Below are 72,089 nucleotides of genomic sequence, written 5' to 3'. Positions count from 1 at the left end.
TGTGAATTGATCCAATAATTCAGGAGAACAATTTGGAACTATACCCAAAAAGCTATAAAACTGTTCATACTTTGATCCAACAGTACCAGTACTAGGTCTGTATCCCCATCAGATCATAAAAAGGGGGAAAGCACCAAAATGTACAAAAATATTTATTGCAGTTCTTTTCATGATGGCAAAGAATTGGAAATTGTGGGAATGCCCATCAATTGGCGAATGCCTGAAAAAGTGGTAGTATGTAAATGGAATGGAATGCTATTGTGTAATAAAAAATGGTGAGCAGGTGAATTTTGGAAAAAACACCTGGAAATCTTATATGAATTGATGCTGAGTGCAGTGAGTAGAACCAGAACAATGAACAGGGTAACAACAATCTTGTGTAATGACCAACTTTGATAGACGTAGCTTATCCCAGCAATCCAGTGATCTAAGACAATTCCAAAAGACTCATGACGGAAATGCTATTCACATCCAGAGAAAGAAGTATGGAGTCTGAATGCAGATCAAAGTATACTATTTCCATTTTTGTTTTGTTTGTTTTCTTTCTCTTGGTTTTTCCCGTTTGTTCTGATTCTTCTTTCACAATATGACTAATATGGAAATATATTTACTGTGAATGTACATGTATGGCCTGTATCATACTACTTGCTGTTTGAGAGAGGGGAGAGAAAGGGAGAAAAAAAATTGGAACTCAAAATCTTATAAAAGTGAATATTGAAAATCATCTTTCCATGTGGTTTGAAAACAATACCATTAAATGGAAAAATGATGATTTATTTTGTGTCCTACAACTTTGCTAAATTTGTTAATAATTTCAAGTACATTTTTACGTAATTCTCCAGGATTTTCTAAATATAACATTGTATATTGATACAATGTTATCACCTGGAAAGAGTGATGGTTTTGTTTCCCTATTGCCTATTGTGATAGGTTTTTCTTCACTTATTGCTATAGCTAAGATTATAGTACAATATTAAATAATAAAGGTGATGATGAGGATCCTTGCTTCACTCCTAACTGTATTTGGAAAGCTTCTGGCTTATCCCCATTGCAGATGTTTGTTGATGGTTGTAGATAGAGACTACTTAACATTTTCAGGAAGATTCCATTTATTCCTCTGCTTTCTAGCTTTTATAATTATTTAATTTATTTTTAATTTTCAACATTCTCTTATATAAAATTATGAGTTTGAAAATTTTTCCTCCTTCCTCCCCAAGATGGCATGCAATCTAATATAGCTTCTACATATACATTCATATTAAACATGTTTTCACATTATTCGTGTTGTAAAGAAGAATTAGAACCAACGGGATGAAACACTGGAAATAAGAAACAAAACAGAGAGGTGGAAGCAAACAGCATGCTTCAGTCTGCATTCAAACTCCATTAATTCTTTCTCTGGATATGGATAGTATTTTCTATCATGAGTCTTCTGGAGTTTTCTTGGATCCTTGCATTGTTTTGAAGAGCTAAGTCTATCAAAGTTAGCAATCACACAGTGTGGCTGTGACTGAGTACATTGTTCTCTTGATTCTGCTCACTTCACTCAGCATTAGTTCATATAAATCATTTGAGGTTTTTCTGAAATCTGTCTGTTCAACATTTCTTACAGCATAATAGTATTCCATTACATTCATATACCACAACTTGTTCAGCCATTCCCCAGTTGATGGACATCCCCTCAATTTCCAGTTCTTGGTCAGCATACACACACAAAAAAAGACTTTAAATATTTCTGTACTTATTGTTCCTTTTCCAATTGTTATAATCTTTTTGGGATGGACCTAGAAATGGTATTGCTAGGTCAATGGGTATGCACAATTTTATAGCCTTTTAGGTGTAGTTCCAAATTGCTCACCAGAGGGACTGGATCAGTTCACAACTCCACCAACAGTGCATTAGAGTTCCAATTTTCCTACATCTTCTCCAACATTTAGTATTTTCCTCTTTTGTCATGTTAGTCAACCTGATAGGTGTTTCTAATGTTTTTAAATCAAAATAAATGCTGTATTTTGTCAAAGGCTTTTTCTGTATCTACTAAGATAATCATATGATTTCGGTTGGTTTTGTGATTAATATTGTCAATTATGCTGATAGTTTTCCTTTGAACAAGTCCTGCATTCCACATATTAATCCCACCTGAACATAGTTTATGATCCTTGCTATAATCTCTTTGTTAGTATTTCATTTAAAAGATTGTTTTTATCAATATTCATTAGAGAAACTCGCCTACAATTTTCTTTCTCTGTTTTGACTCTTCTTATTTTAAGTATTGACACCATATTTGTGTCACAAAAAGAAGTTCATAAGACTCTTCACCTATTCTTTCAAATAGTTTATATAGCATTATAAAAAATTTCTTTAAGTGTCTGGTAGAATTTACTTGAGCATTCAACCAGTCCTGCGGGTTTAGGAAGTTCATTGATGTCTTGTTCAATTTCTTTTTTCTAAATTTGGATTATTTAAGTATTTTATTACTTCTGTTAATATGCATAATTTATATTTTTGTAGATATTCACCCATTTTATTTATGTTGTTAAATTTATTGTCATATAATTGGGTAGAATAGTTCCTAACAATTGTCTTGATTTCCTTTTCACTGGTGGTGAATTCATCCTTTTCATTTTTGATACTAGAAAATTGATTTTCTTCTTTCCTTTTTTAATCAAATTGACATATTTTTATTTTGTTGGGTTTTTTTCATAAAATCAGCTTCAATTTTTATTCATTTACTTTTTTCAATTTTATTACTCACTGATTTGGTTTTCAGGATTTCCAATTTGGTCTTTATTTGGAGATTTTTAATTTATTCTTTTTCTCATTTTTTTAGTTGCATGCCCAATTCATTGATTTGATGTTTTTCTATGTTATTGATGTAACCAATTAGAGATATAAATTTTCCCCTTTGTAACTCTTTGACTGCATCACATAAATTTTGATGTGTTGTCTCATTATTACCATTTTCTTTAATTAAATTGTCAATTGTTCTATGATTTATTCTTTAACTCACCTGCTTATTAGGATAAGATTTTTAGTTGTCAATTAATCTTTAATCTCTCTTTCCAATGTTCATGATTAACCATTATTTTATTTCAGTGTGATCTGAAAATGATGTATTTACTATTTCTGCTTTTCTGCATTTCATTGAAAGTTTTTATGTCCTAATACAAGATCAAGTTTTATGTAGCTGCCATGTACTACTGTATTTCCATTCAATTTTCTCCAGTTACCTATTGTATCGAAATTTATCAGATTTTCATTCACCTCTTTAAGTTCTTTCTTATTTATTTATTTACTCGGGAAGGTTGAGGTCCCCACTAGTATAGTTTTATTATTTATTTCCTCCTGTAACTCATACAATTTCTTTAAAAATTTAGATATTATACGGTTTAGTGCATATTGGCTTAGTATTGATATTAATTCATTGTCTATGGTCCCTTTCAGCAAGATGTAGTTTCCTTCTTTATCTCTTTCAATTAGACCTATTTTTGCTTTTGCTTTGTATAAGATCATGTTTGCTACCCCTGCTTTCTTTGCTTTAGCTAAAGCATAATCAATTCTGTTTCAGTCCCTTACTTTACCCTCTGTGTATCTCTCTGCTTCAAATGTCTTTCTTGTAAACAACATATTGCAGGATTCAGGTTTTTAATCCATTTTTAAACACTTCCATTTTGTAGATAAATTAATCCCAATCACATTTATTGTTATGATATCTGTGTATTTCTCTCCATGTTATTTTTCACTTGTTTATTCCACCCTCTATCTTACCCTCCCACCCAGTCACTCCACCCAAATGTCTTACTTTTGATCACTGCCTTCCCCAATATTCTCTCTCTTTTATCAGTCTCCTCTTCCCCTTCTATTTTCCCTATCCCTACTTGCTTCCTTATAGGGTAAGACATATTTCTATATCCAACTGATTATGTATATTATTCCATGTTTGAGTCATGTCTGATGAGAGTAAGGTTTGAACTTTGCCTCCCATGCTTCCCATCTTTTCTCCATTATAATAAATCTTCCATGCCTCTTTTATTGGTATAATTTACTCCATTTGATCTCCCCCTTCCTTCTTCTTCCATTGCAAGGTTCTTTCTTATACCATTTATGTATTTGGGGCGGGGGGGGGGTATCATCCCATCAAAGTCACCTCATATTTACACCCTTTCTCTACATATACTCTAATTGTTTTTACAGTAATACAATTGATAAGTTGCAAACATTATCTTGTCATATAGAAGTATAAACTTTTTAACTTTATTTTATTTCTTATGTTTTCTCTTTCTTTTATTTACCTTTTTCTGTTTCCATTGAGTCTTGTATTTGGAAGTCAACTTATTTATTTGACTCTGGACTTTTAACTAGAAATGCCTGAAAATCCTCCATTTTGTTAAATATCCATTTGTTCTCCATGAAAGACTATATTCAATTTTGATAAATAGGTGATTCTTGGTTATAATACTAACTCCTTTACTTTCTGGAATATCATATTCCAAGTCATCAAGTTCTTGAATACAAAAGCTTCCAAATCCCATGTAATCCTGACTCATAGCTTCATGATATTTAAGATATTTCTTTTTGAGTGCTTGAAATATTTTCACCTTGATTTGTGAGCTCTGGAATTTGACTAGGATGTTTCTGAGAGTTTTCATTTTGCAGTGTCTTTCAGGCAGTGATTAGTGGATTCTTTCAATTTCTATGTTGCCCTCTAGTTCTAATATTTCAAGAAAGTTTTCTTTGAAAATTTCTTGAAAAATATTGTGCAGGCTTTTATTATTGTTCATGGCATCCATGTAATCCAATAAACCTTATTTTCTATCCTGGATTTATTTTTCTGGGTCAGTTATTTTTCCATTGAGAAATTTCACATTTTCTTTTATTTTTTAACTTTTTAAATTTTTTTTGTAGCTTGTTTTCTTATAGAGTCATTAGTTTCTACTTGTTCAATTCTAATTTTTAAGGAAGTATTTTCTTCAGTGAGCTTTTGTAATTTCTTTTCAAATTTGACCAAGTTTATTTTTAGGTAGTTATTTTCTTCACTTTTTCATATCTTTTTCCACACTATTGACTCTTTTTTTTCATGTTTCACTCACATTACTATCATTTCTGTTTCTTACTATATGCCAGGGATTTTGTTACACACTGGTAAATATGGTTCATGACTTCAAGGAGCTTGCATTCTAAAGGGACAAAACATGTTACAAGTATGTACACAGAAGGTACATATAAAGTAAATAGGCAGTAATCTCTGAGCACAAGACACTGGCAGCTGGAGTTGGGATGGGGTTCCAAGTGGAGAAAGAATCTCTGTACAAAGACTTTGATTTGAATTGACTATTGAAGGAAGCCAGAGAAACTTAGAGGTAGAAAAAGGGTCAGGAGTTGAGAGCTTGTATGTGGTGTGCCTGAATGAATGAATTTATGGGTGACCTTTTCTAGTTTTCACTTAACTGACTATCATGCAAAAACTTTCCTTCCAAGAAACTACAAATTGTAGGATACACTAATGATGTGACTTACCAGTAAACCACCTGAAACCAGGTGGTTATTACTTAGTCTTGTAGAAACTTTCATCAGCCCATGTAATCCAACAAGACATCAAGACACCGAAAATTATAAAATTATTAGAAATATAGATCTTCACCCACTATTGCTAATGAAAAACATTACCCTTCACTTAGTGTAGCTAGGTGATATTGAGCATAGGGTCAGAAAGACCAAGGTTCAAATCTGACCTCAGATACTTGCTAGCTGGGTGACCCTGAACAAATCTCTTCATCCTATTTTTCTCAGTGACCTCCTCTGTAAAATGAACTGGAGAAGGAAGTGGCAAAGCCCTCTAGTATCTCTGCCAAGAAAACCCCAAATGATGTCACAATGTGTTGGACATGTCTGAACAAAGTAAGGAACAACAACAACAACAACGAAAAAAACCCTACATTTATGTTATGCCTTGAGATACCGTCCCAAGAGAGTATGAAGCCATCAGAATTAGTAGGTCATTTGAAAACAAAACTTGAGTTGCCAAAGTGAAGTGGGGAGACAACAACAAGCTTTTAATATTTTCACATTTTAAAAAAAAAAACACCCTTGGAAACAGAATTTTTTAGCTTTTTAAAAAATCTGCCCAATTAAGAATTTGAGTGGATTTCACAGCAACTTCCAAATGGGTTGGCATAAAGATGAAAATTTAGAGACTGAAAAAATCCTTTCTCATAACTAATGGATAATAGTAAAGAGAGAGGGGGGAGAAGGAGAGGGAGAGGGAGACACACACACACACACACACACACACACACACACACACAGAGAGAGAGAGAGAGAGAGAGAGAGAGAGAGAGAGAGAGAGAGAGAGAGAGAGAGAGAGAAAGTGAGTTAGTAAAAACAGCCAGTGAGACTTTTTGTTTTTGTTCTTCTCTTTGGACCTTGATGGAGTCTGCCTTCCACTTATAATACTCATGAAAACCAAACACGAAAATGGAATTAATTTGGAGCAAGACAGAATAATTACAGGATGGCAAAATAAATAAGATTTTTCAAAAACAATGAAGCATAAATATATTTTCTAAAACGCTTATTTTGAAGACATTTTATTATCTCATCCTTTTACAATGTGGATTGTGTATTTTATGAAATATGGAATATATTGGGAAAGAAGTACTTGTAGATAATTTTAGAGACATGTTCAAAATATTTTGACTGATTGTTCTGTGTTTCAATTGTGTCTGATTGTTTGTGACCTCATTTGGGTTTTTTCTTGGAAAAGATACGAGTAGCTTGCCATTTTCTTCTCCAGCTCATTTTACAGATTATGAAACTGAGGTAAATGAGAGTAAGTGATTTCCCCAGGGTCCCAAAGCTAGTATCTGAAGCCAGATTGAAATTTGGGAAGAAGAGTCTTCCTGACTCCAGGTCTGGCACCCTGTAGGCACTATGGTTCCACATAGCTGCCCTTGACTGATAAAGTGTACTTATTTTAACAATTGGTTTGGAGAGTACTGACTTACAGGATTTTAAATTTCAAGGGATATCTAGGTGGAATACATGTCTAGATGGAATCCTCACTATAACTCCACCATTGTTCTTCTCAGGTAAGACTGGGTAAAGAACAGATGCTTTTTTCTAGATTGCCTGAGTTGGAGGTGGGGATTGGGGGAGGGTGGTCTAGGTGGAGATGAGTCTCTTTGTTCAAGAGTGATGTAATCAAATTCAAGTCTCTCAATCCCTCATTAGAATAAGCCTACCTCTCATTAGAATATTCATTCTCTAATTAATTGTTAACCAATCAGAGTTGATTTCCAGCTTTTGGGAACACCCACTTTTCCAAAAGTATTTTAATTTCCAGTGAGTCACCATGGTTCATCTTTGGTTTATAAGGGAAAATCACTGACTTCTTTTTATTAATTACTTGCCAGCCATAATTAATAATTTGATTATTAATTGCCCAGAAATTGTGTCTCTTGGACTTTTAATGCATCAAAATTTGTCTACTACAGAAGGAACCAGAACTCTGCACCCCAGATTCTTAACAAAAACTCCAATATATGTTTATGGGCCCAGGTGGAGAATTTCTCCACAGGAGGGAGCTTTCTGTTAGGACTTTGGTCTTAATTAGACTCTCTGCCTTTTATCAGTAATTAGATCTTCTCCAAGTATATTCATATGTCTGTTTTAAGCATGTTTTCTTTTTGCTGAAGCTCTGAATTTTCACTTCCAACAGCAGAGGGATCATTGTTAGAAGAAGGTCTATTCTTCAGTTCTTTCACTAGTTTCAGATAGTCTTTCTTCATCTACTCTTTATAGTTAATTTGGGTATTTATAATAGTCAAAATAATTTATTCACTCAAAGTAATTCTTAAAACAATATTGCTGTTACTGTACATAATATTCAGTTGGTTCTGTGCATTTCACTCTTCATTATTTCCTGCAAGTCTTTCCAAGTTTTTCTAAGATCATTGAGCTCATCATTTTTTATAGCCCAGCAGTATTTCATCCCAATCATATACTACAACTGCTTCAACCATTCCCCAATTGATAGGTGCCAGGCTTAGAGGCCTGAGGGCTACCCGAGTCTTCCCTTACCTCTATCGGAGGTCTTCGGTTGGTCAAACCGGATGCTCGTATGAGAGAAAGGACGTTCCAGAGCCGAACAAGGATTGAGCTTTATTTCAGGGTCTAGTTACAAGTGCAGGGGAATTCTTCCTTAGGAGGGAGCAAAGAATCTCCCAAGGAGGCAAAGATCTTACAATAAGAGATTGGAAGTAGAAGTATAAGTGGGGAGAGAGGGGGAGGGGAGAGAGGAGAGAGGAAAAGCAGAGCCTTGTTGTCCTCACCGCTCTGCGCCCCTCCACCCAAGAGAACTTTCAGGCTTTCCTGATCCTACTTAAACTCTCCAGCAGCATAGTTTGCATCTGAATACCGTGCTGTTAGATAACAATAGTGTGCCCAGATCCGGGACAATCTCGAGAGCGGGGAGAGCTCTCTCCCATCACGTTTCTCACGGGAAGAGGCGGAAATACACGAGATAGCTCGGTTCACCTCGATTCCCAGTCGTTTCCTGGGGGGTCTCGTGAGAACTCTAAGATTTAGAAGTTCCCACCTTTACCCGCCCGAGACTGTCCACATGGAATTGAGCTTCCATCCCCAGCAGATAGGCATCCCTGTAATACTCAGTTCTTTGCCACCATAAAAACAACTATTGTAAACATTTTAGAACATGAATAAAATAATTTTATATATCTATCTATTTACTTATTTGTATCTAATGACATCATCTCTAGGATGGTAGGGAGAAGAATAAAAAGAAAAAAGAAATTTATGCAATACCTATTGCATATTTAAAAGGAATAGCAAGTTATACATAGTAGATTGGTAATTTCATGAGCAATAATATTTATTCATTATACTATATCACAGAAATGTTTGTTTTATCCCATAAATTAAAAATAAAATAAATTTTGTAACTGAATAAGATCTATTGACAAGATTAGCTTAAGCCAGGTTCACAGTGCTTATTTCTGGGTGATCAGCATGCACAACATTATAGGGTACTGCCTGAAAAGTTTTTCCACAATGAATGCTGAGATTGGCATGAAATGACCCTAGAGTAGATTAAGAGAATTGCTAGTTACTGTACCAACCATTAGAAAGGCCATTCCACAGGCTATGTTAGGCACTTTATCTAAAAACAAAACAAAACAAATAAAAAATGACAAAAACTTAATTGGAAAATAATCTTGAATAAAAAGTATTCATTAATTCAGATTTAATTGGATTCAAAAGCTAAAATTTATAGATTTTGTTTCATTAAGTCTAGTGAATTGTCTTGCTCACTCAATATATCTGACATCAGAAATAATGAGTTTTTTGTCTTTTAAGACACTTTGAGCAAGGTTTTTCTATCATAGCCTTATATGCAATCACTTTAGAATTTTGGCAATTTAGTTTAACATACCTATTTTTATCTGACTGTTGTGATCTCTAAGGTAGGGGACGGGAAGAAAAAAGAAATTTACATGATAATTTTATTATATATTTAAAAGGAATAGAAAGTTTTGCATAATAGAGTTTTAGTTTCATGATAAATTATTTTTTTTATTATACTATGTTATGGAAATGCGTGTTAGCTGTGTGATTTTAAGTCAGGTTCCATCAGCTGTATGACTTGTAGTCTGTTAAAAAAAAAGTGCCTAACATTAATTTCATAATTCATTGCATTAGAAATACTGTTAAAGTTTACTCTTCTTTCCTCCCTTTCAGTTATGGATTTAATTGTTAAAAGACTCGTATAAGTGTTTTATAAAAAAAACTTTTAGAAAATAATTGATGATTATAATGGTTTTCTGTGAAGTTGATATATCAAGGAACCCTTTAAAGTATCCTCATCTGTGAAAGGTAAAGTCCTAAAGTCCTAAAATCCTAGACCTAGTGCCAGTTTAAAGCAACATTCAGTGTTTGTTTTTGTGATAGTTTGACAACTGAATTAGAATGTTAATATTTTAAGATTTCAACTTTTCATCATTTCAGAATTTAGACCCATTCTTAGGTTAAAGTAAAGTGATTTGATTTTAGTTAAGGACTAGAAAATGCAAAGGAAAACATTCCCATTCCTATAAAAAATCAGTTTCTAACAGTTGGACCATACTGTCTTAATTACGAGTTTTAGCTTTATTCTCTGAGTAAAGTTAGGTAAAAAAAAATGGTTAGTCATGTGCACCCATCTTTCAGGATAATCTGTAGGAAGCCCATGACAAAAATCTAACACCGTAGAAGTATTGCATATGGTAAAAAAAAAAAAAAAAGTTGGTTATTGTAATCTATGACTATTATAGAGGAACTAAAATGTTTCCTTATATTGTTCAAATTAAGGATTTTAAGGGTGGCTAGGTGGCACAATGAATACATCATGGGCCCTGGTGTCAGGAGGGCCTGAGTTCAAATTTAGCCTCAGACACTTGAATCTTACTAGCTGTGTGAACTTGGGCAAATCACTTAATCCAGATTGCATTGTCTTTCCCCTTCCGAAAGAAAAAAAAATTTTTTTAAATGAACTGTGAAAATTCAAATGTTTCTGCCTGGGGAAACTGGCCATGCCCTGTCAGTATTAAATCAACTAACTTAGGACCTTTTTTTTTTGCTTGGGACAGAAGCAGCCATTCAGTTAGAATCTTATAATATTTTAGCCCAATATGCTTTAAGATAACCTAATGATAACAAGTATTAATTCAAATTGTTTGCAAAACTTTCTAAGCACATATCTATATTATGTGGTCATTTGTAATATGCAGCTTGAAATTCTCAGTGGCATAGGAATTGCAAGCTGAATACTTAGGACAGCTCTTTATCTGGAAAGGCTCAAAGACAGGTAAAAGAGGCAAGGGATTAAGAATTGATCCAAATATTTCAAGGTTATAGGGAACTGAGAATTATCACCATGTTTCTTTAAAAAAAAAACAATTTATGAATAATAAGGAGCTCTCTCTTTTGAAGTGCCTTGGATGGGCTTGGGATAAATTGAAATTTAAATGTTATAAATCTTGATTTGATTTGATTTGGTCCAAAATCTGTCTTGAAGGAAATCAAAATGTTATCTGAGAGTGTTCTCTTATCAGAATAATTGTGATAAATCAGAGCCTAATATAAGCTTCATTAGCTATTTGGCATTAAGGAGTTTATTAGCTGTGTGACATCAAGCAAGTATTCTGATGTTTGTTTACCTCAGTTTACTACTCTGTAAGGGGATAAGCATAGTCCCCACCTCCCAGGATTAATGTGAGGATTGCATAATTAGGGCAAGTGTTATATAAATGTTAACTGTTGTTATTATTTCTTTAATTAGATGTAATTGCTTCATACTTGATAACTTTATGTGGAGAGAATAAGGAGAGGAGAGGAGAGAAGAAAGAAAAGTTTGATGAAGTGATTGTCTTGTCAGTTATGTGCTCATCCTTCATTTCCAAAGAAGACCATGCCATCAGAGAAATGATGACATGACTTGCACTTGACTTTGTTTTGAGTGAGGGAGGGCTGTGCAGATTATCAGCCTCACTTCTCCTCCAGAGCCATCTGAATCCAGTGACTAGATATTCATCAGGATGACTGGAGATGACCCAGGATGAGACAATTGGGGTTAAGTGACTTGCCCAAGGTCACACAGCTAATGAGAGTCAAGTGCCTGGGGTGAGATTTGAACTCAGGTCCTCCTGACTCCTGTTCTATGCACTGCACCACCTAGCTGTCCACTGTCATATCAGTTAGTGATTCATTGAAGAATCAGAGGTATTTAGGTTTAGGGAAGAGCCTGCATCTCACTATACAATCCAGCGAGGGAACAAGAGAAATAATTATTAATAAACATACATAATGTTTATTTACCAATTAAATTAACATTTAGTTACTAGGTAAGCCTCTGAAGGAAAAGTCTGATGATGAGATTGGGTTCAGTCTTGACCAGGACTCCTCACAGCTGGGAAAGCTTAGTTCTGATTAAAGAGTAAAGATCTTATCAAGGTGGAATTCTTATCATGACACCACCATTTTTCTACTCAGGTAACACTGGATGGATCCTTTCATCTAGATTGCCCTAGGCAGGAGTGGTGTGGGTAGAGATGAGTTTCTTTTGTCCAAGCATGACATAATCAAACTCACTACCCCCAGCTTTCATTATAATATTCATTATCTCATTAATTTTCATTCAGTTTTAGTTGATCTAGACCAATTGGGAACAGCTACCCTTCCAAGGGTATTTAAACATTCAGTGGCTACAAGGTTCATCTTTGGTTAATGAGAGAAAGCCACTAACCTCAACCTACTATTTACTTGCTAGCAATAATTAATAAACTAATTATAAATTAGCTAGAAATTAGGTCTCTCAGACTTTTCATTTGTCACATGACAGTGATAACTTTGACCACAAAAGGAAATTCAGAAATAAGGCATAGTTGAGAGGAGTGGAAGATTATATATTTCGTTGCTGAGATATTGAGTTTGAATTGCATGCAAAACATCTTGTTTGAGATATACAAGGGATAATTAGTGATCCAGGACTAAAGGTCAGGGTAGAAACTGGTGTCCCATAAACCCATATGCAAGTAATTTGTACAGATAAGATAACTAAGCCTATGACAGCTGATGTGCTTAGCTAGAGAAAGGATGGAGAGGGAAGGCTAAAGAAACCAGTACAGAATCTTGGATAATACCCACAATCAGGGAAAATGATAAATATGGAGACCTAGTACACATGATTCCTCTTTAACTAGTTGGTCCCAGAGTGCACAGAGCCTGAATGAAGGCCTGATAAGAGCGTAAATCTATCGTCAAAAATCTATTAGATATGTGACTGTGGGCAAATTTCTTAAATGCTGCCTATATCAGCTGTGAAGTAAGGATAACTATAGTGTCAATCTCATAAAGTTATTACGAGGATCAAGTGAAATACTATGTGCAAAATGTTCATTAATTTAAGGAGGTGAGGCACTGGAAATAAGAAGGATTGGAAAAGGCTTCCTGTTGAAGATGGGATTTTAATTGGGACTTAAAGGAAACCAGGGAGTTCAGTAATCATAGGAGAGGAGGAACAATGTTTCAGGAATAGGGTCCAGCCCTGAGAGAATGCCTGGAGCCCACGGATGGAGGGTCATGTTCAAGAAACAAGCGAGGAATCAATGTCACTGGACAAAAACGTACATGAACAAGAAGAAAAATGCAAGAACATTTGAAAGGTAACGGTACTAAGGTTTTGAAGGACTTTACACGCCAAAGAGAGGAATTTGTATTTGATCCTGGAGGCAAGAGGGAGACATTGAAGTCTGTTGAACAAGGGGTAGTGTGGTCAGACCTCCATTTTAGAAAGATAATGGTTGCTAACACTTATATAGTGATTGTTACGTGCCAGGCAATAGGCTAACCTGGTTATTGTTATCTCATTTCATCTTCACAACAACCCTGAGAGACAGGTGGTATTATTGCTTCCATCTTACAGATAAGGAAACCGAGGCGAACAGAGATTAAGTCCCATACCCAGGGATCACACAACTAGTATCTAATCTAGATTTGAACTTGGACAGTCCTGACCTCAAGTCTAGAGTTCTATCCATTGCACCACTTAGCTGCCCCATGTAACAACTGAGCGGAGGATGGATTGGACTTGGATAAGACTCACAGCTTATATTTTATGTGGTATTTTAAGGCTTACAAAGTACTTTCCAAATAATCTCATTTGATCTTCACAGCAACCTTGGGGAATAGGTGCTATTATTATCCCTATTTTAAAGATGAGAAAACTGAAGTAGACCAAGGTTGAGTGATTTTTCCAAAGACTTGGAGTCTGAGACAAGATTTTAACCCAGGTTTTCTTGAGTTCAATCTGCTGTTCCATATCATTACTGACCAATGAGCCAACTATCACAATAACCCCTCCCAATAATGAGGTGATATGTGCCTGTGCCAGGGTTGCGACAACGTCAGAGGACAGAAGGGGGTACACATGGGAGATGTTATAAAACTAACATCGACAGGTCTTAGAAACAGAATGGATAGGGGAGTGAGATTGTGTGAAGAATTAAGGAAGATACCCAGGGAGAGAACTGAAGTGACTCAGATTGTGGCATCCTCAGTAGTAACAGGGAAATTAAGAAGAGACAAAAGATTTTGGGGAAAAGATAATGGGCACCATTTTGGATAAGTTGAATCTAAAATGTCTAGAAGTTATTCAGTTTCAGATCTCTGTCAGATATTTGAAGATTTGTGACTAGAAGGCAAGACGGAGGTCATGGCTGGATGAATAGGTTTGAGAACCATCAACTCAGCGAAGATCATTGAAATCATGGGAGCCAAGGAGATCAACATGTGAAATAGTCTAGGGAGAAAAGAGAAGAGGACTCAAGACAGGAGTGACTGCCTGTCCCTGGGCAAATCATTTGAACATTCAGTGTCTCTGTTTGCTCTCTAAGGTTATAATCTGCTCATCAGGTCCAAATCAGATTTAACATAGAAAGAGTTTCCTACATCAATGAAATCACAAATTTAGTCCAAAAAAATGTACTACCAAAGTTCTGTATGGGCCCTATGTTCAGAAATGGAACTGTTGATTCTGTATTCCCACCCCATCCTACTCCTAAATCCATTAAGAAACAGTCAGGACATTCCCTGAATTTGTATGCACTCAATACTGAGTGGCAATGGAAAAACTAAATTGAATGAAAGAATAATCACAATAATAGAATGTGATTGGGTGCCTTTTGAGTGTGGACAGATAGAGTGCTTTGAAGGTATTTTTGGGAAAGGATGGGTGAGTCTGGACCTTGATCCCTGTAGGATTGATTTATTTACCCCTAGAGTGAACTTTGACTTAGAATACATGGAGAAGGCAGATAATTAAGGTGGAGCAAACATGGAGTTCCCAGTGAGATTGCCTGCTCGTTGAATGTTAGTGCCCTCTTCTCCAAAGTCTCCAAAATTTGGGGATAATGAGGAAAGAACCCTGACAGATGGATCCTAGGACAATAGTGCAATTCTGAATCTGCATTTGATGGGAAAATAAAGGTGAAGTGATGGAGATCAGAATGGGGGGTATGCACCTGCAACACAATGCATACGACTAGCTAGTGAAGTCAGATGGGTTTAAACTTTGGTCAGTAAATTCTCAACTTTGTTCATTATCTCTGGGTTCTTGGACTATTTAATTTTAGTTATTTTTTCCAATTATGTGTGAAGAAAAATTTAACATTCATTTTTTTTTTAAAAAAAGGCTCTAAGCCCTAAATTTTCTCACTTCCTCCTTTCCCTACTCCCTGAGACAGTAAGCAAATTGATGGAGGCTGTACATGTGTAGTCATGCAAAATGTATTTCCATATTAGTCATGTGAAAGAAGAAATAGACTTAAAGAAAAAAAAACACAAAACACAAGAAAGTGAAAAGAGTATGCTGTGATGTGCATTCAGACACCATCGGTTCTTTCTCTGAATATGGATAGAATTTTTCATCATGAATCCATCATGTACCCCAGATATTTTTTATTTTCTTTTTTTATTAATTCATTTTTAGTTTTCAACATTCACTTCCACAAGATTTTGAGCTCCAAATTTTCTCCCCATGTCTCCCCTACCGCTTTCCCAAGAGAGCATGTATTCTGATTCCCTGTCCCCCAATCTGCCCTCCTTTCTATCACACACCTCCTTCTTTTACCCCCTTCCAATCTATTTTCTTGTAGGGCATGATAGATTTCTATAACACATTGCTTCTATGTCTTGTTTTCTAGTAGCATGTAAAGCAATTATTATCATTTTCTTAAACGTTAGCTTACAAATTCTCTCCCTTCATCCTTCCACACTCACCTTCATTGAGAAGGCAAGCAATGCGACATGTATAGTCATACAAAACCTTGCCTTAACAGTCATGTTGTGAAAAACTAACTATATTTCCCTCAATCCTATCCTGCCCCCAAATTTATTCTATTCTCTCTTTTTTATCCTGTCTTTCATCAAATGTGTTCCTATTTAATTACCCCATTCTTCCAATTACCCTGTCCCCCTATTTTCCTGTAACGTAAGATAGATTTTCATACCGAATTTAGTGTGTATGTTATTCCCTCCTTAAGCCAAATCCAGTGAGAGTAAGATTCACTCATTCCTTCTCACTTCCCCATACTTCCCTTCCATTGTGAAAGCTTTTTCTTGCCTCTTTTGTGTGAGATAATTTATACCATTCTAATTCTCCCTTTCTCCTTCTCCCACTATATTCCTCCCTCTCCTCTTAATTTTATTTTTTAGATACCATTCCTTTATATTCAACTCTCCCTGTGCCCTCTGTCCATATATATATATATATATATATATATATGTATATATATATATATATATATATATGTGTGTGTGTGTGTGTGTGTGTGTGTGTGTGTGTATGTATATATATGTATATATATACATATATAATATATAAAATCCCTCCAATTACCCTAATTCTGAGAAAATTCTTAAGTGTTACAAATATTATAGTTTCATGTAGAAATGTTAACAGTTCAACTTTAGTTAGTCCTTTATGATTTCTATTTACTGTTTACTTTTTCTTGCTTCTCTTGCTTCTTGTATTTTAAAATCAAATTTTTTACTCAACTCTGGTCTTTTCATCAAGAATTCTTGAAAGACCTCTATTTCATTGAACGTCCACTTTTTCCCCTGAAGTATTATGCTCAGTTTTCCTGGTTGATTCTTGGTTTTAATCCATGTTCCTTTGACCTCTGGAAGATTGTATTCTAAACCCTTCGACTCCTTAATGTAGAAGCTGCTAGATCTTATGTTACCATCATTGTGTTTCCACAATACTTGAATTGTTTCTGACTGCTTGCATTATTTTCTCCTTGACCATGGAACTCTGGAAGTTGGCTGCAATACTTCTAGGAGTTTGATTTGGGAGTCTCTTTCAATAACCAATCAGTGGACTCTTGGAATATCTATTTCACCCTCTGGTTCTAGAATATCAGGGTCATTTTCCTTGATAATTTCCTTTTTGGAATAATTTATTTGTTTTCAGTTTTCTGCAAAGACTTCCAAAAGACTTAGATTTTCTATCCCTCCCTACCCCCTCTATCCCCAAGACAGTATGCATTCTTATATGAGCTCTATACATATATTCTTCTTAAGCACATTTTCACATTAGCCATGTTGTGCAGAAGAATTAAAATGAATAGGAGAAACCATGAGAAAAACACAAGGAAAACAAAACATAACACAAGACAAAATATTGTCCTTCATTCTGCATTCCAAGTCCATCGTTTTTTCTCTGGTTGTGAATGGCATTTTGCCTCAGGAGTCCTTTGGGAATATTTTAGGTTCTTGTAATGCCATGAAGGGCTAAGTGTACGAGAAAAATTCTTCTGTGGCTGTAACTGTGTACAATATTCTCCTGGTTCTTCTCCTTTCACTCAGTATCAGTTAGTATAAGTCCTTCCAGTCCTCTCTGAAGTCTCCTTGTTCATCATTTCTTATAGCACAATAGTATTCCATTACATTCATATACCACAACTTGTTCAGCCATTCCCCAATTAATGGGTATCCCCTCGAATTCTAGTTCTTGGCCATCACAAAGAGAGCTGCTATAAATATTTTTGTACATACAGGCCCCTTTACCATTTTTATGATCACCTTGGCATACAGTCCTAGAAGAGATATTACTGGGTCAAGAGGTATGTACATTTTCACAGCCCATTGGACATAGTTCCAAACTGCTTTCTATGATGGTTGGATCAGCTCACATCTTCACCAATAATGAATTAGTGTTCCAACTTTCCCACATCTTCTCCAACATTTATCATCTTCCTGTTTTGTCATATTAGTCAATTTGATAGGTGTGGTACCTTAGAGCTGTTTTGATTTGCATCTCCCTAATCAATAGTAATTTAGAGCATTTTTCTATATAACTATAGAGAGCTTTAATTTTTTCCTCTGAACATTGCCTGTTCACATCCTTTGACCATTTGTGAATTGGGGAATGAATTGGATTCTTGTGCATTTGAATCATTTCTCTGTATATTTTAGAAATTAGGCCTTTATCACAGACAATAATTGCAAAAATTCATTCCTAGTTTTCTGCTTCCCTCCTAAACTTAGTTGCATTGCGTTTGTTTGTACAAAAAACTTTACAATTTAATGTAATCAAAATTATCCATTTTGCACTTCATAATGTTTTCTGTCTCTTGTTTGGTCAAAAATTTCTCCATTCTCCATAAATCTAACAAATATACTATTACTTACTCCCCTAATGCATTTATAATATCAGGCTTTGTACCTAGGTTATGCATCCATTTGGACTTTATTATTGTGTAGGGTGTCAGCCAATGGTCTATACCAAGATTCTACCACCCTGTTATACAGTTTTCCCAGCAGTTTTTGTCAAACTGAGTTCTTTTCCCAGAAGCTGGGGTCCTTGGTCTTATCACACAGTGTATTGCTATATTCATTGACTACTGTGTCTTGAGTACCTAGCCTGTTCCTCTGGTCTACCTCTCTATTTCTTAGACAGTACCAAGTGATTTTGAAGATTACTGTTTTATAATATAATTTGAGATCTGCTAGGGCTAAGCCACCTTCCCCTTTACTTTTCATTAATTCCCTTGGTGTTCTGTACCTTTTGTTCTTCCAGATGAATTTTGATATTATTTTTCTAGCTCTAGAAAATATTTTTCTAGTAATTTTATTGGTATGGTTCTGAATAAGTAAATTTTTATTATATTAGCTCAGCCTACCCAAGAGTAACTGGTGTTTTTCCACTTACTTAGATCTGACTTTATTTGTGCGAAAAGTATCTTGTAATTGTGTTCATTTAGTCCCTGGGTTTGTTTTCATTGTTCTACAATCACTTCAATATATCTTAGATTTTTTCCCTCCCTTCTGCCCTTCCCCCCTACCTCCCCACTCCCTCCCTGAGATATCCTACAGTTTTATATGGGTTCTACACATACATTCCTATTAAATACATTTTATTTAAATGTTGCATAGAAGAATTAAAAAGAATGGTAGAAATGATAACGCAAACCAAAACCTAATCCAAAAGAAAATGATCTGCTTCATTGTGCAATGGAATTTCTTAGTTCTTTCCCTGGATGTGAAAGGCATTTTGCCATAAGAGATCATATATTTGACCCTCATCCTATAATCTCTGTGACTTCTTCCCAATAAATCCTTTATGATTCATAAATAAATTGTGGGTCATTGATTGCCCTTTTGCCATGAAAGCAATCTCCCTATCTTTTACCTTTTTTACACGGTGCCTGAGAAGAGGGGACATAGCCTTTCATTCAAGAAGAAGAGAGCAGAAATTTTGAGTGGAAAGTGATCTCAGAAGTCACCTAAGTCAGGTGTGTCAACCTGCAGGCTTAAAAAGGCAAACACTGGCATTATCTATGTTTTGTGGTATTTTTATTTTGTTAAACATTTCTCAGTTACATTTTAATCTGGGCCTGCTCATACTCAGGAGTGATGAGCTATGATGCTTTAGGTTGGGGTCTTGCATTTGGCTCCCCTGATAATGCAGCCTCCTTTTTCCAGATGAGAAAATAGAGATTCAGGGAAAGAAAAGTGGAAGATTCAGACCCAGACCCTCTGACTCCAATTCATGCTTTCTGCTCATTGTTCCATGAAGGCATTGAAAGGGAAAACACAGGGATGTTCATTCATCCTTGGTTCCTGGTCCCAAACTCAAAGACTGAAGAAGGTTTGAAAATCAGTTCCAAGCACTTAGAAGTACCTACCAGAGAAGATGATTTCTACTTTCATTTTCTCCTGGAGCCCTTGGTCTGTATTTTTAGTCTATGGATCCTTTTTCAGAGGGACAAACTTTAAAAAAATATTTATTTTTAATTTTTAACATTCACTTTTATAAATTTTGAGTTCTACCATTCTCCACCTTCCTTCCTATCTCTTCCTCAAGACAGCCTGCAATCAGATATAGGCTTTACATGCAGAATTATATTACACATATTATTGTATTAGTGATGTTGTCAAAGAAGAATAAGAACAAAAGAGAAAAACCATGAGAAAGAAAACAATGAGAAAATAATTTGTTTCAATCTGCATTCAGACTCCATATTTCTTTCTCTCGATGTAGATAGGATTTTCTATCAAGATTATTTGGGAATTATCTTTGCATAGCTGAAAAGATGTAAGTCTGTCTTACAATGGTGCTGTTCTGGTTCTGCTCCCTTAACTCAGCACCAGTTCACAAAAGTCATTCCAAGTTTTTTTTTTTTTCTGAAATCTGCTTGCTCATAATTTCTTATAGCACAATGGTACCCCATTATATTTATATACTACACTTTATTCAAGCATTCCCCCAAATGATGGGCATGCCCTCAGTTTCCAATTCTTTGTCACCTTAAAAAGAGCTGCTATAAATATTTTTTGTAATATGGTTCCTATGCTCTTTTTGATGATCTTTCTGTAACAGCCTTAGTTGTGCTACTTATAAGGGCTAGAAGAGGGGGTGGGACCCCCACAAAGATGAAAATGCTAGAAGCAGGTCCCCTGGAATAAACTCACAGATTCAAGCAGTGTTGAGGTCAAGGTATAGATTTATTATACTTTTCAGGGGGCAAGAGCTTTTAGGGAACTTGTAACCTTACAGGGATACAGGTAAATTTCATATAGGATATTTGTTGATTGGGGAGAGATTAGGGAGTGATTAAGGAGTGGTTTGTTCTTAAAGGAACATGCATTTATGGTATCTACTGCACAGGTATTTTACCCAGAATTAATTGGGAAATAGCCCAAGCAAATGCAGGCTACCTGGAAGTATGGTTTTAGGCCTGAAACATCACTAAGTCAACCAATGGTCAGGGCTGACTGAGGAAAAACCCAGGCTGCTCTCATCAATGTCTTGTTAGACAAGATATATGTAAAGGAACACATGTATTTCTAAGTCTAGGATACATATGATTGGTCAGTGAGTAGTAAATGTTGTTATGACTGAATGCACAGCCCATTCAGTCAGTACACAACTGGTTCAGACTAATAAATTGTATAGGTGCAGTTGGCTACCATAGCAGGAAAGAAGATAACAGTTGCTGCTGGGACAGACTGTGTCCTTGGGCTGGGGAGAAACTGGGATAGTGTTTTGAGGCTAGGGAGAAATATGATTTTTAAAGAGAAATGTGATTTTAGAATTGGGGCCTAAGCACCCCATAATTTACATAGAATTGCAAAGGAAATTCCAATTTTATTGAATTTTATTTCAATCATTCCAATTTTTCTAATAATTCCCATTTATTCAAATCATATTAAAATATCCCAATTATTGCATTTTCTTCTAATGACATTTTAATTTCATTTCAATTTATTCCAATTATATTGGGATTTCATTCAAATTATTCCAATTTATTCCAACTGTATTAGAATTATGTTCCAAATACACTGGCATTTTACTTAATTTGCTCCAAATGTATTAGAATTTTGTTGAAAGTCTATGGGGATTTTATACTATTTCAATAAATTTTAAATTATTTATATATTTAAATTGTTTCCTCCCATTCAAGTTCACTGAAATCTAGCCACATGACCTTAGCAGGTTCCGTGAACCCCAGGTTTGGCAACTAGGTGGTACAGTGGATAGAGCACCAGTAAAGGAGTCAGGGGCACCTGAGTTCAAATCTCACCTCAGACATTTGACACTCACTAGCTGTGTGACCTTGGGCAAGTCACTGAACCCCAATTGCCTCATCCTGGGTCATCTCCAGTCATCCTGATGAATATCTGGTCACTGGATTCAGATGGCTCTGGAGGAGAAGTGAGGCTGGTGACCTGCACAGCCCTCCCTCACTCAAAACAAAGTCAAGTTCAAGTCATGTCACCATTTCTGTGATGGCATGGTATTCTTTGGCAATGAAGGACTAACACACACACACACACACACAACCATACACTCACACACACACACACACACACACACAGACACTAGAGTTTAGAGCTCTTCTATGTTAGTCCTCAAGACCATTAGGAGACATTTTGCAAGAGGGAAAATTGTGCTGAATTGAAGCCAGGTGAGCCAAGTTCCAATGAAGGCTCTGAAACTTACAAACAGCTGAGGGACTTCATCAGTTTCCTGGCTTCCCTGGAACTCAGCTTTCTGCTCTCGAAAATAAAGGAACAAGATCCTGAGTCAATTCCTGCCTCACAGATCTGGCCTGTGATTTTGGCCCCACTAGCTGGATCTGTCTGTGTATGGAACCTTCCCAGGTTGCTCTGGTCAAATTGTCTCTTTAGTTCCTAGGAGAAACACCCAGTCTTCTTTTCCAGGTGGAAGATACTAGGGATACAACATGTTTATTCCCAGGAGGCAGACCCTGACAGAGGGCAGAGGCACAGAGGGGAGGTTGACATTCCCTAGAGCTCTCACTGCCTGACCTATAAAACCAGTCAAGGTAGCAGCTCCAAGGGAACAAACAGAGCTTTGTCCTTCACATGAACCCTGCTCCCATTGGCCCCAAAGTTGTTGTTGTTTCTGCAGGAAGAGGAAGAGGGAGGAGGAGCTTGGTTTCTCTGGCCTTAGTGCTAGAACTGGGGAAAGATGCAGCTCCCTCCGGGAACCGTGCTCCCTTCTCTTTGGGAAAGAGCCCCCCTGCAGACCCTCCTGCTCCTCTCTGCCATTCTCCTGATCCTTGCACAGTATCTGCAGAGGAGGAAGCAGCATCCCACCTACCCCCCTGGCCCTCCTGGGCTGCCAATATTGGGCAATGTCTTCCAGATGGACTTTAAAAGTCCCCGAATCAACACTGAAAAGGTAAGGAGTGAGATGAGAGGGTGAGAATCCATTGGCTGTGAGGGAGGGGGCATGGGAACTGGGGCCCTGGGGAGTGTATGGGATTGGGAAGCCACAAGTATGGGTGTCCATCCCTGCTCTGGCCCTACTAGGAAGCAGCTTTAAGTGTCTGGCTTGGAGCTTAAAGGGTCTGGGTTCACATCCCCTTCTGACCTGTGGGACCTCAAGAAAGTCATATGTTCATCATTTCTGGGGTGTGCCATTGTCCTTTTGTTTGTGGCCAGGTTTAGATGACTGCCAAAGCCCTTTCTGCCTCACTTTCTATGATTCTGATGCAATAAAATAATAATTGTAAAGTGCTTCATACAGTGATTGGCGCACAATAAGCATTGCACACATATTGGCTAGCATTACTATTGTTATTATCTATAAAGTGATAAGTGACTTCCTTGAGAGACTGTCTTTTGCTGAACACAGTACCTGGCACATGGTAAGCACTTCATAAAATTGCATAGGCAGTATCTGAGGTCCCCACAAACTCTACAATCAGAGGTACTTCACTGGGGTCATGGAATTTTGGTGAAAAGTATTTTCTTAAAAGTATATTTGGTTTTCACTGTAATCCTATATATTTTATTTTATGCATTTAAAAATTTTCTTCTGAGAAGGGACCCATAATATTCACCAGACCAACAAAGGGACACGACTACCAACACCACACACACACAAACACACACACACACACACACACACACAGACATCAGGGTAAGGACCCACGGTCCTTGACCTTGATCTTAAGACTTTGGACAAGCCATGTCATGTCTGTGACATTCACTTGCCTTATTGGTCAATTCCTGATGTCAATATGCTGCCAACATCCCAGTAGTGTTCCTTTCAATTAATTTCACCAAACACTAACAACTTTTTTTTAATCTAACATATTACACTGCCTGATCATATTAGATCCACTATACCCAACCCCTATAAGGAATATTTCACCTTGTTTGTGTGTTCTGGACCCCTCTGGAAGTCAATCTGGTAAAACTAATGGATATTCCTCAGAACTGTGATTTTAAATGCATAAAAATAGGAAAATAAAGTAAACTGACTATAACGAAATGCAGTTATCAAAATTGTAAAAAAAGAAAACCAAATTGCCGTGGATCAGATCTTTTTCAAAGAAAGTATAGTTGTGATTTTTTGGTATTTAGTGTGAGACTTTCCATTTATTTCTTTTGAATTTCACCTTACTGCCTTCAGTCCAACCACAGCCCATCAATTTTTTTTGTTTACTCCATCACTTAGCTACCCTTCCCAAAATAGAAATTAGGTGAGCACCCCATCTGTGCTTTTATATGAGTCATTGATAAAGTGTTACACAGCCTAGAGCTAAGCACAGATATAGGAGAAACCCACTGGACACCTGGGATATTCTAATGTTAAGTGCTTTGGGAAGAGTCATACAGCTGGCCTGGGTCAGAGGGGGAACATGAACCATGGGTCTTTATGCACTATCCCATGCTGTCTCCCAGATGAGATTGATGTAGCCCTTGCTCATTTGTAGAGAACTTTTCAGGCATTAACCCATTGAATCCTCAGAATACCCTTTTGAGGTAGCTACTCTTTATGCAGAAAATACGTCTTGGAAAAAGGTTCAGTGACTGGTTCCTGAGGGAGTCAAAGGTAGTATCTCATCCTAGTCATAAGCCCTTATAATATCCCACCTTTTATCTCATTTTATTTTTCTTTTTGAAGTCTAATATTCCTAGGTCCTGATAGTTATCATCATTAGCTATCAACTTGATATCCTTGTCTAAGGTCCTTGAAGCAGAAGATCAACATTCTTGGGCCCTTACAAGCTCCAATGACTGCAGACAATAGTGTGTTGACAGATTTTCAAGTGTCTGTTACCTGAGGACAAGACTTGCTAAGTTTAGAGAAGCTCATGACCATGTTTGCAGTAGCATTTGTTGATTTTTTCTTTAATTCCTCTCAAAGGCCACCTATTTCATTTTGAAAGGGCTTTGATGGGTGTCAATGGGGGAAAGGCACAATCAAATAACAATAATTTCAGAAGCACCTGCTATGGGCCAGGTACTATACCAAGTGCTAGATGTTAAGAAAACAAAAATAAAATTGACCCTGCCCTTTGGAAACTTACCTTCTAACCACTCTAATGAACTTGCTAATGGTTCAAGTATTGACCTCTAAGTCTTTCCCAGGTAGTAAGCTCTGAGTTATTTTTTGTCACATATTTGTAGACCAGTGTGCTGCATTGAATGTAGCAGCCACTTCAGAGCCTGGAATATATTCATTCTTCTCCTGAATCTTTTAGAATTTCCAGTTTCCATGAGCACTCAGTTTCAGAGGGCCATCTCCTACAGGTAGCCTTCCCGACCCCTGCCAGGTGCTGGTGTCCTCTGAAATCATTGAGAATTGCTTTTGCATGTATTCTATATTTGCATATATATGTATATATATGTAATACATATATATATGTGTGTATATATATATATATATATATATATATAATATATACACAGATAATTTCCTTCCAATGCTAGTCACTCAAGGGAAAGAACTCTGATATTTATGACTGTTTTCTCAGAGCCTAGCACAAGGCTTGGGATATAGGTGCATGATTCACTGTTTGTTGGGATGATCTGTACTGACTTCAGTGGAATTGGATCATGCTGAATTGAGTGGGCTCCATTGGAATTGATGTTTCACATTGCTAGAATGTTATCGATAACAACATAGACAAAAATAGCCTAAAAGGCTATATAAATTTGCAATCAAAATTATGTTTTTCAGTTTGCCAAGAAATATGGAAATATTTTCTACATGCATGTGTTTGGTTATGATTTTATAATGGTAACTGGATTGCCACTCATCAAGGAGGTCCTTGTCAACCAAGGCCAGGTGTTTGTTGATCGTCCCCCATTTCCTATCCACTTCCATATCTTTAAATCACATGGTGAGTTCTTTGAATTATGATAAATATTTTTCTTCTCCATCTATGATTCCTGTCCTACATTATTCCTGAAGGATTTCAACCTATTATAGAAGTCTTGTGTCTAGAAGAAACATGATAGAAAAAAATAGCCCTTTGAAGTTTCCTAACTTTGTATCTAAGAGTGGGGAATGGAGGGTAGAGGAATGAGATTGAGAAGGAGGGCAATTGGTATGATGAAGGGATTCAAATTCATCCAATAGAAGGAGATTGGAGTGTTTAACTTAAGGACAGGAAGACTAAGTTGGTGGTTGAAAAGAGGCATGATGACTCATTGAGTGATTGAATACCCTGTTAATAGAAAAGTATTTATTTTTTCTTCACACCAGAACAAACAGCACACGATGAGGGTTGCACAGGGGTACAATTTGGCTTGATATTAGCAAAAGTTTCCTAACCATCAGAGGTACCTGAAAATGAAATAGTTTCCCTTCAGAGGTGGTAGATTCCCCCTCATTGGAGGTTTCCAAGAAAAGCTGTTCAGTGTGTTTTGTTGGTGTTATTTGCTGGGTACCAATTGGACTGGATGACTTCTGAGATGCCTTCCAATTCTGAAGCATTCATGATTCTGTCTTTAGGCCCTTTGACACACTATGGTGTGCGGGCCAGCAATCCACCCGTATCTGGAGGAACTCAGTAAAATCAAAGCCCCAGGTCAAAGTCTATTTTTAATTCAGGGAATAAAAACAACATTTCTTGAACAAAGTACAATCAAAAGAAGAATGCACATGAAATTGAAAATCTACTATGCAAAATTTAATATGCTTTTCAAATATAAAAAAATATTATTTAAATATCTGTTTTTCCTTTCTTCCTTCCCTTCACTCCCCTCCCTAGAGATGGCTAAAATTTGACAAAAACAGGTGTGTGTGTTTGTGTGCATGTGTGATTATTCCACACGTAATTTTCATTCATCATTTCTTTCTCTGGATGCAGATAGTGTTTTTCTTTATGTATCCTTGATAGTTAATTTGAGTGTTTATAATAGACAAAATAACTTAAACACTTAGTCTTGCTTAAACAATATTTCTGTTATATTATATGATGTTTTCTTGGTTTCTGCTTGTTTCAGTGTTCAGTATTTCATGCAAGTCTTTCCATGTTTTTTCCTATGATTATTGAGCTCATCATTTCTTACATAACAGTAATATTCCATCATAATCATATATCACAACTTTTTCAGCCAGTTGATGGGCATTCCAATAATCTCCATTTCTTTGCCACAACAAAGAGAACTTATAATAAAGATCTTAGAACACAAAGGTTCTGCTCCCACTTCCCTAATCATCTTTGGATGTAGACCTAGTAGTGATATTGCTGGGTCAGAGGCTTAAGGTAGTTTAGTAACACTGTGGGTGTATTTCCAGATGGCTCTTCATAATGGTTGGGCCAGTTTACAACTCCACCAATAATTACTTCCCAATTTTTCCACATGATTTCTGACACCTGTCACCCTCCCCCGGAATCATTTTAGCCAATCTAGTAGGTATAAAATTACATCTCAAAATTATTTAAATCAGCATTTCTATAATCAATAATTATTTAAAACATTTTTCATATGATGATGTATTGCTTTGATTTCTGCATTAGAAAACTACCTCTTCACATTCATTGACCATTTTTCAGTTAAGAAATGACTCATAATCTTTTATATTTGATTAAGTTCTTTTGATATTTTAGATGTGAGACACTTATTTAATTAACTTTCCATCAATGTTCCTTTTTATGATCTCTTTTGAGTACAGACCTACTAGTGGTTTTGCTGGGTCAAAGGGCATGCACAGTTTTTTACCACTTTGAGTATAATTCTAAATTGTTCTCCAGAATGGTTGGATCAGTTCACAACTCCACGAACAATGCATTAGCGTTCCAATTTTCCCACACTTTCTCAAACTATTACTATTTTCCTTTTTTATGATATTAGTCAATCTGATATGTGTGAGGTGGTACCTCAAAGTTGTTTTGATATGCATTTCCCTACTAGACAGTGTTTTAGAGCATTGTTTCATATGACTTTGGCATTTTAGAGATTTGTGGGATCTCAGAGGCATAAGGCCCAAGACTGCCTTGACATGAATTGGAATCCCCTCTCAATATTCTCAACAAATAGTAATCCAGACTCTCTTTGAAGACCTCTGAGGATGGGGAGCCCAAAACCTTTCAAAGAAGCCCATAACATTCTAAGACAAGTTTAACTGGTCAGCAGTTTGTACTTCCCTCAAACTTCTATTCTTCTCCTTGTACTTTCTTTGTCTGATTACTCCTGGTTTTGCTCTCTGGGGCCAGGTACTCTTTAACATCAATACACTTCCCCTGACTTTCTACAAGCTCCTCTTCCCTCGTTTTACATATGGAATAATTTTTAACTTACTTCAGATTACTGATGTGGGCCTGTCTATCAGATTACATCATAAGAAATTTCTAACCATTGTTAGTTCCTATGATTCTCTTGACCCAGACACATCTCTCTGTTTCTTTCCTTTTTTTGTCTAGATGACCACAAAATTTTTGGTTCTTTTTTCTTATTTTTCCTCTTTTTATTTATTTTTAAGGTTATTTTTATTTGGTATTTTATTTTTCACCAATTATTTGTAAAAACAATTTTAACATTCAGTTTTAAAACTCTGAATTTCAAATTCTTTTCCTTCCTCACTCTGCCTCCCACATTGAGAAGGCAAGCAATTTCGTTTAGATTATGCATGTGTAGTCATACAAAACACATATCCATAATATGTGGATTTGTGAAAGACAACACACTCACACTCACACATGCACACACACACACACACACACACACACACACACACACAAAACCTATTTGGGGATTGAAAGCATTTTTTAATCAAAAGTCCTTCACAATTTTCTTGGATCATTGTATTTACGAGAGTAGCTGAGTCATACATAATTTTTGTCTTCTAATATTGCTGTTGCTTTGTTCACAGTACATTTCACTTTGTATTAGCCCATTCCATGTTTTCCAGTTTTTTTTCCCTCCAAGCATATTGTTTATCATTTCTTCTATTACAATAGCATTCTATTATAATTACATACCACAACTTGTTCAATCATTCCCCAATTGATGGTCATCCTTTCAAGATCTAATTCTTTGTGGCCAGAGGAGCTGCTATAAATATTTTTGTATATATTGGGTCTTTTCCTTTTGTTTTCTTTTTATTATCTCTTTTGGGATACAAATCTAGTAGAGGCATTGCTAGATCTAAAGGTATGCATGGTTTTATAGTCCTTTGGGAATAGTTCCAACTTGCTCTACAGAATGCTTGAATCAGTTCACAACTTTACCAACAATGCATTAATATCTTCTTTTCCCTACATCCTGTCCAGCATTTGTCTTTTACCTTTTCTTTCCTGTTAGCCCATCTAATAGGGATGATATAGTAGCTCGGAATTGTTTAATTTGCATTTCTTGAATCAATAGTGAGAGAATTTTTTCATATGGCTATAAATAACTTTGATTCCTTCATTTGAAAACTGATCATATATTTTGATCATGTTTCAATTGAGAAATGACTCTTATTTTTATAAACTTCTCTTTATGTTTGAGAAGTGAGACCTTTTTCAGAAAAATTTGCTTCAAATCTTTTTCTAACTACTATCACTAACTCTATTTCCCTCTGTCCTATTTCCCTGCTCCCAGTTTTTTATTCTCTCTCTCCTTTCACCCTGTTCCTCCTCAAAAGTGTTTTGCTTCTGGCTACATCCATTCCCCAATCTGCCCTCCCTTTCTGTCATCCCACTTCCACTTCTCTTATGCCCTTCCATTTCATCTTTCTTGTAGGGTAAGATTGATTTCTATACCTAATTGACTGTGAATGTTATTCCTTCTTTGAGGCATTTCTCATAAGATCAAGGTTCATTCACTCTGCCTCACCTTTCTCCTTCTTCCTCTACACTCTACAAGCTTTTTTCTTTCTTCTTTTATGAGAGATAATTTATCCCATTCTACCTCTCCCTTTCTCTTTCTCCCAGTATATTCCTTTCTCTCACTCTTTAATTTTTTTAAAATATCCTCACTTCATATTCAACTCGCACCTATGTCCTCTGTCTATATATGCTTCTTTTTACTCTCCTAATAATGATAAATGTCTTATGTATTACAAATTTCTTCTTCCCATGTAAAAATGTACACAGTTAAATCTTATTAATCCCATTATGATTTCCCTTTCCAATTTGTCTTTTTTCTTCTGTTTCTCTTTAGTCTTGCATTTGAAAGTCAAATTTTCTATTTAGTTCTGGGCTTTTCATCAAAAATGCTTGAAAGTCTTCTATTTCATTGACTATCCATTTTTTTCTGGGCAAATGATTCTTGGATGTAATCCTGGTCCCTTTGTCCTCTGGAATGTCATATTCCAAGCACTGCAATGCTTTAAAAAGTAGAAATTGATAAATCTTTTGTTATCCTGACTGTGGCACCATCATACTTGAGTTGTTTCTTCTTGGTTGTTTGCAATATTTTATTCTTTCTTGAGAACTCTAGAATTTGGTTATAATATTACTGTGAGTTTTAATTTTAGGATCTCTTTCTGAAAATGATGAGTGGATTCTTTCCATTTCTATTTTACTCTCTGGTTCCAGAATATGAGGGCAGTTTTCCTTATAAATTATTTTTTCCCAAAATGTATTATTTTTTTTTCAGATTTCAACATTCACTTCCATAAGTTTTAAATTTTTTCCCCTTCCTCTCCAGGACAGCATACAATCTTGTATGACCTCTACACATACGTTTCAATTAAACACATTTTCACATAGTGTAATGTTAATGGATTTATATTAATGGGAGTTAAAGAGCTTCCTCAGCCCATTAATTGGTCTCAGGTGAAGCCCACTGGGGGAGAAACTTGTTTAAAGGAAAAGTTTGTTTGCTTGATAATTTAAACATCTTTTGTTAATTAGGCACTGAAGAACAAGGGTTGTGAAGCCTTCTGATCGTGAAAATCTATATATACTCCGAGGGGGGATTTTGCCTTGGGGTTTACTCATTGGAAGTGTTTGTGTGATTTTGCCAGAGGAGATTCTGAGTAGTCATTAAGAAGCACCCCCCACATACAAACTTTGAATACCCAGATTTTGGTGCTTGTCTCTGTGTTAACTATGTATATATTGTTTATGGTCAGATAGTTAGAACTCCTGTCTGTTGATATTTATTTCTTTGTTTTTTCCTTCTATTTTCTCTGTTATATATAATTAAGAATATTGTTGACCCCTTAAAAGTTACCTTTCTTTTAGAAAAGCAGATCTAAGAACCTGTGCCAACAGGTCATCCTGGGTATGCTAGGGTGGTTGTTGCTGTTACAATTAGTCATGTTCCATAGATGAATTATAATGAAAGGGAGAAACCATGAGAAAAATAAACAAAACATGATGAAAGAGAAAATAATCTGCTTCATTCTGCACTCTGACTCCATAGTTCTTTCTCTGTATGTGGATGGCATTTTGCGTCATGAGTCCTTTGGAAGTGCTTTAGCTCCTTGCATTGCTAAGATGTCTATCAAAAGCATTCCTCAAGCACTGTGGCTATTACTGTGCATAATGTTATCCTAGTTATCTCATTATTCAGCATGAATTCATACAACTCTTTCCAGGTTTTTCTGAAGTTTGCCTATTCATCATTTCTTGTAACATAGTACTATTCCATTGCATTCACATATCACAACTTGTTCAGTCATTTCTCAAGTGATAGGCATTTTCTTGATTTCCAGTTATTGGCCATCACAAAAAGTTACTATATTTTTTATAAATATTTATAAATTTATAAATATTAATATAAAGGACATATGGGTCCTTTTCCCCATTTTTATGACCTCTTTGGGAAACAACACTAGAAGTATTCGTGGGTCAGAAGATATGCACATTGTACAGTCCTTTAGGCACAGTTCCAAAATGCTCTCCAGAATGATGGAATCAGTTCACAGATCCACCAACAACAAATTAGTGTTTCAACTCTCCCACATCTGCAGCATTTATCATTTTTCTTTTTTATCAAGTTAGCTAATCTGATAGATATGATGTGTTACCTGAGAGGTATTTTGATTTGCATCTCTATATTGTTTGCATCTCTATAATATAGTGATTTAGGGCTTTTATTCATATGACCACAGATAGCTTTAATTTCTTCCTCTGAAAATTGCCTGGTCATATCTTTTGGCCATTTATTCTTATATTGACTTATATTCTTGAAAATTTGACTCAGTTCTCTATGTCTTTTAGAAATGAGGCCCCTATCACAGACAATAGTTACAAAAATTCTTTCTCAGTTTTCTACTTCCATCTTATCATGGCTGCATTGGCTTTATTTTTATAAAACTTTTCAATTTAATGTAATTGAAATTATCCATTTTTCATTTCATAATGTTCTCTATCACTTGTTTGGTTATAAGTTCCTCCATTCTCCATAAATCTGAAAAAGAAATTCTTCCTTGTTCACCTAATGTGTTTACAGCATCAGCCTTTATACTTAGGTCATATATACATTTGGATTTCATTCTGTTAAATGGTATCAGGAGTTGGTCTTTGCCCAGTTTCCACACTATTTTCCAGTTTTCCCAGCAGTTTTTGTCAAACAGGAAGTTCCTATCCCAGAATCTGGGTACTTGAGTTTATCAAACAGTAGACTGTTATTATCATTGTCTACTGTGTGTTCTGTACCTAACCAATTCCACTGAACTACCCAATTATTTCTTAATCAGTGTCAATTGACTTTAATGATTGCTGCTTTATAATCAAATTTGAGATCTGATAGGGTTAGGTCATGTTTCCTAGTATTTATTTTCATTAATTCCCTTGATAGTCTCTACTTTTTGTACTTGCAGATGAAGATTGATATTATTTTTTTTCCAATTCTACATTTTCTTATAGTTTGATTGTTTTGGTACTGATTAAGTGAATTAATTTAGGGTGAATTGCTATTCCTTGATAATTTCTTGAAAGATGGTGTCTAGACTCTTTTTTTGATGATGACTTTCAAGTTGTCCAACAAATTTTAAAATTAGCTCCACTGAATCCATTTTCTAGGTCAATGTTTTTTTTTTTCTTTTTTTGTGATATTTTTGGTATTTTTACTGGGACATGAATAATAAAATTGCTCAGTAAAGTAGTAGTTTCTTATAGAAATGATTAAGATCCATCTTTCATAAAATGCCCAAACTCTTATTTCTAAAACACAGGTCAGAACATATACTATCACCAAAATCTTCAGTAACTCCCTGTTGTCCCCTGTATAAAATACAGAATCCTCAATCTGGAATTTAAAGAACTCTTAATTTGTTTCCCTCCTACATTTCCAGTCTCACTTCAGATGATTGCCCCTTAGCCATCCTCCATTGTCATCTATTCCATATGTATATATATATATATATATATATATATATATATATATATATATATATATATATATACATATTATATACATACACATATGTGTATACATATATATATATATAAAACATCCCATTTTTTTCCCAAGTGATCCTCGTTGACTGGTATGTATGCTGTTTTGACTTCCATCTCATGGAGGTGTTAATTTTTTATGCTTATTTTTATTTTTAGTTTTGAACATTCATTTCCACAAAATTTTGAGTTCCAAATTTTCTCCCCATGTCTCCCCTCTCCCCACCTCAAAACACCAAGCATTCTGATTACTCCTTCCACCAATCTACCCTCCCTTCCAACACCTCTCCCTTCTCTTATCCCCATCTTCACTCTTGACTTGTAGGGCAAGATAAATTTCTATATCCCATTACCTGTATTTCTTATTTCCCAGTTGTATGCAAAAACAATTCTCAACATTTGTTCTTAAAATTTTTGAGTTCCAATTTGTCTTCCTTTCTCCCTCTCCACCCATCCCCACTGATAAGGCAAGCAATTCAATATAGGCTATATATGTGTAGTTTTGCAAATGACTTCCATAATGACTTCCATAATTCATGTTGTGGAAAACTATATTTCCCTCCATCCTATCCTGGTCCCCATTTCTTCTGTTCTCTCTTTTGACCTTGTCCTTCCCCAAGAGTGTTTACTTCTAATTGCTTCCTTCTCCCATTTCCCCTCCCTTCCATCACCTCCCCCACCCCGCTTATCCCCATCTCCCCTGTTTCCTGTAGTGTAAGACAGGTTTTCATTCCAAATTGAGTCATTATGTTATTCTTTCTTGGAACCAGGTGTGATGAGATAAGCTTCACTTTTTCCCTCTCACCTCCCCCATTTTCCCCTCCACTGAAAAAGCTTTTTCTTGCCTCTTTTATGAGAGATAATTTGCCCCATTCCATTTCTCCTTTTCTCCTTCCAATATATTCCTCTCTAACCCCTTAATTTTGTTTTTTTTAGATATGATCCCTTCCTATTCAACTAACCTTGTTTCTCTCTATCTGTCTATCTGCCTGTCTGTCTATCTGTCTATCTATCTATCTGTCTGTCTGTCTGTCTATCTCTTTCTCTCTCTATATATATATATATATGTGTGTGTGTGTAATCCCTCCAACTACCCAAGTACTGAGAAAAGTTTCAAGAGTTAGAAATATTATCTTTCCATGTACTAATGTAAAAAAAATCAACTTTCTCTTCGTAATATATTCTTCTCTCACCCCCTTCTTTTATTTTTTTAGATATGATCCCTTCCTATTCAACTCACTCTGTGCTCTCTGCCTCTGTCTCTCTCTCTGTCTCTGTCTCTATCTGTGTGTGTGTATGTGTGTGTGTGTGTGTGTGTGTGTGTGTGTGTATGTGTGTAATCCCACCAACTACCCAGATACTGGAAAAAGTTTGAAGAGTTACAAATATTGTCTTTCCATGTAGGAATGTAAACAGTTCAACTTTAGTAAGTCCCTTATGACTTCTCTTTGTTGTTTACCTTTTCATGCTTCTCTTCATTCTTGTGTTTGAAAGTCAAATTTTCTTTTTAGCTCTGGTCTTTTCATCAAGAATGCTTGAAAGTCCTCTATTTCAAAGAAAGAACCATTTTTCCCCTGAAGTATTATACTCAGTTTTGCTGGGTAGGTGATTCTTGCTTTTAGTCGTAGTTCCTTTGCCTTCTAGAATATCATATTCCATGTCCTTTGATCCATTAATGTAGAAGCTGCTAGATATTGTGTTATCCTGATTGTATTTCCACAATGCTGAACTTGGTTCTTTCTAGTTGCTTGAAATATTTTCTCCTCGACCTGGGAACTCTGTAATTTGGCCACAGTGTTCCTAGGAGTTTCTCTTTTTGGATCTCTTTCAGGAGGTGATTAGTAGATTCTTTCAATATTTATTTTGCCCCCTAGTTCTAAAATATCGGGGAAGTTTTCCTTGATAATTTCATGGAAAATGATGTCAAGCCTCTTTTTCTGATCATGGCTTTCACATAGTCCCATAATTTTAAAATTATCTCTCCTGGATCTATTTTCCAAGTCAGTTGTTTTTTCCAATGAGATATTTCATATTATCTTCCAGTTTTTTCATTCCTTTTTTGTAATTTCTTGGTTTCTCATAAAGTCATTAGCTTCCATCTGCTTCATTCTATTTTTTAAAGAACTGTTTTCTTCAGTGAACTTTTGAACCTCCTTTTCCGTTTGGCTAATTTTGCTTTTTAAAACATTTTTCTCCTCATTGGCTTTTTGGAGTTCTTTTGCCAATTGAGTTAACCTATTTTTGAAGGTGCTATTTTCTTCAGCATATTTTGGGTCTCCTTTAGCAAGCTGTTGACTTTTTTTCATGATTTCTTGCATTACTCTCATTTCTCTTCCCAATTTTTCCTCCACCTCTCTTACTTGATTTTCAAAATACTTTTTGAGCTCTTCCATGGCCTGAGACCATTGCATATTTACTTTGGAGCTTTTGGAAACCTTGACTTCCTTTGAAGATATGGATTGTTCTTCCTCATCTGAAATACTGGAAGAAATTACCTGTTCACCAATAAAGTAACCTTCTATAGTCTTATATTTTCCCTTTTTTTCTACATTTTCCCAGCCAGTTATTTGATTTTTGAGTCCTTTGTCAAGAGGAAGGTATACTCTGGACACCTGTAAGTTCTCAGTTCTTCCAAGGTGGCACAATCAAAGCAGAGGGCTTTACTCCTCTCCTGACCTGCGCACTGCTTTGGAAGCAACCAACACTTTTTCTACCCAGAATCTGTGAGTAGTAAAATTCCCTCTCCACAACCACCTCCAGCTCCACCATTCCAGTGCTCCTCCTCACCCCAGGACCATGCTCAGGGCTGAGGGTCAGATTGCCTGCTCAGTTACCCCAGGGGATTTGGGCTGAGGGCTTCACAAATGGGTGCTGCTGCCGCTGCAGCTGCCACAACTGCCACTGCCTGGAGCTGAGATCAGGGGAAGACCCTGATACCTTCTCATCCAGTTGAAAAAGTCCTCTTACTTACCTTTGAAGTTGCCTTTGGCATTTGTGGCTTGAGGGATCTGAGAATCGCTGCTGCTCCTGAGGATTACACCCCAGAAGCCTGTTCCAGTCCTGTTCCTCCCAGTGCCACATGGCCAAGGCTGGGTTGTGCTCCGTTAAACACTCCATGCAATAGACCTCTCCTGTTGTCCTTCTAGGCTACCTTGGGTTGGAAATCTCTTTCACCCTGTCATTCTGTGGCTTCTGCTGCTCTAGAATTTGTTGAAATACATTTTCCACAGGTTTGTTATGGGCTGTGTTTGAAGAGCTAGAGTATGTGTATCTTTCTACTCCACCATCTTGGCTCCACCCCTCCATTTTTTTTTTGAGATATTTCACATTGTCTTATTTTTTTTCATTCTTTTGGTTTTGTTTTGCTGTTTCTTGATTTCTCATAAAGTCATTAGTTTCCATTTGCTCCATTCTAACTTTTTTTTTTATTGTCTTCAGGAAGTTTTGGGACCTAATTTCCCATTTGGCCAATTCTGCTTTTTGGCATTTTTCTCCTCTGCTTTTTTGGGCCTCTTTTATCACTTGTCCTAGTCTGTTTTATCAAGGTGTTATTTTCTTCGGTAGCTGTTTTTGTGTCTCCTTCCCCAAGTTATCGACTCATTTTACATGATTTTCTTGCCTCACTCTCATTTGCCTCCCTAATTTTTCTTCTACTTCTCTTACTTGATTTTCAAAATTCTTTTTGATCTCTTTCAAGGCCTGACACCAATTCATATTTTTCTTGGAGACTATGGATATAAGAACTTTGATATTGCTGTCTTCTTCTGAGGGTGTGTTTTAATAGTTCTTATCACCATAGTAATTTTCTATAGTCAGAGGAATTTTTTCTGTTATTTGCTCGTTTTCCCAGCTTATTACTTGACTTTTAACTCTTTGTTAAAGTAGTGCTCTGTTTCCAGGTGAAGGGCACACTTTCCCAAGATGAAGGGATTTTGTGCAGCTATTTTCTGAGATACATCAAGACATTTCATGAGTTTTCAGTTCTTCTAAGGTGGTAGGATCTAAGGAGAGGTGTTTACTACTCTCTTGGACCATGTTCTGGTTAGAGTGACCACAAGCCTTCTTTCTGCTCTGGATCTGGGAGGAGGTAACCCCCTACGCTGTGGTTGTAAGCTTTGCTATGGTCGTGCTTCTTGCCCAGAGACTGCCACTCAGGATTGAGACTTGGAATATGGACAAAGCAACATATCCCTACCTCAGTGCTAGCAAATAATCTCCTTCTGACCAGTTGTTCTACTCCCTTCTCTTTTGTGGACTGAGAACTCCAGAAGCAGCCACTATTGCTGCTACTTCAGTGACTTCCAAGGCCTGTTCCTGGTTTGCTGTGGCTGTGCTGTGCTGACATTGCCTTTGCTGAATTTTGCTCCATTCTCATCCAGTTGTGACAGAACTTTGCTGCTTGGATTTGAAATTGTTTCACTCTTTTGAGTGTTCTGCTGCTCAAGAATTTATTTAGAGTCATTTTTAAAGCTATTTGAAGATAGAACTCAAATGAATACCAGCATTTACTCCACCATGTGGGCTTCCCTGCTCATTTTTCTCTCTTGCAAACTGTCTCTTTTTTCTATTTGATCTTTGCTAATATGCTGGCAAAGCAAGACCCTGGTGACATGGGAAGCCCAATTATTTAAAAATCAGCTAAATATGGAAAAACTCTGGCTTTGAGGCAAGAAGTTGAAGGCATCTCAGCTCAGTCACCCAGGCCTGCAGTTCCTAAATGAGTGTGGTGACAAGTGAATTTCAAAAGACCTCCCTGTCTAAATGTAGGGTCTTCATGATATGTGCATAAAAGATCAATCATAGATTAGAAAGCATACACCTATCAGACAGCAAGAAGTAATGGAAAGATAACAGACTGTGAAGTCTCAGGGACTCAGTTTCAATGTTGGTTCTGTCACATTTTACCTGAATGATTTTGTGGAAGTCCCTTACACATTATAAGCCTTAGCTTCCTCCAGGTAAATCAAGAAATTCAGATTAAATCACCTCTAAGGTGCATTTTCCAATTCTACATATAGTATCCTATGATCCTATGATCCTATTTATATATCACTAGCAGAAGAGGAACTTATATTAACCAAGTGAGAAGTACTGGTTTGAGGTAAATCATCTCACAAAGGAGCATTGTGGTATAAATGAAATTGAAAGAGAATGGAAAAATTCCATTTTATTTGGGATGGCTGTCCAGGAGAGAAAGAGGGAAAGGTTACAGGGAGAATGTAGACAATCTGAAAATCAAAATATACCAAAGCAATTCTTTTTTTAAAGAATGTTTAAAATATTCTTTTAAAAATCTAGAAATCAAGAGAGGAATCTAGTAGTTGAAGCTTATAATTACAGCAAAATGAGATATTCACTCATAGAATATATAACCTTTCCCCCCAAAAAAGGTTTCTTTGTTTTTGTTTGGTTTTTTCTTTACCATAACATGGGGAGAATATTCTGCAAAGATTTCCTTTCAATATAGAGACACACCCCATCAGGAGAGGCTACTGATCCATACAGGAGAATGAAGGCTAGCAGGAAAAATCAAAATCACATTAAAATTTGAGCCTTATTCTTATAGAACAGTCAGGGGTATAAAGAAGTTACATTTTTTTTAGAGAAAAATCAGCCTCAGCTACAAGGAAGGGACTTTCCAGTTGAATAGATGTTGTTGCTAACACATCTCACCCATTGGTAGTAAAATCCTAAACATCTTTTAGTGGACTCTCTGGCACTTAAAAGGTCTTAGACAGATACTGGACAATGGTGACCACAAGAACATGAGAAACCTGGAATCAGCCCAAGTATAGAAGAAAAAAAATGGACATGTGTGTACACACACATACACACTCTCTTTCACACACACACACATTCACAGAGATAGTAAACAATGGACTAACTTCATGAGCATGTGCAGTCTATTTGTAGCACTAATGTCACAAATAGTCCACAGAAAAACTTCTGATGAAAAGTGGTTAAAAATAAACAGAAGTACAACCAGAAATATTAGAAATGTGGTATAAATGGTCATACTTGCTGCCTAGCACCTGAACTGAATTGTGGCTCATGAGTCTCTTCAGTAAGGTGGGTAAGGGGTTATTGACTTTTTGTATGCAACCTTTCTCAGGGCCTGAGTTTATGAAGACAATTTTCCTAAACCACTATACACTCAGCATTAATGCACAAACCAAGGAAGACCTCTCCCTGCCTATGAGAAGTGTTAGGTGGAAGGAGGCAAGCAGGTGATACAGTGGAGAGAGAGATGTGACAGGAAACCCTTAGTTCAAATCAAGCCTCAGACACTTACTACCTCTGTGATCTAGGGTAAGACACTTAACTTGTTTCTTCAACTGTGAAACAGAGACAATAACAGCACCTGCTTCCCAGGGTAGTTGTGAGATAATATTTGTAAAATTCTTAGCACTCTGCCTAGTACACAGTTGGTGCTTAATAATTAGTCTTCCCTCACCTTTTCTTTACCTGGTTAGAGGCCACTGTGGAACGATCACTCTCTTTTTTCCTGTGGGGTCTAGGTAGTTATATAGAATGAGTCCAACCTCTCCCCTGTCCTTAAAAAGTAACATATTTCTAAACAGTTCCATTTTAGGACACCCTTCAAAACTCTAAGTTATATACAAGTGATTGTACAACACTGAAAACAGATAAAATAACAATAAAAAAGCAAAATATCTCTAAACAATTCCATTTTGGAACACCCTCCATAACTCTGTTTTGGTCCCCAAGTTCATCCTAGCAAAGATAATTCCTGGGAAAGAACAATCCCAAGGTCCCTCTTCTACTACTATCCTGTCCCATTCTTGGGTAGAGAGAAGTAAAGATGATTGTTTAATACTGTATTGTCAGCAAGGTGGAGGGGCTTTATCAGCTTAGATGACACTAAGCAAAGAGGGGAGAACCAGCCTGCTTGTGGCACATTCAACACCTGTAGACCCTGCCTGGACCATGACATGGATGAAGTCAGCAAGGTCCGTGTGATATGGTTTAGGCTGCTCAAAGTGGATCTAGCCATCCAGAGCAAAACTTGGGCTCCTACCTCTGTCCACAGGGTCTTCACCAAAGCAGAAGTTTGTCTAGCTGCCAATCATCTCTGAACAAATCAGAAACTCATACCTACAGACCCCAAGGCACATAGTCTACATATGTATAGACTCTGAAGACCTCTGGGCCTTGTCATCTCCCTCCGCTTTGCCTTTAGGCCTTCCAGGTATTTTCATATACCCTACAGTTGAACTTTAAGTGTTATTTCGCCAATTAATGTGTAAATTCCTTAGAAACTGGAACTGTCCTTTCTATTCCTATACCCAGCACAGTATTTTTCACACAGTAGGTGTTTCTGTTTTTTTAAGTGCTTGTTCAGTTGAATTCCATTTTCAGTAGACAGAATAACTACACCAGTAAAAGGACAGATGTCTTAAAATATTAATATGCTATTGCTGTTGCTGTTGTTAAGGTTTAATCATGTCTAATGGTCAAGAGTGGAAACAGCAAAGAAGATTTACCTTAATGACCCTAAGAAACTTTGGTTTGGGAAAGAAGACCCTGGAGGACCGGATCCAGGAGGAGGCCAGGTATCTCATTGAGGCTATCAGGGAAGAAAAAGGTGAGTACTAGGCAGGCAGGGATAATTGCATTTGCTTCGGATGGTCCTTTAGGCCAATGATCATTAAAGAGAATCTGTAACTGTGCATGGGTGGGGTAGGGGCAGAGAGGTCATCCCTAAACTGCAGACAGACACAATGCCCGCCAACAAGGAACTTCTTCAAAAAAAACTGTATTTTATTTTATTTGCTATTTTTATTTATTTTAAACTTTCTATTTATTTATTTATTATATTTTATTTATTTTAAGCTTAAATACTAAATGAGAACAGAAAAAAATTGCCATGTACACAGCAGACCACAGAAGAGGACTCAATATAAAACAATAAATTTCCATTTCATGAAAACCTATAACTAATTTTACATATTGTTTTCAAAACTACACAGCTTTTCTTTGATTCCTTATCGATTTTCCCTTATTCTCTGCTGTGTAATTCTTGCTTCATTTACCCTCTCCCTATCTCCCACTCTGAAGAAGACTAGAATTAATTATGGAAACGCACACACACACAGACACTCATACACATATGTGAGACCATACAATGCTTATTTCCACCTGTCATCTGTTTTTATCCGAGTAGATAGCATCTGCCTTCATAGGTGCATATCTTTTCTTGTTTTTCTAAATCAGCCAGCTCATCAGTTCCTTCATCACTGCAATATTCAACCCAAATCATGTCCTGAGAGTCAATTTTTGAAAGATTTTCCCCAGATTTTCTGCATTCCTTCCATTCTTGACTACATAGGTTTTATTTATACACGACAATTTTAATTTAAAATAATCAAAATTGTCCTTTTTATATTTCAACAATGCTCTCCCTTATAATGTAATTTGTTGTCTTATTCTGAATCTACTTCCTTTATATTTTTTTCTGGTTTCTTAGAAGTTCCTTACCTTTTGCTCTTCAAAATGAATTTTGTTATTATTTTTCCCAAACACTAAAATAACTTGTAGTAATTTAATTGGTTTGGCATTGAATAAAAAAATTACATAAAACTATCTTTTAAAAATTATGTTGACTCTACCTACTCATGAACAATAACCATTACTTCTATTATTTGTATATGAATTTATTTGTATAAAAATTGTTTTATGTTCATGTTCATATAGTTTCAGTGTCTGTTTTGTTAGGCATAAGCTCAGGTATTATATACTGTCTAGGCATTTTAAATGGTCTAAAACTATATTGAATAATATTGCTGACACGGTGTAGTTTCTTTTTTTTTTCACTTTTGATTAAATATATTTTAATTTTGTCTAAGACCATCATTACTATCCCTGCTTTTTGAAATAATAAATTCTATTCTTGGCTTTTATCATTGTGTGTATCTCTCATTTTTATAATGTTTCCTAAAAGTGACATATTGTTGAATTCAAATTTTTAGTTTGCTTTCCATTTCAATTTTATCAGTAAATTCAACCTATTACCATTCTAAAGTATAGTTTCTTGTTCATTTTCTTCCTTCCTATTTTCCCCTCCCTATCCTTTTCACTCTCTTTACCTTATCTCTCCTCTCTCCTCTGCTTTACTTCTACCCACTACCTTGTCCTCCTATTCCTTAATCTACCCACCACACTAAAAGTCTCTCCCTTATCCTCTCCTTCCATTCTATCCCCTTGCCCACTTATTTATTTTTTAATTTAGAAGATTTTTATACCCTTATATGTACATATATGCATACACACATATACACATACAAAATACACATATACACACATATATGTACATATAAATATAGATATACATATAGATATAGATAGACAGATAAGACAGATAGATAGATCCGATGAATAGAATTTCTCTCTTTAATTTATTCCTGAAGTGAATAAGGTTCCAGCACTATCCACCCTCTTCCCACTAGCTTCTTCTTTATTAGTTTTTTTTTCCATTTATGCCTCTTTTTTATGCCTAAATTACCCCTTTTATCCCCCCGTCTTCACACTTTTGTTCTTTATTACCCCATCATGATCAGCTCAGCCCAGACCTTTCTTTCAAACTATGTAAATAAAAATGACAAATTGATAACATAACTGATAATATTTTCAAGTGTAGAAAGTAAACAATGTGACCTTACCAAATTCCTTTTATTTGGTCTTTAATGTTTATCTTTATCCCGGATGTGATATGTCAAATTTACCCTTAAGTTCTGGATTCTTTGCCACAAAAACCTAAAAATCTTTTAATTATTAAATCTCCATTTTTCTTCATCCAGAATTATACTTCATTTTGCTGGGTAAGTTGCCCTTCATTAGAAGCCCAGGCCTTTTGCTCTATGAAGTATACTATTACAAGTCCCATGTTCTTTCAATGTAGTAACTGCTTGGGTCTTGTATAATCACTATGGTGGGAGCATTGTATGTGTGTGTGTGTGTATACATTCATATATGTACATTCATCATATTTTTCATATATAATATGCATATATTCACATATATACATTCATATTGTTGCTTCTAACATTTTCTCCTTAACCTGGGAGCTTTCAAATTTGGCTAGGATATTCTTGTTAAGTTTTCTTATTGGATCTCTTTCAGGTGGCGATTCCTGGTTGTTTTCCATTTCTGCTTTGCCTTCTTGTTCTAGAAATTCAAGTCAATTCTCCTTGGTAATTTTTCATGATATTGTATCAAGATTCTTTTTTTAACTGTATTATTCAACTAGTCCAACTATTTTTATATTATTTCTCCTTGATATGTTCCCTAGATCAGTTGTTTTTCTAATGAGATTTTTTCTACTTTTTTCATTCTTTAGATTTTGTTTTATAATTTCTTATTGTCTCATGTCATTACCTTACCCTTGCCCAATTCTAGTTTTCAATAAATTATTTTCTTCCTTAATTTTTTGATTGTCTGTTTTAAAAGTTGGTTGACTTTTCAGAATTTTCTTTATTTTCTTGGATTGCTCTTACTTTTTTAATAAATTTTTCTCAAACTCTCTTATTTGATGCTTAAGTTCTTTTTGAGTTCTTCTAAGAACTCTTTGTGTGCTGGGGACCATTTGACATTTCTCATGGAAAAGGAATTGGCTTATTTTAGTTCCATTATCTTTCTTTGTATATAAACCCATATCTTCTCTAGCCCCACATTTACTATCTTTGGTTGGGTTCTTTGTCCTTTGGTTATACATTTTAGTTACTTGGGGATTTTTTTTGTTTGTTTTATTTTGTTTTTAAGAGTTTTTAGAGTAACCAAGTTGCAGCCCCAAGGTATGGACAATGATACCCCAAGTCTCTGGTCTTTCTTACTGTTATTTTCTGAGGAATTTACCTTGGCCTTTCCTCTCTCTCTTCCTAAGCTAGGACTAGAGCCGATAGCCACACTGTCCTGGAAATGATCTTGTTCCCTGCATTTCCCCAGTGGTTGCAATCTATAGCTATTCTCTCTGACCCAGAACTGAAACCATGGACTCTGCTTTCTTGTAAATGCCCACAGCCAACAGTGTCTCTGCCTTTTGCTACTGCTATCACCAGGTGTACACTGGCTTCTTCTCCCCTCAGCAACAGCCCTGGATGCTTCTGGTCAACACAATTATGCCAGGTATCTTTCAATAGTGGATGGTCCTTCATTCTTTCACTCCAGCAATCATACCACACCAACCCACAAACAAACACAATTGTCTGCAAAATGAAAATTTCTAAATCTAAGGCCACCCCTCAACCCAGCTGCCCCCAGAGGTCATTATTTGTTGATTCTGCAGAATCATCCTAGAGGTGTTTGCACTTCACTCAGGCCCAACCTCTGCCCCTGGAGGTTGTGTCTTTTCACATTTTTCTGGGAGGCCAATTGCTTTACTCTCTGTTTATTTCTCCTGCTCTGAAGCAATGTTCTGTCTTTTTTTGTGAAGGAAATTTGGAGAGTTAAAAGTTCTGACCTACTCTGCCATCTTCTAGGAATCCCCTCCAGTGAAAGTTTTCAAAGACCCAACATTGTTCTTCTGGAAGAAATGAGGCCATAAGCAGAGAAAGGAACCCTTGATGGTTCAGTCTCTTGAATGCCATGATAGTAATTCTCTGCCATTAACTCATATACCTTAAATGCCTCAATTATTCTAATGTCACACATAGAGTCCTGCCCTGGCTGGCCACTCCAGTACATGTACACACATCCCTGCCTCTCTTTTCTCCTGCTGCCCTTTTCTAACTCTTTTTTCTCCTAGTCATCCTTTTCCTTTTCTAATTACTAAACCATCTATTTCCTTTTCTCACTATCATTATTCTCATTCCTCCCTTTCTTCTTTTCTTTTCTGCCTTGGTCTCCTTTATATACTCCTTGGGGCATACACACACACACACACACACACACACACACACACATATGCAAACATATCACTGTCTTCATTTTTTAAAAAAGCTTGTGTGTAGAACATATATATGTGTGTGTATATGTGTGTATCTATAAATATATGTGTGTTTATATGTGTATACATACATATATACCTACACACATATACACAAACACATATCTCATTGTGTAATCTAGGGCCAGCACTGCCAAGATCTGGGTAGTAGGTCTCATAATTGGTTCTCTGGTATTGTGGCTGGTATTGGATGAATTCAAGTTCTTAAGTCTATCCAAATTTTCTATCTTTTCACAATTTTGTTATTGTAGACCTTCATTCCTCTACACTTCCTCCTCTACCCATGCTTTATTTTTATTCTGTTTCTTTTTTCCTTCTCTTTCTCCTCCCATCCTCCTTCCCTTTCCCTTTCTCCACCTCTTCTTCTGCTTCCCCTTATTACCCTAGATTTGGAGTAAGAATGAACCTCGGAGCACATGAGTACAATCCTCCCTCTTGTTCTTCAGATGAGAAAACTGAGGAATGGAACGGTTCCATAACTTTTCAAGTCACTCAGTCAGCCAATAAATATATATCAAGTGCCTAGTAAATTCCAAATGCTGTGCTAACATTGAGAATACAAACAAAGGAGTGCCCCCACCCTCAAGGAGCTCCTAGTCTAAAGGGGAACAGAAGAGACAACATGCAAACATCTGTATACAAATGTGATGTAAATGTGAAATGATAGAAAAGATAAACAGTTGGAGGGGACTAGAACTAAGTTCATCTAGCTAGGAAAGGTCTGAGGGAGTTGGTCTGGATCTTCATGGTTGCAGATCCAGTACCTTAAACACCACCTTCTACTGCCTTCCTTCCTTATTCACCTTCACATATCTTTTTTTTTATCCCAGTATCTCCAGTTGTAATTTCATCTCTACCACTCACTTATATGCAAGTAACCCAAAGGTGTATATATTTTGGGTATTGGTATATGAATACATGCCCATGTGTGCAAACACTCATTGCACAGATGTGAACAACTTTGCATGTGATAGGTCAGATATAAAATCATAGAGAGAGACTAGCAGTCATCTTGTCCAACTCTCTGATTTTGCTGATGAATAAATGAAGGCAAATACAGATAAAGTAAGTTACCTGAAGCCATGCAGGTATGCTATGCTGAAACAAAATTTGCCAAATAAATGGTAAGTTTTGACTTGAACACTGAAAAGTGGACTGTATTATTTTATTTTTCTCACATCTACTTAAGAAATAGCTGATTATGGTCAATAATAAAACAGATGTGTGCTGGTGGGTGGTGTGAAGGGAAGGCAAGTCATAAAAGTTTAAGAGAAAAAAGGTACAAAGCTCTGTGGGTCCCTTTAAAGAACATGGGTGAAATGAAGAGTAGCCTATTCCCTTAATCTTTTGCCAACAGGACAGCCTTTTGACCCCCATTTTCAGATCAACAATGCTGTTTCCAATATCATCTGCTCCATAACTTTTGGACATCGCTTTGAGTACCATGATTCTCAGTTCCAGGATCTGCTGAAGACTTTGGATGATGTCACGGTCCTCTTAGGCACGTGGGAGTGTCAGGTAATAGACCATCCCCTCCTGGTCATAACTGATTCAGCCTCAAATCAGCTACATCCTTCCTCCATGGGAAAAGAAATAAGCATGACTGTGAGAGTTTGGTAGGAGCTGAGTCAGCTTGTGAAAAAAGAGAAGAGAAATAAGATTTTTATAGAAAATGACATGAAAGAACATGCCTAGGGGAATCCAGTGCTGTTTTCCAACACTGTGATTTCCAAATAATGGGAAAATTTTTCTATAGTTTTAAATTTTTTTTAAGATCATTACCACCCAGATCATGAATTTATAAACATTTATCAAGCACCTACCCTGTTCCAAGTACTCTTCTAGGAGATGTAGACATAATGTTAGAAATGAAAGCCCCCCTGATCTTGGGTGGTTATATTCCGGGAGAGGGACAACATGCCCTCAAATGAGTGCATAAGCAAATAAATGAATCTAATGGGGAAAATTGTGTAGGCATAGCATTAGAAGACAGGAAAACCAGGAAAGCCTTCATGGAGAAGCTGTATGTGATGCAGAATTTGAGGGAAATTCAGAATTTTATCCTCCTCTATGTAGGAGAGGGGAGAGGAGAAGGGAGAGGAGAGAGAAGGTGAGGGGAGGGCAGAGGAGAGGAGGGGAAGGGAGGAGGAAAGAGCAGAGGGGAAAAGAATAGGAGAGGAAAGGGGAGGGCATGGCAGGGAAGAGGAGGGGAGGAGAAAAGGAGAAGAGAGGAGAGGATGAGAGGAGAGGAGAACAGAGGGGATGAGAATAGGAGAGAAGAGGAGAGGAGAAGAGAGGAGAGGAGAGGAAAGGAGAGGAGGGAAGGGGAAGGGGAGGGGAGAGGAGAGGGGAGGGAGACAGAAAGGCATAGTGACAGGGAGAGGGAGAGGGTGGAGAGTTGGAGGAAGAGAGAGTGAAGAGAGAAGGGAGAGAGGAAGGAAGGAAGGAAGGTTCAGAGAAAGAAAGAGCTAAGAGGCATAGATGGACAGCTAGAGAAACAGAATGAAGGAGACAGATATAGAGGAGAGACACAATCAGATACACACAGATAATTTAAGTGTTTACCTTTATGTTTTGTAAACAGCTTTTATATACATTAGCCCCACCTTAGTGTCTTTGCATTAGCATTCTCTCACATCTAAAAAGTTCTCCATCCTCTTGTTCCCCTCCTTCCTTAAAGAATCAGCTCAAATTTCACCTTCTCCTGAAAGAGGTTTTTCATAGTCCCTTCTGCTGCCAGTGACTTCTAATCTGAGATTATCTCTCAGTCATTCAGTAGATATCTTATGTATGCCTTATAAGTACTTTTTTTGTAATATCATCACTCAGCACAGTGCCTAGCACATAGTTCATGTTTAATATATGCTTCTTGATTGATGGATATCTTTAGATCCCTCACAATGACCTTTGAGTCTTTACACTCCCCAATTTCTGAATTAGGAAACTGACCCTGAAAGAGGTTAATAACTTGCCTAACAGCTAATATGTATCTGAGGGAAAATTCTAATTCAAGTCTTCATGATTCTTATTCCAGCATTCCATCTACTGTCCGTCCTAGTTGGTCAGTAAGTGAACTTCAGCAAAAGAGTCACTGGCTCGCATTTTCACTTAACTCTTCAGGGATCTGATTATAGAAGGAAATGAGTGGAATGGATAAATAACATTAGATGTCATTTTAGTAAGAGGAGAAAATAGAAATTCAAGACAAAGGATATCTGTGGGACTAACAAAAAAGTAAAGACCCCAAATGCTATCAATTTCCTTAGAATCTCTCCCCTCATTTTTGAAGGTCATGGGCCACTTAGGTAGGTGACATCTTGAAAAATTTATTTGGGTTCATCAGGTATGGTCAAGGGACTACCGTATAGAGACAAGAGATGACTGGATGGTTAGCTTGGGTGTTAGGAGAGCAATAGTGTGGGAGGATAGACAGTGACTACAGGGAGGGTAAATTTCAGGAGTAGTTAGAAGTGGAATTAAGATAAATTCCATGACACAAAAGAAGGTCAAGAACCCTGGCCTTAACTAGGGTAAAAAAGATGAAGAGATAGGGCAGCCCAACAGAAACTGACACATATTCTTCCTCCCTCTGCCCCCTTTTATATTATTTAGCTCTTCAGTATGTTTCCTCGGATAATGAAATTCCTGCCAGGATCTCACCAAAAACTCTTAAGACAATGGAAAAAGCTAGATACTTTTGTAGAACATGTGATCAAACAACATAAGGAAGACCTGAACCAAGAGGAGACCCAGGACTTCATTGATGCTTACCTGAAGGAGCTGTCCAAGGTAACAACAGTGGGTATTGTGTGTGTTTAAAACCACAATTAAAGTGCAGAAGTGGGGGGAAAAGTGTGTTAAAATTGTGCAAGCTGTACATCAGTAAAAGAGAGGAAGACAAGATCAGTGAACTGAGCATGCAACTAAATCATCTAGAGAAAGAATGAATAAAAATCCCTAAATAACACCAAACTGGAAATCCTGAAAATCAAAGAGATTTAAAAAATTGAAAGAGACTAATAAATAAAACTAAGAGACTGCTTTATAAAAAAGAAATAAAATAGATAAAAACACTAGTTCATTTGATTTTTAAAAGAAAGAAAAGCAAACTATCATAAATGAAAAGGGTTCATTCATCACCAATGATAACAAAATAAAAGAAATAATTATGAGTTATTTTGTCAATTTTATGCTGATAAATCTGACCATCTAAGTGAAATGAATAAATATTTAGAAAAATACAAATTGCCTAGATTAAAAGAAGATGGAGTGAAAGTAGAGACTTGCTAGGGCTCTCCCTTCAAAGCCCATGAAATATCTGAAAAAAATGACTCTAAACAAATTCTAGAGCTGCAGAACACACAAACTGATGGAATGAAAAATATTTCCAGCCAAGGAGAACCTGTCAGGTGAAGAGGAAACACCAGGCTGAGAGTGGGGCAGAGCACAATGAGACAAGGGCAATGCCAGCACAGAAAATGCTGGAGCAAACCTCAGAGGACTGAATCATTGAAAGTTCTGGCAGCTTCCAGACTTCTGAACCCACAAATGCCAAAGACAGCACAGAAGGTCAGTGGGAAAATCTCTGTGGAATATACTCTGGCTGGGATTCAGCCCCTGCCCTGGGGTAGAGGAGAAGGAGACAGCATTAGCAGTAGGGGTGGTGGTGGCAGAAATAGCAGCAGCTGCTTCGGGAACTTCTAACCCACAGACAATGTGAGATGGAGTGGAAGATATAAAATCCCTGAAGCCTGCCACAGTGTATACCCACATCCCCACTGGAAGCAGAATCACACCTTGGCAAAAAGTTAGAAAGTCTAATATTTGTCTGTGAACATCAACAAACAGCATAAAAATAAACCCAGATAATAGAATCTTATTTTGGAGACAAAAGAGAATCAAAACATACCAGAAGACAAGAAAGTGAAAGGTCCTACATCCAAAGGCTTCAAGAAAAGCATGAATTGATCACGTGCCACAGAAGAGCTCAAAACACTGAAGAAAATAACACCTTGAAAAATAGACTAATCTAACTGACAGAAGAGGTCTAAAAAGCTAAGGAGGTGAGAGTACCTTAAAAAGCAGGATTGGTCAAATGAAAAAGGAATTTCAAAAGCTCACTGAAGAAAATAATTCCTTCAAAAGTAGAATAGAGCAAATGGAAGCTAAGGACTTTATGAGAAATCAAGAAATTACAAAGCAGAACCAAAAGAATGAAAAAAATACAAGGTAGTATGAAATATCTCTTTGGAAAAAGCAGTGACCTACAAAATGGATCCAGGACAAAGAATTTAAAAATTATTGGACTACCTGAAAGCCATGATCAAAAAAAGAGACTAAACATTACGTTTTTAAAAATTTTCAAGGAAAACTGCTCTGATATTCTAAAAGCAGAGGGTATAACAGAAATTGAAAGAATTCACTGATCACCTCTCACAAGCATAGCTAAAAGGGAAACTCCTGGGAGTATTTTAGCTATATTCTAGAGTTTCCACGTCAATGAGAAAATATTTCAACCAGTCAGAAAGAAACAATTTGAGTATTGTGGAAGTACAATCAGGATAACACAAGAGCTTGCAACTTCTACATTAAGGGACTGAGGACTTGGAATATGATATTCCGGAGGTCAGAGTAGGTAGGATTAAAACCAAGAATCACCTACCCTGAAAAATTGAGTATAGTACTTCTGGAGGTAATGGAATTTCAATGAAATAGAGGGCTTTCAAGCATTCTTGCTGGAAAGACCAGAGCTGAATAGAAAATTTGGCTTTCAAATAGAAGAATCAAGAAAAAGCATGAAAAGGTAAACAGGAAAGAAAAACCATAAAGGACTCAATAAAGTTGAACTGTTTACATTCCTACATGGATAGATGATATTTATAACTCATGAGACCTTGCTTAGTATTAGAATAGTTGGGGGAAATATAGATAAGTAGATTGGAGGATAGATTGATAGATAGATTGATAGATAGATAGATAGACAGACAGACAGACAGACAGAAAGACAGATGGGACAGGGAAAGTTGAATATGAAAAGAAGATATCTGGAAATAAAATTAAGGAATGAGAAAGGAATATATTGGAAGTAGGAGAAAGGGAGAGATAGAATGGGTTACATTACCTGACATAAAAGAGGCAAGAAAAAGTTTTCATAATGGAGAAAATGAGAGAGAAATTGAAAGGTAATGAGAGAAACTCACTCTCATTGGATTTGGCTTAAGGAGGGAATAACATTCACACTGAACTGGGTTCCTACAAGAAAGTAAATGGGGAAGGGCACAAGGGGAGAAATGATAGAAGGGAGGGGAGATTGTAGGAGGGGGTAGTCAGATGCAAACATTGGTGAAAAGGGACAGGGTCAAAGCAGAAAATAGAATAAGTAGGGGGGACAGGATAGGATGGAAGGAAATAATATAGTTTGTCTTTCATAACCTGACTGCTATGAAAGTGTTTTCCATAACTACTCATTGTAATGGCAAGCAAAATATGATCTTTTACTGTTTGTGTTTTAGTATGATCCAATTCTTCTGATGACTAGAAGCGGTATATTTATTTGCATTAATTATTGCCAGACCTAGAGGCCTGTGTGGGCTACCCGAGTCTTCTTACCTCAGCTCCCGAGGTCTTCGGCTGGCCACGCCGGGTATGCATATGAGAGAAAGGACGTTCCAGAGTCAAACAAGGGTTGAGCTTTATTTCAGGGTCTCGGTTACAAGTGCAGGGGGCTCTTCCTTAGGAGGAAGAGGGGGAGATTTCCTAAGGAGGCTAGGATCTTAAGGGATTGGAAGTAGAAGTACAAGCGGGGAGAGAGGGGGAGGAGAGAGAGGAAAGAAGAAAAGCAGAGCCTACTGTCCTCTTGGCTCCTCACGTGCTAAGAGAGCTTTCAGGCTTCCTCAATCCTACTTAACCTTCAGCCGCATAGTTTGCATCTGAATACCATGCTGTTAGGTAACTAGGTGTGCCCAGATCCGGGACAATCTCGAGGGCGGGGAGATCTCTCTCCCGTCACGTTTCTCACGGGAAGAGGCGGAATTACTCGAGATAGCTCGGTTCACCTCGATTCCCTGCCGTTTCCTGGGGGGGTCTCGTGAGAGCTCTAAGATTTAGAAGCTCTCACCTTTACCCGCCCGAGACTGTCCACACGGAATTGAGCTTCCAATCCCAACAAATTATTTTAATATGATTAAAGATCATCCCCATCAATTAATGGACCTGGTAAGATCTGTAGGAAAACTCATAACTTTTGTTAATGAAGCACTGGTTCTCAAGGGTTGTGATGCCCTCTGGCTCTGAAAAAGTGTAAAAAGACTTTGAATTGAGATTGTACTTGGGGCTCAGTATTTGGAGGAACATTAGTGTACCAGATGAGACTCTAGGAAGCCATTAAGCAGCTCCCTGGCTTTGAAAACCCAGATATTGGTGCTTCCCTGCCTAATAACTCTGTACATATGTTCAAGCAGTTGCATGTGTCTGTTGAATTGTGATGTATATATTACTTACTGTTAGACAGTTTGTAAGCATTGTTTGCTGATTTAGATTTCTCTGTATTTTCTCTGAAATTCAGGGTGCAGACTTTTTCCCCTGAGCTAAGTGCATGATACATGTGTTTGATTAAAGTGATTGTTAACCCCTCAAATGCTGCCTTTCCTTTTGGAAAACCAAATCAAAGAACCAGTGATAGCCAGACCCCCCCCCATGTATGTTGGGGAGTTTATTATTACACACATGCATAACCTATATCAAATTGCTTCCCTTCTCAATGATGGTGAATGTGTACAGAAGAAGGAATAGAATCTGTAACTCAAAGTTTTAAAAACCAAATGTTAAAAAAAATTTTTTTATCCAACTGGGAAATAAGATGTATTGGAAATGGGATATAGAAATCTATATAAACAAAATGAATGCCATATGGGATGAGGGATGGGGAGGAATGGGGAGAAAATCTAAAAGTCAAAATCTTGTGTAAATTAATATTGAAAACTAAAAATTAATTAATTAATACAAAGATAAAACAAAATTCTTAAATAACCATATTTTAGAAAAATGCAATTGAACAATCAATGAACTCCCTAAGAAAAACAAAACTTCCCCAGACCAGATGAATTTATGAAAGAACTGAAGAGCATTTAATTCCAATACCATATAAACTCTTTGGGAAAATACATGAAAGATCCTACCAAATTCTTTTTTTGATACAAATATGTTGCTCATAACTAAACCAGGAAGAACAAAAACAGAGGGGAAAAATTATAGACCAATTTCAGTAACGAATATTGATGCAATTTTTAAGAAAATATTAGCAAAGAGGCTCCAGCAGCTTATCATGATGACAATACAATAGGGCCAAGTGGGGTTTATACCAGGAATATAGTGCTGGTTCAATATTAGGAAACCAACAACATAATTGACCATGTCACTAACAAAATGAAAAGAAGGCTTATACTTGTCTCAATAGGTACTGAAAAATATTTTAAAACAATCCAATACCCATTATGGTCAAAAAAAGTTATAAAGCAAAGGAATAAATGGAGTTTTCTTTCAAATGATTAGTTGTGTCTATCTCAAACTATAAATATGAATTACCTATAATGGGATCGTCACCTAAAAAACTGCTTCAAATCACTACTGCTTAGAGAATCACAAATAAAATAACAAATATCCCACACTGAACCTATCAGAATAGCTAATATGAAAGAAAAAGCAAATGATGAATGCTATAAAGGATGGGGGAAAACTGAGATACCAATGTACTGTTGGTGGAGTTGTGAACTCATTTATCCATTATGGAGAACAATTTGGAACTATGCCCAAAGACAAGAATCTTGATATACTCTGATCCAGCAATAACACTAGAAGGTCTATACTCAAAGGAGAACTTTAAAAAAGTGAAAAAGATGGACATGTACAAAAATATTTATAGTAGCTCTTTTTGTGGTGGCAAAGAAATGGAAACTGAGGGGATGCCCCAGTCAGAAAATGGCTAAAACATTTTGGTATAAGAAGGTAATAGGATAATATTGTGCTATAAGAAATGATGAGCAGGGGGATTTCAGAGAATCTTGGAAAGATTTATATACATTGATGGAAAGTGAAGTAAACAGAACCATGACAACGTTGTACAAAATATCAGCAATACTGTGCTATGTCCAACTGATTGACTTCATTCTTCTCATGAAGACAGTGATCTAAGACAAGTTTCTAAGAGTCATAATGGAAAATACTATTCACAACCAGAGAAAGAACTGATGAAATCATAATGTAGATCAAAGAATACTTTTTCATTTTGTGATTTTCTTCCTTTTTTTCTGTTATTTTTTTTGCAGTATGACTGCTATATAAGTATGTTTTACATAAATATACATATAGAGCCCATATCAAATTGCTTAACATCTTAGTGAGAGGGGGAGGTGTGAGAGAAAGGGAGAAAACTTGGAACTCAAAATTTTACATAAAACAAATGTTAAATTGTTTACATATAATGGGAAAAAATAATATTTCAAAGATAAAAAATAAATAGGAGCTCTCATTCTTAGGAACAGTAGCTATTGTTGAGGGTTAAAGGGAAGCCTACCATCTGCCACTTTGATTTTTCCAAGGCTCCATTGAAGGTGAAGCTTCTCATGCCTAGAGAGTGCCATAGTTATTTTTTGCATTAACCAATTGATTCTTGTTCTTTTTTTTTTAATTTAAGGATAACAGCCATAGTAGTTTTAATGAAAACAATTTAGTATTCTGCACCCTGGACATCTTTTTGGCTGGAACAGAGACGACATCAACCACTCTGAGGTGGGCACTGCTGTATATGGCCCTTTATCCAGAGATCCAAGGTACAGTGATGGTGCAAAACTATGCACCCCTGTTCATTTCTGTCCAGAAGTGTTGCCATTTATAGTTTGAAGGTATGTCTATCACTTTAATCGAGCAATTATTATCATTATTCACAGTGATGTGTACCCCCTTTTAATTACCAACGTTCTTTCAGCTCCTCATAAAATAGTAGTTCCTGACTAGAGTCCTAGAAGGAGTGTAGAATTTGGAATCAGGAAGAAGTGAGTTTAAATCCTGCCCCAGGCACTTACTAACCATGTGACCCCAAGCAAATCACATAACTTCTCTCAGCTTCTGTGTCCTCCTCTGTAAAAAGGGGGTAATAATAACCCTTACCTCACAGCACTGTTCTGAGAATCAAATAAGTTGACAAGCATAAAGTGATTTATAAACCTTAAAGTTTTATTAAAATACCAGATATTATTTTAATATTATTAATTATTCTTTTAGTGCACTATGGCTATTTCATTGAAAATGTATGTGATAACAAAAAGAAATATTTTAACATGTATTTGTATCTATTAAATATGATAAATCTCCATAGATTTCAAAATAAGTGAAGGATATGTTGTTAATTCATTCTACAGAAGGTCCTAAGGTCTTTAGATTTAGAGTTGAAGGTATCTTAGAAGCCATAAGATCCAATTTCCTCATTTTATAGAAGTGGAAACCAAGGCTGAGAAAAATTAAGGACTTCCTCAGGGTCACAGAGGTAAGGAGTTTCTGAGGTGGGATTTAAATGCGAGTCATCCTGACTCCCAAGCCAAGGTTCCATCACCAGGGATGCCTCTCCCTCAAGAGCACAATATTCTCAAAGCCCCATGATCAAACGTTCCATTTTCTCATGTAGGATACTGTGACATATCTCATATCCTTCTCAAGCCAAAGATCAGAATAAGGATCTATGGACCAAATCTGGATTTGTAGATCCCTAGCAATGAAATCCATAGCTTTCAGTCTGGAAACCCTTAGACTAGACACATTTTTGTTCTCTTTAATATAAAACCCAGCATGTAACTTCCTTTTTACCTTACTGAGGCAAAAAGAAAAGTAGCATTTGAAACAGTCATTTTGCATCATGGAAATCAAATGAAGAACTTATTTTGTACCTATTATGTGCCAAGCACTTGGAGCATAAGTACATAGAATGAAGTAATCCCTTCTTGAAAGGGTCTGGGTGTGACAGAGAGCTGAACTGAGTCAGAATTTAATTTCCTAGTTCATGCTTCCCATCTAAATAGTCATGACCCTATGGGCAAGGCATTTTAGTGACTTAATGAATATTTATTAAGTACCTACTATGTGCCACACACAGTGCTTAGTAATATGAAAGTAAAGAAATGTAAATAAATAAGCAAGAACAAAACCAAACCAGGCCTTGGTCTCAAGAATTTCAACGTGTAATGGGATAGACAACATGCAGACAGTTATGGTTAAACAAGATATGGACAGAGAAAATAGAAGAAAATCAACAGAAGTAAAATACTTCATTGGGCATCAGTTTTCCCATGTTTAAAATTGAGGGGCAAAACAAATCCTAGCCTTAAGAAAGACATAATGGAAATCTTCAAGTATTTGAAGGGCTGTTTTGTAAAGGAAGGATGAAATTTATTTCATTTAGCCCTTGTGGGTAAAAGTGATTTCAGTGAGTGGAAGTTACAGAAAACCTGATTTGAGCTTGAGGAAGGGATGGCTTCTACAAAGTCTTCCACTAATCCCTCACTGTGGTGTAGAAGTTACCCTGTGATCTCTAAGTCTATGTCAGTATAGTGTTTGGATCTAGCAAGTTCTACTATATTGGAAAGGTAAGTTCCTTGAGGGAATCCTCTTTTGCCTCTTTTTTTGTATCCTCAGAGCTTAGCATAGTTCCTGTGATACAGTAGGCTCTTAATAAATGTTTATTGAATTGAATTGAAAGGAATAGGGCACAGTTCCCACAGTTGGGCCACATGTTGAAGGCCAACTTAGGTAAGTACCAAGTAGCTCATCCCAGGACACTGAACACTGAGAAACGAACTCCAAGGCCATAGCACGTCTTGACACAGAGAATGATACAAAATGACCCTCAGTCCTCCACAGTCAGCTCCTACTTGTACAAAGACCATGGCTGAATGATGAGAAATAGGATAAAAACCACATTGGTGCTAAGAATCACATTGTCAACAAGCATTAACTTAGTTAAAATGGTTGTTGACCTTCGTTCTCTAAGAGGACAAAAATGAAAAACTATATTAAAGAAAATTACAATGACTTTGAGTATGGCTGATTAGACCTATATGAGGCAGGAATGCTCTATCACAAGTCAGGCACAAATAGTTCATGTTTCTTCATTGTAAACTTATAACTTAGTTTTAGTTACTCTAATGTATATATATATTTATATCACATATAATTACTATATATCATGTCATATATATCGTGTTATTTATATATTATTTTTATTAGCATCTAGTTAAAAGCTACTCTAAATACAAATATACCACTTTATGAATTCAAGAATTTGTAAATATCTTTATGTGACCTAAATCTACTGATATTCCACCTCTCTCTTTGCCTTTCTTGACTGCCAGTCACTTGATTCCTCAGTTCCCTCCCAGGCCAGGACCCTTGCACTAGCCACACTTGCTTCTTTTTTCCATTTTGACCCCTTGGTAAGGCAGTTTAATCAATACTTGCCCATCTATGGTATCATCTGTCAGGCTTGGTTCACTTCCATTATTACTGGCCTTCACTCTCACTTGTGTGCTGTTAAATGAAGGTGAAAAAAAATCACAAAACCATATTAGCATAATCTCAGAACTTTTGCTTCAAAGCAATCATTTTACATTTCCCTAATTAATTAATTTCCTATTCACTGCAGCAGCTTTTCCAAATCTTCTCATCTCTTCTCACAGGAGCCTGGCTCACTCTCCTTCAACAATTTCAATTCAGAAACTTGCCCCGTATTTTACTGCAAATCATTTTTTATATATGTATATATATATATATATATATGTGTATGTATGTATGTATGTATATATGTATGTATGTATATATATATATGAAAATTAATTAAAAAATGAAAGAAATAAAGTGAAAAATAGGATGCTTCAGTCTGTCTTCAGACAATATCAGTTCTTTCTCTGGAGGCAGAGAATATGCCTCATTATTAATCTTGTGCGATTGTACTAGATCTTTGTATTGCTGAGAATAGTTAAGTCATTCATAGTTCTTCATAGCATAATATTGCTGTAACTGTATACAACATTCTGGTTCTGCTTACTTCACTTCATACCATTTCATTTTATTGTAAATCTTGTGGTCTTTCACCATGAACTCCCTCTGTTCCTTTCCTCATCTCACATTAAAAAAAAGGAAAAGTTCTCTCATTATACCCAGATAGCTCCAGAGGAAAGAGTGAGGCTGGTGACTTTGCACAGACTTCCCTCACTTAAATCCAATTCAATTACACATCATGGCATCTCCTTCTTGAAGCCATGGTCCCCTTTGAGAATGAAGGACAAATAACATCTCACATAACCCAGCTGCCTTCTCCCACTACTGTCTCCTTCACCCTTATCTCACATGAAGAGGTTATATTTCATCTTGCCAAGGTCATCTCCTCTAGATATACTAAAAAATCCCACTGCATCTCATTTTCTTCAGCAGATTGTCATTTTTATCTTTCTCACTCTGTCTTATATTTCCAATCACCTCTTGTTTACTGTCTACTTCCTTACTATCTACAAACATACTCATGCACCACTGTCCTCAAAAATAAAAACTAACTTGATCCATCTCCACTAACTATTGCCAGTTATTGGTTCTCCCTTTTGTGGCTAAACTCATCAAGAAGTCCATCAAAAGGAGATTGCCCACTTACTTTTTTCCCACTTAATAGTATTATTTTTCAAATTAAGTGTAAAAATAATTTTCAGCTTTCATTTTTGTAAGATTCTGAGTTCCAAATTTCTCACTCTTCTCTCCCCCTACCCCAAGAGAGCAAGCAATGTCTATATGTCTCATCACATTAAAGATATTTCCACATAAGTCATGATGTGAAAGAAAATTAGAAAAAAAGGGGAAAAAACAGGAGAGAAAAAAAATGTGCATCTCTCTGGTTGTTCTTTTAAACAGCATATTGTAGGATTCTGGTTTTTAATCCACTCTGCTATGTGCTTTCATTTCATAGGAGAGATCATCCCAATCACTTTCACAGTTATGACTATTGAGTATTTCCCTTCAACCTATTTCCCTCCATTTTAAACGTGTCTCTCTCCTTTTACCCTGTCCATTTTCACCAATGTTTTGCTTTTCACCACAACTTCCCTTGATCTGCCCTCCCTTCTATCAGCTCCCCCTTCTCTCTTCAACTTCCACTTTTCCAGACTATAGGCATTGACACCTTTGGTGAAGTGTCTAGCCAAACTTTCATCCAACCACAAATGTGACTGTGCTTCTGTCATATGAACTGAGAAATTTTGATGAGACGGAAAAGAAAGCCAAGTTCAAATCTGCATAGATTTATGACTCTGAGCAAGCCACTTAACTTCTGTCTCATTTTTCTCTATCAAATGGGGATAATAGCACTGTCCTCCTGACATTTTTGTGATGATCAAATGAAATAATATTTATGAAATGTCTGGTAATCTTTAAATCACTGTGTAAATGTAAGGACTTATCTGGGTCTCACAAAACTCTCCTTCTTTCCAGGCAAAATACAAGCTGAGATTGATAAGGTGATTGGCCAATCCAGACAACCCACCATGGCTGATAAGGAGAATGTACCCTACACTAATGCAACCATTCATGAAGTTCAGCGAATAAGTGATATATTCCCTTACAATGTGCCCAGAGTGTCCATAGTTGATACCACAGTAGCAGGATACCACGTGCCAAAGGTAAATTACTTTCTCTCCCTTGAACCTGAAGGAGTATCATAGCTTCCATCTACCCTTGGGGAAAGGGGAACAGAAGAAAATGAAATAAAAAACATAAATTGTAGAACAAAGATCTTACTGTAGGCTGCATGAAGATAGTCTTTTAAAATGGTTTTTTTGACAATTAATTTCCATATAATTCTACATAATTTTTGCTAACCCTATGTATGTTATTTTACACTCTAAATAGTGTTATTCTAAGAAAGGGACCATAAGCTTCATTATATTATTTCTAAAAGGCTCCATGGTTAAAAAGGCGAAGAACCATTGGATTAGAATCGTAAAATCATTGATTCTCACAATTTGATGACAAAAAAAGTGGATATGGAGGAAGAGGGATAGGATTTAAAGCCTAGTTTTGATCCTGTTTTTAAATTACTTATGTCCACTTAGGTTCTCTATGTGTAACATCCCTTTAAATGATACAACTCTGGGCCTCAGTTTATTACTTTGAAAAAAAGAGGTTTTGACTAGATGATTCTTCCAATTGTTCTGGACTCTATAGTCTTATGAACATAATATGTCTAGCATGGACTTTCCCCCACTTCTTCTGGATAATACAAATCATATTTACTCAGACAGCAATGTTTTCTCAGTCATACTGGATAAATAGAGTCAGACAGATAGAGTTATTTACACATACCATATCCTATATTTCTCTGCTGGCACCTGACTGGGGCAAGTCAACCAACACATTTTCCTGAGGCCAGGCTTTAATATAGGAGGCAACTTTTATTTGTTTTTTTAAATTAATAAATTTGTTTTTAATTTTCAACATTCATTTCCACAAGATATTGAGTTCCAAATTTTCTCCCCATCTCTCCTTTCCCTCCCCACCCTGATAGGGCATGCATTCTAATTATCCTTTCCCCCAGTCTTCCCTCCCTTTCATCACCCCATCTTCCTATCCCTTCCCCCTTTAGTTCCTTGTAGGGCATTATAGATTTCTATACTCCATTGTCTGTATATCTTATTTCCCAGTTGCATGTAAAAACAATTTTTAAGATTTGTTTTTAAAACTTTGAGTTCCAACTACTCTCCCTTCCTCCCTCCCCACCCATCTCCACTGAGAAGGCAATCAATTCAATATAGGTTATACATGTATACTTATGCAAAACACTTCCATAATAGCTTTGTTGTAAAAGACTAACTATATTTCCCTCTATCCTATCCAGTGCCCCACTTATTCCATTTTCAACTTTGTCCTTTTTCAAAAGTGTTTGCTTCTGCCTACCCTCTTCCATAATCTGCCCTCTCTTGTATTATCCTACCTCCTTTATTCCCTTCCCCCTTACTTTCCTGTAAGGTAAGACACTCAATGGAGTATGAATGTTATTCCCCAGGAGGCAACTTTTAAAGAAGTCATTTTAGGCTCTGGAGACTAAATGGAAATCATTGCTAACAAATGAATTTAACAACTCCCAGTTTCACAGAACTCCATTAGCTCTAAAGAATTTCCTTCATAACAACCTTTCAGTTCCATGCAATGAAGAATTCTTAAGGACCTACTATGTGCCAGTCTAAGTGCTGCTGAGCTATAACACATTGGTTTTCTGGCCTAAGTTTCATTTATTTTCATCTACTGAGTTGATAATTATATGTAAGACCTTGTAAGGAATACAGAACACAATAACAAACAGAACAATAGCTGTCACTTATACATTGGTGCCTGCCATGATGTACATTAAGTTTTACAAAGTACTTTTTAAATATCTCAGTTGTTTCTTACAGCAAAGTGTGGGGGAGGTGCTATTATCACTACTATTTTTCAGATGAGAAAATTGAGACAGGCAGAGGGGAAGTGACTTGCCCAGGGTCACACAGATAATTAGTATTAGATATAGGTGATGGATGAGTCAGGAGGAGGGAGAACTCATGACAGGAGGAAGAAATGAATGATCACTTCACTGAAGAGGAGGTGAGCAAGGTAGGCTTTGAAGGAAGAACGAATAGGATTTAAAGAGTCCTGAGAAATAAGAAGAAAAGAAACACTTTAGGGAAGTGGAATGAGTTAGACTTGAGTGTTAAGGAAGACTTAGTCTAAATACAGAAACAGAGAGACCAATTTGAATAGTGGGAAGGGTATTTAACTTGGGAATCTGTAAAACCAGGGTTCAAATGCTAAGCTGTGTGGCCCTGGGCAAGTCACCTAACTCCTTTGTGGTGCACAATGATGGAGATGGGCTCTAGATCCCTCTGGGGTCTAACATCATGATTTCATCCATTTGAGGAAGCAGAGATTACTCCCAAGATGTCACTTGAAGGCCCTGTTTGTTGTGGGATCTCCAGGCCCAGAGACAGGGCCATGCCAGATCACTCATGCAAACAGGATTCAAGAAGGCCTGGGCACACCTACTTCACTGCCCACTTTTCTGCCCCCATTTTTCCTAACCCTCTGAGCTCCTCCTGTGAGAACAACTCCTTCTGAACCAGGCTGTCTAAATATACCCAGGTGCATCTGTATAGTTACACACAAGGAAGCTGGAGTTTCCAACCCAACAAGGCCCAGGTGATGCTGACCGGGAACTGGAGTCAGAAAGATTTGAGTTCAAATCCACCCTCAGATACTTGCTATGTAACTCGACAAACCACTTCAACTGTCAGCCTCAGTTTTCTCATCTGTAAAAATGAGAAGACTCCTAGTACTAAATTTATAATCCTATATTTTAACCATTCTGTAACAAAGATTTTTAAATGGGCTCCCTTAACTCCAGTTCCATCAGCCTTTCATGGTATCTGACATTTCTAACCATCATTTCTTAGAAGATACCCAAAGGAATTTACAAATTTAACAAACATTTCTGTCTGATAAGCTTACCCATTTATCACCTCATTAATAAGTAGATATTAGTTAGGATATGGTTCCAGATGAGGCAGAGGCCAAATGAAAGAAAAATCACCCAGTGCTGCTTGGTATTAACCTTACCTAAAAATTATAATTTAGAATGATGCCGTTTAGGTTCATCTGCCGCTTCTGACACTACCTAGGGGACCTTGAATGAATCTGCCATTCCATGTCTTAATGTACTCAATATTAAAATGAGAGAGATGGATAAGATGACCCCTGCAATCCCTTCCAATCCTAAATTTATAACTTTCTAAGGCCAGCACCCATAACCTGGGGTCAATGACCTCAATTTTTTTTTAAATTTTGTTTTATTTAGATTGTGATGGTCTCATTTCCATATAGTCAGTTTCCTTTGTAATCTTATGTGTTTTATTTGATTCATTTTTTAAAATGATTCTGAGAAGGGGTCCAAAGGTTTTGCCAGCCTTCCAAAGAGTTCTATGACCCCAAACACATTGGAGACCCCTGCTCTAAGAAGTCTTGAGTTCTACAACAGGCTAGGCTACTAAAGAGCTGTATCGACATGGAGTTTCTTTGCTCTTTCTAGCCCTCAGTTATCTTCTCTGTGAAATGAGAGGGTGGGCCAAACCCCTACCTCCTCAAAGTTCTTTGGTCTTATTTTTTTTCATCTTTTTTCCAGGGGACTGTGCTAATGACCAACTTGACTGCCTTGCACAAAGACCCCAAGGAGTGGGCTACCCCAGAAACCTTCAACCCAGAACATTTTCTGGAGAATGGACAATTTAAGAAAAGAGAGTCCTTTCTACCTTTCTCAATAGGTGAGTCTCACTCATTAAGAAGGGGGACCCATGTCATGAGGCATCAGCCTTTTTAACATTATGAAGCCTTGCAGACTCTACTTCCTGAAACCCACAGTTATGTGATGGTGTATATACTAGTTACATTCATTGATTGGGAAAATACATTACAACAAAACTTAAAACAGCAGACCTTTTAGATAGCAATGTGGTTGAAATGAGAAAAGTCATCCTCAAGTCTTGTTTTGCCTGATGGTTTTATAGACCCTTCTAAAAGGATACCAGAATCCCTCAAGGCCTAGTCACTACCCACAAGCTCTGGTACTGCTCCCCTTGGTAACCTTAGATGAATTTATTTAAACTCCCTGGATCTCACATTCCTCATCTACAATATGAAGGGATTGAACAAAAATGCCAATAAGGCTCCTTCTGGCTCTGAAGCCATGACTGAAGAATTTCAGGAATTCAGAGCCAGAAGTTGTGAGTTTAAATTGTGCCTCTTCTTAGTTGTGTGTCTTGCAGTGAGTCAGTCCTCTCTGGGACTGCTTTTCATGTCTAATAAGTGAGCAATTTGGAGAAGTGGTCTGGAAGAGGTGGAACCCTCAAATCTGTGATCTTCTGATCCTAAGTAAATACAAAGAGATTTCAGAAAGGAGAAACCCCTTACAACTGGAGGCACCCTCTGAGCTGAGACATGAAGAAAGTTGGGGGTTCAAATAGGCAGGAGGGAGGAGAAGGGGCCAACTAGTCTAGGGAATCAACCTGTGTAAAGGAACGGAGACTGGAACAACAATGTCTTACCAAATTGGGCAGCCTCATTCATGTGTGTTGGAAACAACATGGTCACTTGTCAAGCATCGTTTGTGGGAGTCCTCCCTTCAGGTTTTGTGCTAGATGACTCCTAAGTCATCATATCCTGTATATCTCCTCCATTTACATTCTTATATAATAATAATTTATTTTTAAAATTATAAATATTAAAAACATTTAAAAATAATAAATTTAATTCATTGACAAATTGCAACTGGAAAATTTAATTATTATAAAGTAAATGTATGATTTGATATATTTAAAGTTGGAAAACATTGAAAAATATTTAAATTTTATTAAAACTGTGCCTGGGAGAGGGAGCCAAGATGGTGGAGTAACAGCATGGACTTGCTAGTGCTCTCCCGTCAAACTCAGAAAAATATCTGCAAAAAATGGCCTTAAACAAATTCTGAAGTTACAGAACACACAGAACAGCAGAGTAAAGAAAATCCCTAGCCCGACAGCCTGTAAGGTTGCAGGGAAATGTCTATCATGCCATGCTGGGAGCAGAGCACAGTCCAGCATGGGTCATGTTGGCACAGACAGGACCTGAGCAGGCCTTGGAGGGACTGAATCTCAGGTACCTGTGGCAGTTTCCAGACTTCATGTCCTCAAAAAACCAAGGACAAATTGGAAATTCAGTGAAAAAACCTGTGTGACCTGTGTGAGAAAGTAGGGTGGTCAGCACAATGTGTGAGAATTTTTTTCTGGTAGATTTAGTACTTCATTGCAATGCAAAGACTTAAATAATTCCCAATGGTCTCTTAAGGCAAAATGCCTTCCACATTATGGGAAAGAACTATGATATTCAATTACAGAATGAAGCGGATCTTTCTTTTTTATTATGTTTTGGTTTGTTTTATGATTTCTCCCATTCATTTGAATGCTTCTATGCAACAGGACTGAGGTGAAAATGTATTTAATAGGAATGTATATGTAGAATCTATAAAAAACTGTATGCCATATCAGGGAGAGAGTGGACAGGTAGGGAGCAAGGGGGAGAGGGAGGGCAAAATCTAAGATATATGGAAGTGATTGTGTAATACTGGAAGAAAATAAAATATTTTTTTTAAAAAAAGCAGAAAAATAAGTAGAGTGGTCAGGCCCCTGCCCCAGGGTAGCAGAGGGGGTGGAGGAGTCATTGGCAGCAGCAAGAGAGGCAAGGGCAGTAGGACTGGTGACTGTTTCTAGAGCTCTAGACCCAGAGGTTGGATTAAGCAACTGTTACAAACCCCTAAAGCTTTGGTTAATATGGCTAACCCCTAACCTACCCCGACTGGAAGCAGAGTTCTACATGAACAAAGAGTTAGAAAGTCAAATATCTGACTGTAGTCATGGGCAAGCAGTGTAAAAAAACCCTCAAACTATACATTCTTACTTTGATGACAAAGAAGATCAAAACATACAACCAGAAGAAAACAAAGTCAAAGTTTCTACAGGCAAAGCCTCCAAGAACAATAAGAATTGGTTTCAGGCCATGGACAGGCTCAAAAAGGATTTTGAAAAACAAGTAAGAGAAATAGAGGACAAATGGTAAGAGAAATGAGAGTGATGCAAGAAAATCATGAAAAAATCAGTTAACTTCTTCCTAAAGGACACCCAAAAAGATGCTGAAGAAAATAACATTTTAACAAATAGACTAACTCAACTGGCAAAAGAGATACAAAAAGCTAACGAGGAGAATTCCTTAAACAGCAAGACTGGCCAAATGAAAAAGGAAGTCCAAAAGCTCACTGAAGAAAATAATTCCTTCAAAATTAGAATGGAGCAAACAGAAGCTAAGGACTTCATGAAAAATCAAGAAATTTTAAAATAAAATCAAAAGAATGAAAAAATAGAAGGCAATGTGAAATATCTTATTGGAAAATCAAGACAGAGAGAATTTACCTGAAAGCCATGGTCAAAAAAGGAAGAGTCTAGACATCATCTTTCAGGAGATTATCAAGGAAAACTGCCCTGATATTCTAGAAACAGAGGATAAAATAGAAACTGAAAGAATTCATTGATCACTTCTTGAAAGAGATCCCAAAAGGAAAACTTCTAGGATGATTGTAGCCAAAACCAAGAGCTCCCAAGTCAAGGAGAAAATATTGCAGGCAGCGAGAAAGAAACAATTCAAGTATTGTGAAAATAAAATCAGGATAACATAAGATCTACAGCTTCTACATTAAGGGATTGATGTGCTTGGAACTTGATATTCTAGAAGTCAAAGGAGTTAAGATTAAAACCAAAAATCACCTACCCAGCAAAACTGAGTATAATACTTCAGGGAAAAATAGAATTTTAATGATTTAGAGTACTTTCAAACATTCTTGCTGAAAAGATCAGAATTGAATAGAAAATTTGACTTTCAGATACAAGAATCAAGAGAAGCATGAAAAGGTAAACAGAAAAGAGAAATCATAAGTGACTTACTAGAGTTGAACTGTTTACATTTCTACGTGGAAAAATAATATTTGTAACTCATGAGGCTTTGTTTAGCATTAGGATAGTTGGAGGAAATATAGATGATAGAAAGAAAGAAGAAAGAAAGAAAGAAAGAAAGAAAGAAAGAAAGAAAGAAAGAAAGAAAGAAAGAAAGAAAGAAAGAAAGAAAGAAAGAAAGAAAGAAAGAAGGAAGAAAGAAAGAAAGAAAGGTAGGTAGATAGATAGATAGATGGCACAGGGCGAGTTGAATATGAAGGAATAATATCTAAAAAATAAAATTAAGGAACGAGAGAGGAATATATTGGGAGAAGGGGAAAGAGAAAGATAGACTGGAGTAAATTGTTTCATATAAAAGAGGCAAGAAAAAGGTTTCACAATGGAAGGGAAGAGGAGGAAGTTGAGAGGGAATGAGTGGACCTTACTCTTTTTGAATCTGGCTTAAGGAGGGAATAATGTACACCTTCAATTGTGTAGTTTACCTTACAGGAAAATAAGGAGGAATGAGATGTGGAGAGGGAGCAGGGTATGATAGAAGGGAAGGTAGACTGGGGAAGGGGACAGTCAGAAGCAAACACTTTTGAAAAGGGACAGGTCAAAGTTGTAAAAAGAATAAGTGAATAAGTGGGAGGTGGGATAGGATGAAGGGAGAAATAATTAGTCTTTCACAACATGACAATCATAGAATTGTTTTGCATAAGTACACTTGTATAAGCTATATTGAATTTTTTGCCTTCTTAATGAGGATTTGTGGGGAGGGAAGAAGTAAGATAATTTGGAATTCAAAGTTTTAAAAAGAAATATTAAAAATTGTTTTCACCTGCAATTGGTAAGATATATAGGCCATGGGATATAGAAATATATCTTGCCCTACAAGAAAGTAAGGGAGGAAGGGGATGTGAGGGTGATATAAGGGAGGGTAGACTTGGGAAGGAATTATCAGAGTGCATACTATTTCAGGGTGGGGGGTAGGGGAGAGATGGGGATAAAATCTGGAGCTGAAAACCTTATGAAAATGAATGTTGAAAACTAAAAATTAATAAACTAATTTTGAAAAGGTCAATGTCACTTAGTGTAAAAAAATAAAGAAAGAAAGAACGTGAGCTTCCTGATAGTGATTCCTTGGCAAAGGAGTGAGGCAGTTCCTTCATGTCTTTGGAAAAGGTGACCAGTTGTTCACTCAGTATCCAAATATAATCAAGGCTAGTTACACAAATAATGGGGTCTGTTCAGTTCTGTCTACTTCTTCCTAAGCTTTCTCCTTCAACAGAGTCTATAGCTTCAAGTCAAGTTGTTTCTGAGATGATGGACCTGTTTCCCATAACAATCTTCCTCCTTGGGAGGAACTGCCAGAGACAGTTTCTCTGTTTCCCCAAATCTTGCAGAATGGCTTTGAGCCTTGAGAACCCCATGACTTGCTCAAACACAGCTAGTGAGTTTCATAGATAAGAGCCAAGCTGGGTTTCTGAATCAAGTATCAAATTTTTTTCCATGATGCTGATGACGGCACATTGATACTGTAAGGCTAACAAAGGCCTGACATGTTTTATCCCATTCAGCCTTCACATCACCCCAGTGAGGTACATACCAGTATTGTTTACATTTGACAGATAGGAGCAATATTATGAGGAGGAGGAGGAGCAGTACTAATAATAACTAGCATTTATATAGTCCTTTAAGGCTGGCAAATACTTTTACATCTTTACACTCTGAGGTAGGTTCTCTTATTATCCCCATTTTATATACAAGTAAACTGAAGTTGAGAGCAGTTACTTGTCTTGCTCAGGGCCACAGTTCCTAAGTATTAGAGGAGAACTTTAACTGAGGGCTTCATCACTCCAGGTCCCACATTCTTTCCACTGAACCTGCCTGCTTAAATTCTGAGAAGGGATCTATTTTTCTACACAGAAACATGATCTTAGATCCAGAGTTAGAAGGGGCCATGTTTTCTAATTCCATTATTTTACAGATGAGAAATCTTGGGTTCATTCAGGCTAAGTGGCATATCAATGACACCTGGGTTAGAAGTATTCAAGGTGGGATCTGAAGTCAAGTCATCTGTTTATAGATGCAGTATTTCATCTGTACTAAGTCTCTGATTAGCATAGCATGGTAGGAATGGTGCATGGAATGGAGCAAGGAAAACTTGGGTTCAAATTCCATTTCTGACTGTTATTAGCTTTGTGGCTATGGTGAAATCAGTGAATATTCTTCAGGTCCATTCCAGTGCTAGGACTAGGAATGAAACCCTTGCGACCTGTAACCACTACTGTCTTTGCTGAATATTAGTGATTCAAAGCTTTTCATCTCCTTGTCTTTCAGGGAAGAGAGTCTGCCTGGGAGAACATCTGGCTCGTGATGAGCTTTTCCTTTTCTTCACCAGCCTGCTCCAGAAATTCACATTCCAGACTCCCCCAAATACCCAGCTCAGATTTGACTGCCGATATGGCATGACGGTCTCTCCTGCCCCCTACCAAATCTGTGCCCTTCCTCGAGTGATGTAGGCCCAGTTAGACCTGTAGGGTGGTCTTCCAAGAGGTGATGGGGAAAGATTTCAAATTATGCTCATCCAGCCAAGTGCCTGACATGGAAAAGGAGCACAATATGTACTTTCTGATTTCTGCATGTCTAAATCAGTCACTTTCATGTTCATTATTTCCCTGGACTTTCACAGTATGAAATAGTTATCCTTTAGCTGATGAGTTGAGTTCCTCATTACTATTAAAAGCCTTGTTATAGATAAATCATAAGTACTCCACTATTAATTATAGCGACATGGGTCTAGGAATGCTCACACTTTGAGAACTGTCAATCTGCTAAGGTTCCATATTCCTGTAAAGATTGCCTGTACTTTTCAGAAATACTGACCCAAGGTACATTTCCAAGTTGATAATATAATTATAATACTCCAGCAAATCAGAAAATAAAAACACTCTTTTGGATGATTGTGATCAATGATTATCATTTATTACTCAAGTTCACTTTTCAAATAATCTTCAATTACGTCTATACAGATGTTCTGTGAGTTCACAATGAGGTCCTTGTACCAAATGCATTTGCATGGACCCATTTTATTGGCAAATTACTAGCCATTGCTAACAAAGTAAATACACTTGCATACTTTTGATTCAGTTGCTCTTCTTCGTCTATTTTAATCATGATCCCAGCAACCCTCTAAGGTGAGCAGGGGTAAATCCAGTTTACACATGGGAAATTAGAAGAAGTTTTCCAAATCAAAGTCTGAAAAAACTCCTGGAAAAACAAGCGAGATAACAATGTCTGCCAGGCTTTATACTTTTTGTTCAGTTTCAAAAATATTTCTATTTGAAGTTTTGAAATACAAATTCTATGACTCATTGCTTCCCTCCCATTCTTCCTCCCTGAGATATAATTTATAGGATATAATTTAGCATAGAGGAGTGTATATGTATGTATATATGTACCTATATGTGTGTATGCATATATTTGTATATGGATGTATATGTGTATATATGTATATGTATATTTCTGTGTATATGTATATATATAAACATACATATCTATGTATATACACACATACATACATCTATAGACATACAGACACAAAGATATACATGCATACTTTACTTTCACCTACTACCTTGCTCTCCTACTACTTAACCTACTACATTCTATGAATCTTACCTTCCCATCCCTATTAATTGAAACAGTCTTTTGGGGCAGAGCCAAAATCGCAGAGTGAGAGCAACTACTCACCTAAGCTCTTAGACAAACTCCTTCAGATACCTCTAAAAAGAGAATCTGACCAAATTTTGGAAGTCAGAATCCAATAGGGAAGATTCACAGACTAGGACAGACTGGAATGTTGATGAGAAGGATCTGTTCTGCGAGTGTGGAAGAACCCACAGCATACATCACAGTACGTCCTGTCTCAGCACAACTGGGCAGGAAAGCCCTGAGGCCTGGGGCAGGCAGCATGGTGGAAAGGCAGAGTGGCAGCCCAGTGTGGGAGACCAGCAGGAGCCACATGAATGACAGCCACGGAGCCACAGCTATCAGTTGAAGCCACTCCTGAGACTTTCAGCCCACAGATTAAAAATCTGTAAGTCACCTACTTGAACTTTCAGGAGTCAAAATGGCAGATGATCAGTAAATGCTCTCTCCCCATTCCTTTGTTGACCTCAAAACAACCATAAAATATTTCCCCAGAAAAATCCTGCATCAGTGGGATCAACAGAATTGTTGCCTCATAGTACCTGAGGCTAAGAAAACCAGTAAAGTATATTCTTCTCACTGTGGCAGAGGAATGGAGCTCCAGAGGGGTGGAGCCTCGCACTAGGACCCAGGCATGCCTCAGCACTCCAGGGGAAGTGGGGAGACAATAAAGCAGCCTGGATCACCAAGCACTAAGCTTGCCTTTGCTCTAACTCAGCTGGGGAGACGTCCCATGACCAGACCACCCCTCCCCCACACAAAACAAACTAGTCCCAGGGCTAATCCAGAGAAATGCAAGATAAAAAGAGAAAAGACACCTTCCCTTTGCTTTCTCACACCAGCCAGCTCAATAACAGGTTCTCCAACTTGTAGCTAAAAGAACCAGAGGCCACAACACACAAAACGTTATCATCATGAGCAAGAAGCAAAGGAGGAAGGAAAAGAACATAGAATCTTTCTGTGGGGACAAGTACCAAAACGCAAATACCAAGGAGGTCAGTATGAAGACTGGACTCCCATCTGAAATTTCAGAAAAGACTATGAACTGCTCCCAAGCACAAAGAGCTCTCCTGGAACAGATGAAGAAGGAGATAGAAAAAAGAGGCTAATGATTTTAAAAGTATGAAAAAAGAATTATATGAAGGGAAAATTGAACAAATGGAAAAGGAAGCACAAAACTTAACTGGGAAAATTCAACAAATGGAAAAGGAAGTACAAAAACTAACTGGAGAAAATAATTTCTTAAAAGGAATTATTGGACAGATGGAAAAGGAGATACAAAAGTAAAGTGAAGAAAATAATTGGATAAAAATTAAAATTGAGCAAGTAGAAACAAATGACTCTATGAGACAATAAAATCAGTCAAACAAAATCTGAAGAATGAAAAGATAGAAGAATATGTAAACTATCTAACTGGAAAAACAACTGACCTGGAAAATAGATCCAGGATAGCAAATTTAAGAATTTTTGACTTACCAGAAAGCCATGATAAAATAAACAATCTTGGCAATATCTTCCAAGAAATAATCAAGGAAAATTGCCCAGAAGTATTAGATCCAGAGTGTGAAATAGTCATTGAAAGAATACACCATTCACTTCCCCAAAGGGATCCCAAACTGAAAACACGAAGAAATATTGTTGCCTAATTCCAGAACTATCAAGTGAAGGAGAAAATAATACAGGCAG

The 72,089-nt window shown here is 36.8% G+C and overlaps 1 protein-coding gene across 3 annotated transcripts; it reads left to right on the top strand.

The window, feature by feature from the left end:
* Positions 1-22,512: 22,512 nt before the first annotated feature.
* On the top strand, positions 22,513-69,661 carry LOC140530239 (cytochrome P450 2J2-like). 3 transcript variants are annotated; one of them, XM_072649668.1, is made up of 9 exons: positions 22,513-22,765; positions 25,559-25,721; positions 40,618-40,767; positions 46,481-46,641; positions 48,736-48,912; positions 54,815-54,950; positions 59,644-59,831; positions 63,359-63,497; positions 69,033-69,661. In XM_072649668.1, exons 1-9 carry the CDS (start codon positions 22,553-22,555, stop codon positions 69,212-69,214), a joined length of 1,509 nt encoding a protein of 502 aa, XP_072505769.1. In that variant the 5' UTR covers positions 22,513-22,552; the 3' UTR covers positions 69,215-69,661. The 3 variants fall into 3 exon arrangements, with proteins under 3 accessions (XP_072505769.1, XP_072505770.1, XP_072505772.1); XM_072649669.1 differs by lacking the exon at positions 25,559-25,721 and having other exon boundaries at positions 22,515-22,765; XM_072649671.1 differs by lacking the exons at positions 22,513-22,765; positions 25,559-25,721 and adding an exon at positions 40,213-40,371.
* The last annotated feature ends 2,428 nt before the right edge of the window (positions 69,662-72,089 follow it).

Source organism: Notamacropus eugenii, chromosome 2 (assembly GCF_028372415.1).
Source record: "Notamacropus eugenii isolate mMacEug1 chromosome 2, mMacEug1.pri_v2, whole genome shotgun sequence".
Taxonomy (NCBI): domain Eukaryota; kingdom Metazoa; phylum Chordata; class Mammalia; order Diprotodontia; family Macropodidae; genus Notamacropus; species Notamacropus eugenii.
The sequence above is the reverse complement of the archived record's forward strand: the minus strand, read 5'-3'. Positions and strand labels throughout refer to the sequence as shown.

Excerpts from the sequence above, each read along its gene's own strand:
- LOC140530239 (XM_072649668.1), top strand. The coding sequence starts at position 22,553 with ATGCAGCTCCCTCCGGGAACCGTGCTCCCTTCTCTTTGGGAAAGAGCC. Across the intron at positions 25,722-40,617 it reads CCATATCTTTAAATCACATG|GTTTAATCATGTCTAATGGT; the intron begins GTGAGTTCTTTG and ends GCTGTTGTTAAG. Across the intron at positions 54,951-59,643 it reads CCTTTATCCAGAGATCCAAG|GCAAAATACAAGCTGAGATT; the intron begins GTACAGTGATGG and ends CCTTCTTTCCAG.